The sequence below is a fragment of the Adiantum capillus-veneris genome, chromosome 7 (assembly GCF_014529385.1).
Source record: "Adiantum capillus-veneris isolate H3 chromosome 7, ASM1452938v2, whole genome shotgun sequence".
In the NCBI taxonomy this organism is placed as follows: domain Eukaryota; kingdom Viridiplantae; phylum Streptophyta; class Polypodiopsida; order Polypodiales; family Pteridaceae; genus Adiantum; species Adiantum capillus-veneris.
Window position 1 is genome coordinate 64,584,495 of NC_140937.1, and position 72,089 is coordinate 64,656,583.

At 42.4% G+C, this 72,089-nt stretch overlaps 1 protein-coding gene across 1 annotated transcript; it reads right to left on the reverse strand.

The window, feature by feature from the left end:
- Nucleotides 1-31,051: 31,051 nt before the first annotated feature.
- Nucleotides 31,052-32,858, reverse strand: LOC147453975 (uncharacterized). Its single transcript, XM_086517238.1, has 3 exons — nucleotides 32,330-32,858; nucleotides 31,775-31,824; nucleotides 31,052-31,532 (listed from the first exon to the last, which is right to left on the reverse strand). The coding sequence occupies exons 1-3, from the start codon at nucleotides 32,586-32,588 to the stop codon at nucleotides 31,311-31,313; spliced, it is 531 nt and encodes a 176-aa protein (XP_086373364.1). The 5' UTR covers nucleotides 32,589-32,858; the 3' UTR covers nucleotides 31,052-31,310.
- Between the last annotated feature and the right edge of the window lie 39,231 nt (nucleotides 32,859-72,089).

Sequence of the window (72,089 nt, forward strand, 5' to 3'; positions counted from 1 at the left end):
ACATTTACTGAGCAGTGATAAGGGCTTGTTAACATGCAAAGTTTAATGCTAGATGCAGCTTTAAGGGGTCAGGACTTATGTTTTCAATGCTAAAAGTGGGTATATATGAAGCAATAAGCAATGTAAGTTTATGGGCTATAACTATAGTGCTCAAGGTTCTCTACGAGCTTGTCTTTACGGCTCGTCAATCAAAGCTATGGTGAGGAAGTTATGGCAGTTCAAATCTAGGTTTGATTACAAATTTGTACTAGAGTGGACAACTGTTGATGAAGAGTTTAAGTTGGTATGATTGCAGGGGCCTAAAGTGATCACTTTGTGAAGCGCGTTGGTCTTTTCAGATCGGTAATCAAAGCTTTGGTTGCCAAGATATTGGTAGTTTAAGTTTCCCCGGGATCCAGTTCCGTGCCAAGTCGGTCGCCTTGGGGCCGATGTGCCATCTAGGAATTTTATAGCCTCATCTTGGGGTCAATCGCCTTGGGGCTGATGTGCCATCTGGGAATTTGATAGCCTCACCATGGTTTGTATGAATTCTACGCAGCTTGAGAAGTCTAAAGGAGTTTACTTCTTGTTAGATCGAGTCCGGGTTGATGAGATAATATGACTTGAGGCTAGTGTCTGTTTTGCCAGCACAGCTGAGCAGGATGAATTTTGGAATCCGAGATGATATTGTTATTAAAGTCTGCCACGTTCCGATATGGTTATGGCCAATAAACTCTGAAGAATTTTAATCTAATGCAAAGGGAATGCCTTTCGGCAAAAACACTCACCTATACTTGCATTCTAAAGGCATGTGGCATTATACGAGATGCTGATACGGGCAGTTAAAATCACAATGAAATTGTCAGTAAAGGGAAAATAAAAGCTTTAATCACCGATATGTACACCAAATGTGGTACCCTTACAAATGCAAAAGAAGTTCTTGAAGGCTTCTTGTCCAAAATGTCATCATTTAGAATGTGTTCACTCTTGCAAGGTCTGCATTGTTGTGGCAGGCAAGCACTGAGCCATTTTCATTATATGCATAGAAGAGGCCTCTCTCAATGCTTTGCTTTGGTCGAAGCACATGCCAAATGTGGTCCCCTTTGAGGTCCACCCACCCAATTGTAAAGAAAGAGGATGCAAGAGAGCTACACAAGACAAGCACAAAGCACACAGAGATGGAAAGCTTCTTCTTCTTCTCACAGAAAAGAGAGTACAAAATGACTTAGTGCTAAAGCTGAAAAGTAGCACATATGTACATGCGGTCACTAAGTGTGAACACGCTAGAAGTGTACTAGGCTAGAACTCTAAGTGTAGTCCAGCTGTAGAATCACTGGCAGAGATCCTCCGTGTCGTTCACCTAACGCGCCAGTGAGTAAATGTCGTAAGCGGCCAAGACCCGTAGTGGATGCCAGCTCAAGATGTAGAGCTCGACATCTCAACACTCCCCCTCGAGCTCTACATGTCGCAGAGTCCAAGCATAGTCCGGAAACATCGAAGCTTCTCAGCTCCGAGGGCCTTGGTAAAGATATCCGCTATCTGCTCCTCTGTGCTAACGTAGACCAAGTCGATGTCGCCCGCCAACACTCGCTCTCGAATGAAGTGGTAATGGACCTCTATGTGCTTGGTCCTGGCATGGAACACTGGGTTCCTAGCCAACTGCATGCTACTGAGGTTGTCACAATGAATGACAATCTGCTGGTCCACCTGCACTCCCAAGTACTCAAGTAATGTGCGTAGCCAAGCTACCTCGCACGCCGCAACTGCTGCACCTCTGTACTCGGCCTCTGTGCTCGATAAAGCAACCGTAGGCTGCTTTTTGCTGCTCCAAGTAACAGCAGCACTCCCAAAAGAGAACATGAAGCCACTTGTAGATCTCCTATCAACAATGCTACCTGCCCAATCTGCATCTGTATACCCATACAATGCTAATGGCGCATCTGCTGCATAGAACAATGTGTATTCAAGAGTCCCTTGAACATAGCGAAGTATGCGTCGTACTCCATCCAAATGTGGCCTCCTCGAAAGCTGCATGAACTGACTCTCCAAGCCTACTGTGTATCTCAAGTCTGGCCTCGTGATAGTCAAGTAGATTATACTACCCACAATCTTCCTGTACATCTTGACATCCTCAACAACATCACCCTTCTCTGCACTCAGCTTTGCATTCACATCCAAGGGAATAGAAATTGGCTTACAATCAGCCATACCATACTTTGACAACATGTCCAAAGCATATTGTCTCTGTGACAGCCATACACCCTCTGGAGTCCTGATCACCTCAATGCTAAGAAAGTAGCGCAACTCGCCCAAATCTTTCATTTCAAACTCATGTTTGAGAAGACTCTTCACATGGTCAATCTCCATAGCATTGTCACCCACAATAATAAGGTCATCTACATATATGGTAATGACCACAATCCCCACATCACTCTCACGTACATAGAGTGAATGATCAGCATGAGCTCTCCTAAACCCAATACTGACAAGATACTGGGCAATCCTGTCATACCATGCTCTAGAGCCCTGCTTCAAACCATACAAAGCTTTGAGAAGCCTGCATACATAATCTGGGTAACCTGGATCGACATAACCAGGTGGCTGATCCATATAAACTTCCTCTTGCAACTCACCATTCAAGAAGGAATTCTTTACATCCATTTGATGCATAATCCATCCTCTAGATGCAGCCACTTCTATCACAGCTCTCACAGTCGTCATCTTTGCCACTGGAAAAAAGGTCTCCTCATAGTCTATGCCATACGTCTGTGCATAACCCTTTGCGACCAGCGTTGCCTTGTGACGCTCAATGTTACCATCAGCCTTATGCTTGGTTTTATACACCCATTTACAGCCAATAGATTTCTTGCCACTTGGCCATGGCACCAACTCCCATGTGTCGTTTGCTTCCAATGCAGCCATCTCTTCATTCATTGCATCATCCCAATGCACATTTCCAACTGCATACTCAAAACATGTGGGCTCCACATCCTGTATCACCTTAGCCATGTAGGCTTGGTGATGCGCTAGATACCCATCATAAGTTAATTTCTGAACTGGATTTTTGACTCTGTTAGATCTGCGCGGTCCTGGGTCACTCCTTTGTCCTCTAGCATCTTCTTGTACTTTCCTTACACCAGGTGTCCTGACATCCGGAATTCCAAATTCCTCATCAAGACTTTGTTCAGAACCATCTGAATCCATGTTTACATGTGAAAAACCTGATGATGCATCAGCCATAAGGGGAGGTTCATCAACCTTTTCCTTTCCTTTTCGTGATACATTCCCTGTACCTGCTGGTGGAGTAACCTGCGTACGAAGTCTACCATTCCATGGCTTCTCAATAGAGCCACGAGAAGAGGACTCTTGTGGTCCACTCAAAACCTGTGACTGTGGCCTCACATTTTGTACAACCACATCATCTTTTACATCAGCCCCAATAGTGCCATGTGCATTACTGTACCAGCTGCTCATCTCATCAAAGACTACATCTCTGCTCACTCATAATTCTCGTGTAGTAGGATTGTAGCACCTGTACCCCTTTTGTTCAAGGGAATATCCCACAAGAATACATTTCTCTACTTTAGGATCCAATTTCCTACGCAACTCATCTGGTACATGCACGTAAGCTATGCAGCCAAACACTTTCAAGTGTGCCAAATCAGGCTTTGTACCTGTAAACTTTTCCTCAGGTGTTACATCATGCACCGCAGCTGTAGGTGTCCTGTTCATAATGTACACAACTGTATTTACAGCTTCAGCCCAAAAATGATGAGGCATGTTCTTCTCATTCATCAATGCACGTGCAACCTCTGCAATGTGCCTGTTTTTCCTTTCTGCGACCCCATTCTGCTGTGGAGTATATCTGCATGTAAACTGCCTGCGTATACCATGTATTCGCAGAAAATCTGAAAAATCATTGGAGAAGTACTCTCCCCCTCCATCTGACCTCAATGTCTTGATTTGCATATCTGTCTCCTTCTCAATCATGACTTTGAGGTCTTGAAAGTGACCAAACACTTCACTTTTGTTACGCATGAAGTAGACCCATACTTTCCTTGTATGGTCATCAATGAAAGAGACATAATACCTGCAACCATGTATACTTGCAGTATCGATTGGACCCCAAACATCTATGTGCACCACCTCAAGTGGCTTTTTACATACATTGTGCTCATGTGGAAATGAGCTCTTTGACTGTTTTCCAAACTGGCATGCTGCACACACTTTATGCATACCATCGACCTTGAATTTGGGCAAACCTTTTACAGTCTGTTTTGATTGCATGCTGCGTAATCTCTGCTCATTGACATGGCCAATGCGTTTGTGCCAAATGTCAACATCAGCCACAACACCTGTGCCCTGTGAAAATAATGCAGCTTTTACCTCAGGCATGTCTACATTCAGCGTAAACATTCTGCCCACACATTTGCCCTCTGTGATCAGCTTACAGCCATTCTGGAAATCTTCTACATAACAGCCATTTGGATTGAAGCGAACCTGCAAACCCTGCTCAACCATTTGTCCAACAGAAACAAGATTCTTTGTAATGTTTGGGACATGAAGTACATCTGCTAAGTACTTTGATTTCCCACTCTTCGTATTTAGAGGTATGTCCCCTACATGAGCAATGGGGTGAGTTGTGTCATCTCGTGTCTGCACATAGCCTGACACATCTGGTTTGCGCATATCTCTAAACCACTCTCCACGAGACTTCATGTGATTAGAGGCACCTGAATCCACATACCAAACATCATCTTGGGTGGAATTCTCTGCAGTCATTGTATTCATTATATGCTGCATAACAAACATGCGCTCATTTTTGCTGTCATCTGCATCTCTGCTAGTAGATGCATAGTTGCCATGTTCTCTCTTTCCACTTGCTTTTCCCTTTGGACAGTCACGTGACATGTGACCTCTTTCACCACAAGTCCAACATTGTTTGCTATCTACAATATGTTGCTGCCTGATTGATCCTGCACCACGACCTCTTTGACTCCCCCTGCCTTGAGACTGGTTTCCCCTGCCACCTGTATTGTTTTAATTTGATTGACCTTCTCGAAATTGGCCCCTGCAACCACTTGGGCCTTGACCACGACCTCTACCTCTACCTCTGTTGGAGTTAGAATAGAAGGCCCGTTCAGAATTATTTATGCCATGAGAAGGAGATGTGTCAAGGTTCTTCTCCTCAAGAATAAGCATAGAAATCAAATCTTGGAACACGGGGATGTCGTCTCTTGTATTCATGGACGACCTGAAATGTACATACTCATCTCCTAGACCATCCAAGCATGCACGGACAATATCATCGTCTTCCACTGAGACTTTAATAGATCCAAGAGACTCAATGATACTCTTGATCTTCAAGGCATAATCATTGATTAAGAGGTTGTTCCTCTTAACCTGATTTAGCTCTGACTTTAGTTGAAGCTTCCTGGCCTTGGTGTTCACCTCGAACACTCTACCTAAGTTTTTCCATGCAATGGCGGGGGTTTCAGCATCCTGTAGATAGCCCATCATGCCATCTGTGATGCTCATAGAAAGCCAATACATCACTTTGCTCTGGCCTTGTTGTCAGTCCCTCAAAGCTTTCCTTTGTTCTGCTGTAGCATTTGCCTCGGGAATCTCTGGTTCCTTTTCATTGTCTCCTTCTACATAGTCCCAATAACCTTTTCCTTTTAGGAAATTTGTTATTCTGAACTTCCATGCAGGGTAGTTATTTTTCTCAAGCTTCTCAGTGACAATCTGACTGAAACCGTCAGACATCTTGAAGCACTAAGACAAAATAGCTGCAATCTGCAGAAACCTGCAAATCTGTTGAACCTGCTGTCGTGGTACCTGTAACGCTTTCTACACTCAACGAGTATCCACAATCAATCGTACATACAACCACTGTTCTTGTACAGTAAATCTCTGTGTATTGCACTTTGGAGACCTGTTCAAAAACTTGTACGAAAAACCCCAGTACGAAACTTGTACAGTAAATCTCTGTGTATTGCACTTTGGAGATCTGGTCGTGGATTGCGAACGAAGGGATTGTGATGCTCTTGCTCTCTTAGCCTCTCTTGCCTGTACCAGGCTCATACCATGTAAAGAAAGAGGATGCAAGAGAGCTACACAAGACAAGCACAAAGCACACAGAGATGGAAAGCTTCTTCTTCTTCTCACAGAAAAGAGAGTACAAAATGACTTAGTGCTAAAGCTGAAAAGTAGCACATATGTACATGCGGTCACTAAGTGTGAATACGCTAGAAGCGTACTAGGCTGGCACTATAAGTGTAGTCCAGCTGTAGAATCACTGGCAGAGATCCTCCGTGTCGGTCACCTAACGCGCCAGTGAGTAAATGTCGTAAGCGGCCAAGACCCGTAGTGGATGCCAGCTCAAGATGTAGAGCTCGACATCTAAACACCAATGAGGCAAGAATGAACACCCAATCCAATGGGAACATGGCCACTCTCAAGAAGTGCAATGTGCGACTAGGAAAGTGTCGGGCCTCTGATTGTGAGGATTCATAGAAAAATTAAGCAAGGCGTTGATTATTTGAAGTAAGAAACACACTCAAATAGAACAAAATTCCAGCCTTGAAATCTCCACTTTGAAAAAGAACCAATACTAACCCAAAACTCTTGTGTGTGTGAAGATTAGGTGTAGCCTCGCTCCCAATTGCACAGATGCAGTGCTCATTCGGCCTGTTAAAAACCCTAAAATGACGCTTTGATTTCTTTTTGTGACCATTTCATGGAAGGTTGAGTACTTCATTGGAGAAGCCCAAGTAGTTATTTGAGGAGGGGAAACCCTAATTGGAGGCCTCACAACCTCAACCATGTAGTGGAAGCAGCATGGGCCTGCCTAGCACCCTGTAATGGAATGGCTGCATCTCTTTGCTTAAATGCCCAAATGAGCTCATTATTGGCTCTAAAACATCCCCCTCATCAATGAAGGAACCATCTTTGATGTGTCATTTGGAGCCTTTTTTTCTATTTTTGGGCTATTTTTTACCATTTTATGGCCACTTTTTCCCAAACATGCCCCTATTTGTATGTAAAATGCCCAAACAAGATGGGAAAAATCCCTAAATTTTTGAAAACCTCCCATTGGGCTCAAATTTCAAGTTGAACCTCATTTTCCCACTTAGTAAGCACTTTGGACACGTCGTTTACACCCGTGCATGAAACCTGCTATTTTTGGTCGAGATTGCCCGCATTGAGCTTTCTAGGCAAAACAAGTGTGCCATTTTGAAACACTTGACATTGTACATTCCTAAAGAAAATTATACATACTTTAATGTGGTAAAACATGCACGGGTGCCACTTCCTCGGCCTGGCATGCCTGGCAAGGTATGTACACGCCTGCAACCATGGCATCTGTTTTCGCATATATCACACTATGTACATTGTAGCATTTGGTCCCACACATTAAAAACAATGAGAGTGAGGTAGATATTTTTATCTCACATTCTATACATGCCACGTCACGACACCGCCCAAGGGGTTTGGGGCAATGGCCTCCCATGAAATGGCCACCTGTTTAATTAAAACATGGTTGAAGTGTGATGGGAAATAAATAAAAGGGCATGGCGATGGATTGGGTAGCGGGCTGATGCACGGGAAGGGAGAGTGGGAATTGGGCCTCTACGGGCCTCAGATGATGGCACCCAAGGAGGGGAAGATGGAGATCTCACCCTGGCACTCAGTGCGGTGTTGACGGTGCCGTTGTTGCTAAAGGCTTAAAAAAAATAAAGGGTAAGTAGGAGAGGAAGATAACGAGGGGTAGATAAGACGAGGAAGAGAGGAAGCTAAGTGAAGCACAAGAAGAAGTGAAGGGAGGGAGCTTACGGTATCTCGGGAGTTGGATCTCGGCAAGGAGAAGCACGAGAAGTGGAGAAGGAAGAGTTCGGGGAGTCGGGATCTTGGCAAGGAAGGGAAGGAGAAGAAGTGGGGGCAGGGGGGGGGGGGAGGGGGGGGGGGAGGAAGATGAAACTCAAGGGAAGTTGAAGCTCGAAAAGGAGAAGTACCAAGAAGAAGTGGAGGAAAGGACATAGGGGAGTCAGAGCTCGGCAAGGAGGGGTAGAAGAGGAATGAAGGGAGGGAGCCCTAGAGGCTGAGAAGGAAGAACTTTAACAAATCTCTCTCTCTCTCTCTCTCTCTCTCTCTCTCTCTCTCTCTCTCTCTCTCTCTCTCTCTCTCTCTCTCTCTCTCTCTCTCTCTCTCTCTCTCTCTCTCTCTCTCTCTCTCTCTCTCTCTCTTTCAGCAAGCATAAGGAAGCCGGAGAAGATCTTTCTCTCACCCTCACTCTTGATTAAGGCAAGCAAATGTCAATAAGCTTGGCAAGGGACCAAGGGCATAAAGGAGTGAGGAGGATGCTGAAAAAGAAAGGCGGCTATCTTATTCTTCAAGAGGACCATGGACAAGGAAGCTCTTTCGACATTGAGGGTTTCAAACAATCATGGTTGTTTTTTACTTTGGTGGATAGGAAAGTAATAAACGGCATGTCAGCATGAGGGTAAGCAGCGAAGGGAAGAGGTATTTATAGCAAGAGGATTAGTAGGGCAAGAAGAAGAGAAGATAGCCCCTCTCACGCGTATTTGGGAAATACAAGGGCATCAAGTAGGGAGTGTTTTCCAGATACTTCCTTCCTAACTAGCTTCAAAAAGCTCTAATAGAAGGCAAAAGTGGAAAATTTGTAGTCTTGGTCTAGCTAGGGAGCAAATAACACTCTTAAATCTATAAGTGCCGTTAACGGTAAATGTTTGTAATCAAATTCCACTTTGGCTAATCATTATCATCTCAAAACATTCCAATTGTCAATTTTAAGCAATAAAGGTGTCGTTAGAGTCTTTTGCTTTGTGTTGTGCATCTTATCTCTCTTATTTCTCACAGCGAGCAGCCCGGTGCTGACCCGGCTCACCTCTTACAAACCCATTATCCCCGACAACACCATGGGTTTGGACATGTACATGCAACATATGTTATGACATTGAAAGTCTTTCACAAGTTCTACCTACTACTGCTTCCCCATGGTCAGATACTCTCACCAAGGGTACCCGGGTGGCACTAGGGCCGAATGACAGCTACCAATTGCTTGACATCTAAGAGTTTAGAGCATTGCAAACACACAAGAGTGTTTTAGAGTCTCATTCGAAAAAAAATGAATGAAAATGTCACTAAAATGTCTAATATTCTTGTGTAATTCATGCATCAGTCACCCAAGGGCCCAATCAATGAGAAGACTTAGATTTTTGCATCCCACGGTCCTAGCAATAGCACACTTGGTCTACAGGAGCAGGAGGTGTTGTAGATTTTCTCCCAAAAAGAGGTGGATGCTTTGTTCAAAAATAAAAAAGCACCAATTTTTAAGGGATAGGAGAGATACCGAAACAAAGATACGGTGAGTATATATTCCTCAGCAAATGGGATGGGATTCATGATCTTAGACGCACTCTAGATGCAAACAACTCTGACACTAGAAGGAAAGGCCTATAAATGGTGGATATCTCCCAAGGAGAAGGACATTGTACCATAGACTTGGGAAACCTTTGAGACTGGATTTAGAAAAGGATTTCTACCCACAAAGGAAGCATAATTGGGCAGCTTGGGACAAGTGTCCTATGCGCCAATATAGGACAATGTTGGAGTATATCTTGCACTATTGAGATGTGATCCTTGAGCTAAAGGGTTTAGCCTTTCCATAAGTGCATGGGTTTATCCAAGGCTTGACACCTGAGATTAAGAAGCATGTCAAGACTCAGGATCCAAAAACGCTTGAGGAAGCCATAGTGTAAGCGCATATACACAATGATACCAATGAGAAATCACTGCATAACAGTTATGTTCTTGACACCACACATGCAAGTATACGCAAACATGGGCACAACAAAAGAAAGTTTATAGTAGCTACATCTGAGGCATCTAAGAAACTGGTCAAGGGGTCTAGGGCCCTTGGTTTAGTGAAGAGTTTGAGAAGGCTAAAAAGGGAAAATTATGTTTCACAAGTTTAGAGAGTGGGCAAAGCAAAAAGTATTGTCTCAAGGGGAAATATACTACCCAAGGAAAAAAGAGAGCAGTACATATGGTGTAGCTATTGCCTCTTGAGTCCTCCTCTCATTTCTCAATGTGGAGATAACACACACCGAGGTGGTGCATGAATACTTTATAATGGCCTCAACGTGGTAGCCAATCGTTGGTCCACATGAGCTAGTGCATATGCATCGATCTATCCAAGTATACAAGGTGCAAGTCTCTATGGATGATATTGCTTTTCATAATCTCATTAACTATACGTTAGTGAAATGGATCAAGTTTCCCAAGATTCTAAGTTCCCATTGTTACAAGGTAGCGATGTTGAGAAGCCATTATGCCGAGTTTTGGGACACTCAAGTACAAGATATACTGCTCAAAACTCAAGGGTATCACACATCCTTGAATTTTGAAGTTATGAATATGGAGTGGGTGGATGTTGTACTTGGCCGAGAGTGGTTACATAGTCTAGGATCATCACTTAAACATATCTATGAACACAACAATTTCATGCTCAAATCCAATGGCGTGCTTGTGCTATAGTTGGGAGAGAAGGATGTGCCTTCCTTACCGCTCATATATACGATGGAGCTTATTAAGCTCACTTCTCAAGATGAAATAGAAGAAGATTTTCTATGTTATTCCATGTGTCATATTCTTTAAAATATTGATAATGTTATGAATAAAAATTCCTCAATGCCACATGCTTCTCTCTCTCTCTCTCTCTCTCTCTCTCTCTCTCTCTCTCTCTCTCTCTCTCTCTCTCTCTCTCTCTCTCTCTCTCTCTCTCTCTCTCTCTCTCTCTTCCACCTATGGCTATCACTCTTTCTCTAAACAAGCAAAAGTTGCTACTATGTTAAAAGAATTACTAGCAAAATATAAAGATGTATTCCTAGATGATTTGACACCAGGGTTACCACAGACATGAGCTATGCAACATGGCATAGACATGGTTATAGGTAGTAATCTTCCCTATAGAATGAGCCATTCTAAGGTTGTTGAGGAAAAACATGAACTTGCTGACTATCTCAGTAAATATTTTTTACAATCTAGTTCTTTTCCGAGGGCCTCTCCCATCTTATTTGTGAAGAGAAAAGATGGTAGTATGCGCATGTCCGTAGACTGTTAAGGATTAAATGCTGTTACTATTAAGAACAAGTATCCATTTCTGAGAGTGGATCAATTATTTGATAATCTCACCTAAGCTTGCATCTTTATAAAGATAGATTTATGGTTAGGGTATCATCAAGTATGCATTACGCTTGTAGATATACTAAGAATTCATTTTGAACACAATATGGCCATTATGAGTTTTTGGTTATGCCCTCTCGGTGAATCAATGTGCTCTCAACTTTCATGATGATGGTAGCATTTTTTGGCTATCCATAATTGGTATAAATATCTCTCTCACCCAAGAAAAATCACATAAATATTATGGCTATCCTCACCATCTCATTCTACATCGGCATGTGTGCGTTAGGGGACGTTTCCCATATCTCCCTAAACAACCCTCATCTAGCTAATCATTGGTGGGCTAGTTGATCCAAGCAATAAAATAAAAAATAAAAATAAAAATATTATGACCCATTTTGGTGTATGTATTCCATTGTAGAGATGTGATGAATGTATATGTTTATGCTATTTTGAAATTTATCTAGACATTTATAACTATTTTTCAATTGATGGCCTCATTGGGTTGAGATTTGGTGATGTACTAATGCACTAACATGGGTCATCCCAGCCTATTTCTAGCCAAATGCACTGATAGGGGTCATCCCACCTTATTTCTAACCAAATGCAATCTCTAGATTCATGCAAATCCTCTTTAGTCATTTTACCCTTCATAGCAGATTCTATTTCGCATGCCCACAATTCTCCAATCTCATTAGATGCTTCTTCTCCAACCTTGACCCCCTTTTTGATTGTCCCTTTTATTCTAGCCTTGCAAGATTTAACTTCAGACCTTTCATTCCTTAAGAATATGAGCTAGGATGGATTTGTTACTCTGTTGAGGAGGGTTGGCTATCATCTTGTTTCCTCATCATTGTCACCTACCTAGTAGTGTATGATATGTTTGATATGATGTTACGAGATTGACCAAACGGGCATCCACCTGGCCGGACATGTAGCCGAACACCACATTTGTACTCTGATTATTTTACAAAGAGGAATAGATCAAGTTGAGTCTGTACACAAGCTAACACAATGCTAGAATTGTCTAGGGTATGCTGGTAAATCTTGAAATCCTTAGCAATTCCATTCCAATCATTTTCCTATTTCTACACTCCATAACTTGACATTCCTAGAGCAATTACTCCATGACTTTGTTTAAACACCATTAAAAGGGTTTCCCAAGTAACAAGCTACATTAGAATTTGAAATAGCTTGCCATCTACATTTAAGCAAAAGCAGTTGAGAAAATGGCACTTCACAAAATCATCATTTAAGGGAAAAACTAGATGCCTTTAGAGAGAGAGAGAGATGGAGAAAATGGATGTTGCTTTGTTGGTCCCTTCTCAAAATCTAATCTCTTGGAATTCTTAATCGGTGCGATAATCTCTAAAGTAGTATAGATCTAACATATATATGTCCATAAATACAAAGCGTGGTTTTCCCAAGTATGTTGTGGACATATGCTCGCACCACATGATGGTTTATTATCCCGTGGGTGCCTCATGCTCGGCAACATGAACATCCTCTTGTTTTCTACCACTCACCCTCCTGTTTTGGGTGCCTCATGTTCGCCAACATGAACATCCTCTTGTTTCCTACAACTCACCCTCATCGTACGTAATCAGACCACATTCGAAAATATACATCCACATGGCACAAGAATATGATGCATAGCTGCTTGTCTGCCAAATCCCCAACCTTGGCTGATATTTGCATCCTGAGAGAACTATGGCATCTAGAGATCTGCTGAAAATAGCTCAAAGTTTGATTGCCAATACATCCATGTTGGGCAATCAATGTGTCCCAAGAGACAATGGCCATATTCACCATACATGTTGAATAAAGAACCACAAGCAATACATGTTTTTTCTACAACCCTTGCACAATGCCACAGGTCTTGAAGACGCAAGCATGGGTGATTGCATCTAGAAAGAGGCCTTCATGTAGCATCTACTGAACAAATTCAGAGTGTCCTTGCTATAGCCATGGTGGGAATATCTTGCTCCAATTGAATCAAAAATTGCTATGCGTGTGGAGATGATAACATTAGACAACAATGAGAACATCACTAATGCGTGTGCCCAAAGATTGAAATAAAAAAGAAAGCAAGAAAAAAGTCATGAAAATCCAATGAATACAAAGGAAACACGACCATATGCAAGTATGGTTGGGAGATGACACCGTCGTCGCCCATTTATATAATACATAGGGATGTGCCTTTCCCTCGTCTGTCCTTTTTTCTACCTTAGTGTCAAAGTTGTGATCTGCTCATCTCTCGTGTGAGAGGATGTCCTTTTTCATTAAATTTTGTCCAATGCAAGACTTCTATATTTGTGATATATGTTGAATTCAAACTCAAACTATGTTGGTTTTAGATATGTTTGTAACAACAAAAGACACAACTTTCAGAAGCATGATACGTGAACACAATGAGATCTGGCTATCCCTAGACACTTCTCTCATGCGTTCCTTTCCTCAATCTGCTGTCCTTTTTGTACCCTGGTGTCAAAATTGCGATATGCTCATCTCTGGTATCAAAGGATATCCTTTTTTGTCAAATTTTGTCCAATGCAAGACTTTTATATATGTGATGTATGCTGAATTCAAACTTGAGCTATGTTGATTTTATTTTTGATTTGCTATGTTGATGGATGGCATGTATGTTTTTAACAACAAAAGACACTTCTTTCAAAAGAATAATAACACAATACAATGAGAATTGGCTATCCCCAAGCAATTCTTGCAGAAGCATTCCATCTGTCATATACTTGACAATTATCTTAGGCCTTGTGCAATCCTCAAACATGACATCTTGATCAACCTCTTGACCAATCTTTTGACTACCAAAGTAGTAATAAGTAGGCTAACTAAATTCTACCAGATTGAAAAGGATCTAATTGAAGGCAATGAGGTCATATGGGTACAAGATAAGATTCAGTCCAAAAGGCATTGTTTTTCATATTGTATCCAAATGCTTGCAAAACTTGGCCGCCCTAGCCCCTGGCTGATTTTCACCATACATAGTAGTTCTTTATGGATTACGCATATAAAGGATTAATTGTGCATCTAAATTGCAGACTAGGTTGAGCGACAATTGTGGCCTCCTCATTACTTACATCATAACATAGCAGCCTTTTGGCTTGAGCCCTTGCTACCACTTTAACTCACATGCAAGGTACCCGCCCATAGCAAACACAACAACAATGTAAAAATTAGTGTGTGTGTGCGTGTGTGTGTGTGTGTGTGTGATAGAGAGAGAGAGAGAGAGAGTATATGTTGTGTGTGGGCAGCGCAAAGTCTCCTCACGCATGACGTAGTGGTGTGTGGGCAACATACACAATTCTCTATTCTTGCAGTGCGCACATGCACGCTTTCTGTTGATGTGCTTGATGAAAAAGGCTTGCTCGATGAAAACGTGCACACATGCACGCTTTTTGCTGCTTGGGTCGATGAAAAAGGCTCGCTGGCCACCAAAATACTCCCACGCCCCTATCAAAGTCCACTATCTTCATCACTGGCTGCATCAAGAGAGAGTGTTTCATTTGCCTATAGGCTTTGCAGGGCTTTGGCTTATCGTGAGATTCTCAAATTGTTCTCTCTTTCCCTACATATGCCATTGCACCGTATACTATGAGATACGTGGGCGTTTCCATTGCCTATTCAAAGAAGGCTTTGGACCTCTAGATAGAGTCATGCAACACCAAGATCAAAGATGCTTATGCTTGTACCTACTGGAACTACATCGGCACAGAGATAATCTAATGAGAAGACAAAGAGAACTACAGCCTCAGGCAGATCACAGATTTCTTCGGATCGAGAGAAGTAGGAGTGGAAGGAGAAGCAAGAGGCCAGCAGCCAGCACAAAGGAGTACCCACATTCATACCAAAGGCACCCTCATTGATAGGGCGATTGAGTTTAGGAAATCAAGACGACCACGATCGAGATGCAGAAGCACACTTCACCAGAGGAGACTACAACAAAGGATTAGAAGCATTCTAGCCAGACACCCAGAATTCTCCTAAGAAGTTTATTTAATACTTTGTATTTAGTTTTTCACACTTTTCACACTTAGTACTTTGGTACTAAGGTACCCAGACATTGTAACAGATTCACCACTTTTGTATCAGTTTGGTCTCATAGGTCATTCTAGCATTTTGAAGACGTTAATATAACATTTCATTTCTCTCTAGAGCACAATGCATGTGCGTGAAGATCAAGCAGCACGTCGATCGATCAATCCCAGAGTTTCTCTTAACAAAACCATTGCATATGCACCATATATCTGTATGCGTTCTTGTTTATTAATAGGATTTCTTTTTTGAACGTTCTTCACTCAACTTGAGGCAACTTGCTTGCTTGCTTCAAGATTCCCCTCTTCTACATCAACAAACTGAGTACATCTTGTGCTTGCAATCCTTGGCACGCCCCAATCCCTTGCTAATTGCCACCATACATATCAATCCTTTATGGATTGTGCATATAGAGGATTAATTGCGCATTTGAACTGCAGGCTGGGTCAAGCGACAATTGTGACCTCCTCATTACTTATATTATAACATAGCAGCCTTCCGACTTGAGCGCTTGTTACCACTTTAACTTGCATGCTTGCATGCAAGGTACCCATCCATAGAAAACACAACATCGGCGTACAAATTGTGTGTGTGTGCGCGCGCATGTGTGTTAAACCTAATAAATATACACAAAAGAACATAATATTCAAAAGACAACTGGCCTTAGTTATTGGCCTTAGATAACTGGACAGAGATTTGTACAAAACGACTTAGTCTTAGATTCATTTTTGTACATCATAATAAGAATGGGGCATCATTCCAAAGATCCTATACAAAAGAAATAGAGTTATGGAGGTCATTCACGTTGAATCAGCAGGGATCTATGAAGTAGGACAATAGCCAAGCCCAAATAATTATAAGTAAAGATAAAGTTCTCACCTGCATCCACAGAAACAAAACAACAGATTCGTTAGCCTTGAATACATATTACAGGTATCGACCCTCATATCAAATGTTATTCTTCTCTTACTTAAAAATATTTTAACTTAAACTGCTATCTAAAATAAATATATTTTAATGTTATGTGAAATAGAAGGTCATCACCCCCTTCTGATTCAAGTGGCATAGCTAGAGTTATCAAAAGTTTTTCTTTCAAATGTTAACTTAAACTACATGTTCTAAAGTATATTTAGAGTAAATAGTAGTATAGACTATCAGAAGGCCATCACCCCTTCTGATGCAAGCGGCCAAGTTTAAACCATATAGTCCAAAAGAAATTCGAATTGTTTATGTGGATTAGAAGGTCATCCCCCCCTTCTATTTCAAGTGGCATAACCGAACTTACAAATAGTTTTTCTTTCAAATCAAGTTGAGCTAGTTATTAATGGTGTCTTTTAAATTTGTACTTATCTTTACAACATGAGAAATATTTTTAATTATTGTGTGGATCAAAAGGTCATCACCCCCTTGTGATTCAAGTGGTATAACAAAAGTGATCAAAAAGTTTTTTTTGTCAAATCAATTAGGGCTATCTAATATGTTTTCGGCCTGCTAAAGCATTGGCCTTAGTGTTGGGCCCGTTTAGGTGTCCTTCATTCTATGGCGTCCACGTGGAGGCTGGAGCTGTGAGAAATTTTGGCGAGCCTTAAAGGCTTACAGGAGTTCAAGCACGTCAAGCTGTGGCAGACCACCACCGTATCACCTTGTTGCGTGCAGTCCGTGCCTAGCTGTGGCAAACCACCATCGTATCACCTGTTGCGTGCAGTTGACGCGCATGCGGAGCGAGAGAGAGAACGCTCTTCTCAGACACAGCTATGGTACGCCAACTGCAGTTAAGCCTCTACAAACATCGAGGCTGCTTCTCTGTGCGCGCACGCAGGGTCTCTCGTAGGCCGCCCTCCAGCTGGTCCTTGACACCTTGTCCTACCTTGCTGTGGGATCTACCTTTCTGAAGGTGCATTCAGTGTGGATCTCGACGAGAAGTTGTTGATGGGCATTGGCCTAGACAGGCTCTAACCAGATGCAAGGCAAGGCCTTTCCCTGTTGCGTGCAGTTGACGCGCGTGCGGCTATGGAGCCTCGACGTTTGTAGAGCCTTAAAGGCAGTCCACTGCAGTCGAGCCATGTCCGTGATTCGCCATGTCGTCGCATGTCTTTGCGAGGTTGCGGAGCGCGAGGGAGGTGCTCAGTACGACTGCAGAGGGTTGGCTTGGCTGACAATGGTTGTGAAATTGGCTTGCTTTATTTAATTACTTCGCCCCTCAGCTGCATGCAAGAGCCTTCTTTGACCATGCTTTATTTAGAGCCCGTTCTTGCTAATTAGTACAATCAAATCCCTTTGCTTTTATTAGTACAATCAAAGCCCTCTACTAAGGACTCCTACTTAAGGCTTAGACGAGCGCTTGAAAAAAAAACCTAGGTTTAGTGTAATGCCACCTACAAATTTCGAAATTTACCTCTAGATTGTATATTTGAAGTGGGAAGAGCTACAAAATTTAGAAAATTTACCTTGTTGTTTCGCTTATGTAGGTTCGCCAAGTTTTTGGAAAAAAGTTTTTTCGAGCACTAGCTTAGACCTTTCACGACTCTTTGTGTCAGTGGCTCATGGTAAACTCAAGGTGAAATGGATTATGTGCGCGTTATTCCCAATGTTTTAAAAAAAAAGCATGATCTCCTTTCTCTCGAACATGCCGTCAGTATCCCAAGAAAATGTGTCGCAGTTTCATATCGTGCCGTCTTCAATTTCCAAGATGCCGGTTGAGCGCAAGGGGAAAAGGAGAAACTCTACCCCAAAATAGAGAAAAATAGTGTAAAAAACTAGAAAAGTAACCTAATTTTCTAAATTTTCCTCGGCAAAAATAAGGAAATACATTTTGTATGTTTGAGAAAATGTTTTTTCCTGAACATTGCATGCTATTTTCGATTTCGAAAATGTTGTCGACCTCTACAATTTCCAAAATGCCGCTTGAGCGCAAGGGGAAAACGAGAAATTCCGCCCCAAAATAGAGAAACATAGTGTAAAAACCTAAAAAAGTAAGCTAATTTTCTAAATTTTCCTGTTGGCAAAAATAAGGAAAGTCATTTTGCATGTTTGGGAAAAAGGTTTTTCCCGAGGGATACATGCTGTTTTCGATTTCGAAAATGCTGTGAACCTCAAAAGGGAGAAAGTGTTTCGCCGCAGCCAATCTTACGAAAAAATGTGTCTCAACTGAATACGATGCCATTTTTTATTTCGAAAATGTTGTCCGCCTCAAAAGGGAGAGGAAAAGTGTAAAAACGCAAAAAGAAGTACCTACTTTTTCAAAATTCCCTCTTGAAAAATTTTGTCGGGAAGAAATGTGTCTCGACCTAATACCATACCGTATTCAATTTTGAAACTGCTCTCAACCCCAAAAGAGAGAAAAACAGTGTAAAAACCCATGGAAAAATTAGCCTGATTTTTAAAATTTCTCGGCATTCGAAATATTCTTTTCCCACCAAGTCCTCAGGAAAAAATATTTTCTCGAGCATGCAAATTTCTTTTCGTTGAGTTTGTCAAGAGAAAATTTTAGGTTCGTTCATTCACTATTTCTATGGTGTTCAACACATGAGCATGGTGGGAACTCTAGACCATCAACACACACTTGTCCACTAGTTCATTAACTCCTTTGAATTTGATGTCACTTGTTGCATGTGTCTAAATGTGTCAAATCCATTTGGTAGATGTGATAGTAAGTTAGCTTTAAGACATAGTGAACCATTGAGAAAGGCAAGGGAGCTTGTAGTATATAAAGGGTCTTGCTGCTTCAAAAATTAGTTCAAAAACATCCCTCTCCCTTATTGATGCTAAGATGCTTGTGACTGTGTGAAGTATTATTTCTATGAACTTGTTCATCCTTTAGCTAAAGTATGTTCTTTACACTTTGCTTCCTTTGAACACATCAAGTAATAATTTTGTGAACATTATTTACCATCCTCCCTTAGTATGGCTGCCTCTTCTTCTTCGCGAAATCCACTCGATGGACATTACGATGGCTACGATGACAACGTCGAATCCATGTGCGATGAATCTAGTGATGTTCGCTCGATGGAGTTTGAAAACGGTGACTCAATAGCTTGCTAACTTATAGAAAATGATTGATATATGCTTGGCAATAATGTGACTTTCCTTTTTTGTTTTTATAGAGTTACACAAGATAGTGCACCGTGATACAGCTGCATCTTTTTTGGGCCCCGATAGTGCCCTCATTCTTGATCGTGTGTCTCCACTCCGCACAAGGAGCGCTTCGAACGTACCTAAGGTTGATGTTCCTTCTTCTCTTGGCGTTGGACCCAAATCCCTTAAGCGTGTGGAACAAAGTAGTGCAATAGCACGTACACTTTCCAAGACGTGCGAGGCGACAACGGAACTAAGTAAGACTTGCTTGCACTGCGTAGACATTCTACATATATATCCAACCCTTACGAGTTTTTTTTTTTATTGTGGCAGTCAAACCTTTATTCGGGGGACCACCATCTGTAGTTGCAAAGAAAGAGAGCATTGTGGAGGGTGCCAAACTAGAAGCACATATTGATACTGAGTGTTTCCATGAGAATGTAATTCCCGCTGGTTCATCTTCTCTTGTGCCTTATATTCCCACTAAGATCCCTCTATTGCGCATTGTTGAGATCACTAAAACTTGTCCTCGTTTCGCATTCGAGGGGTGCATACTTAACCGTTATGGAACCTACAAACAAATCCCAGAAGTCGCTAAGTATATGCGTTACCTTAAGGCAGACCTAGTTGATCCACTCAACACTGACACCATCACTTGTGCTGTTAGTGATCAATTTATTGAGCAATTCATTGACACCCTTACTATAGGAGACTTTGTCCACATTGAGAATGTAACTGTAAAAAAAAAAAAACTAAGTCAGATGGTTGCATATCTCCTCATGTACTATTTTTCAATGCTTCCACAGTTGTTGAAAAAACAAAGCCTTTTGAAGTCAGCCTTAGTTTCTACCCAGAGAGCAAAGTGCGTCAATTTTTGGATGAGGCACAGTCGTTGCATGCACAAGGCACCCGTACACACTTTGGAACTGTAGCTTTTGTTGTTATACAAGGCCATGCTAGCACTTCAAAAGCTGGTCTTTCCCAAGGTGATCTTGTTGTTGCAGATGGGCCAACGGCTGAGGACCGTGCCACTGTAAGGCTTACTTATCTTCACCCTCCTATAGATTTACAACTTTCTAATATTTTTTCTCTCTTGCTATCACAGCTTAGCTTTGTGAATGCACATAAAGATGATTACCACGCTATTTTGCGTGCTCTGGAGACCGATGTGCATCCTATGTTTGTTGCACGAAACATAGGTTCCTTCACAGGTCGAAGCAATACACTCTCAGTCTTGGATATTACTATCCTAGTACATGTCAAAAGTCCTCGTCTCAAGCACCGTTTGGAGGAAGCATATAAGGCCCATATTCTTGATGTTGGTCACAACCAAGAGGTAAGTATTGACCTTGCTTTTCCTTTTTCATCGTAATAACTCAAGAAAACTCTAACTCGTCAGGTGTCTCTACATAGGTAACTGGCACACTACACTTTGTGAATGTGAACTCAATTTTGGTGGAACATTTCTGCGGTCAATGCAAATCTACTAAGATTCACCACCAACAAGAGGTGGACTTTTGCTCTATTTGCTCAAAAATCTACAACTATTGTTTTGGTGCCCAAGCTTGAAGGAAAGATTTTGGCCAACAAAGCTTCCCCAATTGATGTTTCCTTAGCGGGTGATATAGTCGACAAAGTATTGCACCTTGACAAAAACTGTGTTGACTTATATGCTTCTGATGTACTAGATGCACATGAGCTACTAGCCTCCCTTGTTCGCACTGGTAAATTCACTATCAAGAAATTAGGCCTCATCACATCTTTTGTCGAAGAGACAAAGTAGTACTCCTCTACAACATTGAAGCTCCATCACCTCCAAGCCAAAGAACACCCTTTGTATTATATTGCTTTCATCCATGCTCATCTTGTAAATTCCCATCTCAATATTTCAAAAAAAAAGTTCAAAAAATTATGCTGTTTTTTCTATTTTTGTCTATTTTGGAGCGCCATTTCTCCTTTTCTTATGTTCTCAATCGGTACTTTTTAAATTGGAAACGGCACGAAATTAACACAAACTAAGTCAGACAGTTGCACATCTCCTTATGTACTATTTTTCAATGCTTCGACGGTTGTAGAAAAGACAAAGCCTTTTGAAGTCAGCCTTAGTTTCTACCCAAAGAGCAAAGTGCATCAATTTTTGGATGACGCATAGTTCTTCCATACACAAGGCACCCGTACACACTTTTGAACTATAGCTTTTGTTGTTATATAGGGCCATGCTAACACTTCAAAAGCTAGTCTTTCCCAAGGTGATCTTGTTGTTGTAGATTGGCCAACAGATGAGAACCGTACGACTGAAAGGCTTACTTATCTTCGCCTTTCTATAGATTTCCAGCTTTCTAATATTTTCTCTCCCTTGCCATCACAGCTTAGCTTCGTGGATGCACGTAAAGACGATTACCACGCTATTTTTCGTGCTCTGGAAATCGATGTGCATCTTACGTTTGTTGCACAAAACATAGGTTCGTTCACAGGTCGAAGCAATACACTCTTAATCTTGGATATTACTATTCTAGCACACGTCACAAGTCCTCATCTCAAGCATCATTGAGAAATCATATAAGGCCCATATTTTTTATGTTGGTCACAATCAAGAAGTAAGTATTGATCTTGCTTTTCCTGTTTCATGGCAATAACTCAAGAAACTTCTAACTCGCCAGGTACCTATACATAGGTAACTGGCACACTGCACTTTGTGAATGTGAACTCAATTTCGGTGGAGCGTTTTCACGATCAATATAAATCTACTAAGTTTCGCCACCAACAAGAGCTGGACTTTTGCTCTATTTGCTCAAAATGTACAACTATTGTTTTGGTGTCCAAGCTTAAAGGAAAAATTTTGGCCAACAAAGCTTCCCCAATTGATGTTTCCTTAACGAGTGACATAGTCGACAAAGTATTCCACCTTGTCAAACTTTGTTGAGTTATATGCTTCTGATGTGCTAGATGCACATGACCTACTAGCCTCCCTTGTTCACACTAGCAAATTCATTGTCAACAAATTAGGCCTCATCACATCTTTTGTCGAAGAGACAAAGTAGTGCTCCTCTACAACATTAAAGCTCTATCACCTCCACGCCGAGGAACACCCTTTATATTGCTTTCATCCATTGCTCATCTTGTAAATTCCCATCTCTCTCTCTCTCTCTCTCTCTCTCTCTCTCTCTCTCTCTCTCTCTCTCTCTCAGTGTGTGCGTGTTTCATTTACTTATCTTCCTTCCACCGCATAGCATAAGGCGAAGACAAACTGCATGTACATGGCTTCCTCAACCAACCATAATGCATCTTTTGAACAACTCATTCAAAATGAGATTGATAGTGCTTTCCTTGCTGATCACCCATGGAATAATAATGTTTTCCTCGTGCTCAATAAAATAATAAAGTCGCGCTCGTCATTACAAAAAATCACCAACATTATGATAGAGGCAGTGAGACTATCATTAGAGCAAACACCAATGATCACACCTTCTCTAGCACATTTGGCTTCCAGTAAACATCATTCCTCCATTTTGACCTAAGTATTAAATAGTCACACATCATCTATTAGTATTGCACTTGATATTATCCATGTGTTCTCCTTGAGATTTAGTATTGCATGTGATGTTTATATTTACGGTGTGCCAATAACTTCACTCAAAAACACAACATTCACTAGTGGAGCCGACCCCGCGACATTTCACAAAATCATCATTGTTGATAGAAGTGGTAACCTATTTTTTTACTTGGGGGACAACCAATCCTCACACAAGCGCAAGCCTCGTACCTGGGACAAAAATGAAACAGAGTCATTGATAGCTTTGATCCTCCAGCAACCGAACGAACTCCCTATCTCCATCGCGAGGCAATTTGCTTGCTTGGGTGACGGAACAATTCGAGAAATAGGTGCAATAACATCAAAAATTAAAAAGCTTAAGAAAAAAATACACCCCACAGCTCCGTCCAACATAGACATTGAACAAGCCTCCCCATCAAAAAAAGTTATACAACAGTACATAGAAACAGCAAACGATGTTCCTATATATCGATGTTATAAATGTGGACGTTTAATGTTTTTTTCACAATTAGCTCAAAAAGGACGTAGGTCGGCACTTGGGAGGTCTAGATACAATGAAATACACGAAAACTATGTTTGCACTTCATCCAGTCGTAGAAGGAAAAAACATGATACACTACTCGCCCAATTGAATTCCATAGGATTTAACCTTCCCTTGGCTACAGTAGAGAAGCTAAATCATTTAGAAAGCTGCCTTGTAAGTCCTAGGCTACCTTTCACCAAAATTAGGGAGCTTACATACGATGGTCAATTTGGCTTGCGAGGTAGCGTTGTTAATGTTTTGGCATCCTTGGGGAAAACACAACAAATATTGCCAAGATTTATTCATGATGAAGCCTCGATAATAGTGGGTATTAAGCGTCGTCTACAGTACAATCATTGCTACCTTTCCGGGGTTGTTCGACCATTGCTTACAATGAAAGCCACTGTTCAACTATTGCAAACATCTTTATACAAAAACGAAAATATTGCTCTGAACAACGAGTGGGTAAGCCACTTCCATAGTCTTCATTGTCCTTTGCCTGATGATTTTGTCGACGACAATCAACCATCAGAAGAAGATGATCTAGCTATAGATGGCATGCTCCATGGAATTGAGTCATCACAACAAGTAGTAGATCACAATGACAAAATCTTCTTTGTAGCTCCTGCCGAGGGAAATAATCCTTTGAGTATTTTCAAAGATGAATACTATGAAGAACTTAGTTTCCCTACTATTTTCTATGGTGAGCCCCGTAAATACCATACACTTGCTAAGCATAAATATCAGCACGTGGCTCAATGGGAGCTTATGCATAGTGATAGAAGGTTCTCGCTAAATTTAGAGAATCTTTTTTTCAAAACAGTAAAAGTCGTGACTCAAAAAATCCTGGGATCCATTTGGATCCGTATGCGCAAAGGCAAGCTAAACCACAATACACTAGTAGCCGCACAAGTTATTGGAGATACTAACATTGAGAAGGTCTTGTCTTCCCAACTTGGATATCGTGACTTCGAGGCATTGCGAACATCATCTGACTATAAAGAGAAACTAAAAAAAAACGTGTTCGCTATGATTAGACAACTTGGACCACCAACATTCTTCATCACATTTTCTGCGGCTGAGAAAAGTTGGGAACCCTTGATTAGAGCACTTGCTAAGCTCAACCCCATCACGCGTGCAAGCACACAGGCAGAAGCATCATACATACGAGATTTGGTACGAGCCGACCCTGTAACAACAGCCCGCTTTTACTTGAACCGATTTAATGGGATGAAGAAATTGCTAACCAAAGATATAACCATATTGGGAAAACTCAAAGATTATTTTTTTGTGATCGAGTTTTAGAGCCGAGGTAGCCAACATGATCATGGGCTCCTATAGATAGAAAATGCTCCTATCTATGGAAAAGATCCCAATGAAGACATTGTGGATTTCATTGATAAGTACATAACAACTGACTCCATGCTCCTTCCTATAGATTTACAAGAAATTCAAACACACAAGCATAGAAAGACTTGCTTCAGAAAACGCAAGGGATGCCGCTTTGACTTTCCTCGCTACCCAATGCCTTTTACTATGATTTTAGAACCCTGCCGTTCTCTAGATAACAATATCCAATACAAAAGAAAGAAACACAAACAAATCAAAGATAATCTGCTACTACTAGATTATAAAGCAAATATGACATTCGAACAATGGCTCCTATCTATGGACCTTCGATTTAACGATTACATCGAAGCTATATCATTCACAATCTCATGCCCAACACTTTTGTTGAAAAGAAATATCAAAGATATTTACATAAATAACTTCAATCCAACCATTTCAAAGCTATGGGATGCGAATTCAGATATACAATACATTTTAAATGCACACGGAGCTGCTACCTATTGCACCTCATATATAACAAAATTTGATAACACACTCATCAAAGCAATCAAAGAACAATTTGACTCTTGCATTGAAAACAATGCAACTACATACGATAGACTTCGAAAAATTGGAAACACAATACTAAACACACAACAAATAAGCTCACAACAAGCAGTATATATTGCACTCTCCCTACCTCTCTATAGCACAACTCAAGAATTTATGTTCATAAACATAAACCCTCCCCACGAGAGAACAATGCTTCTCAAGCGAAAACACCTCCTACAAAACATAGACCCGGCTAGCACAAACATCTTTTATGAGACAAGCATAGACAAATACTGTACACGTCCTGCCCAGCTCAATGCCATATCATTGGCAGAATTTGCCTCCACATACAATACAACAAACAACACATACAAAAAATGTACCAAACCAAAGATTGTACGATATGTCAAATATAATGCCGTAAAAAATTCAGATAATTATTATAGAGAAAAATGTATTTTATTTCTACCATGGATAAATAATGAAACTCAACATCTAACAAATGGACTCACATGGAAAGATGTATACAATCAAAACAAACCTACCATCGATACAAACGAATCTAAATATAACAAAACCACAATACTAAAGGACAACCTTAACACCAACTCACTAGCCACCAATACACCTTCGACATCTACAGCACTATCTAATATTTCCTCCCATATTCGTGTCGACATCACACAAGACCTAAATATCTAACACCACCAGCTGCATACACACACCATACCAACCATAAAAATACTACTGCAACCAAACGATATGTATTACAAGAGCATTCTACTACTTAACACACAACAAAGGCTAATATTCGATGATATTATGCTAAGAAAACGTATATTTCCTACGGAACCAATCCATATTTTCCTGACTGGAGGCGCAGGCACAGGGAAAACTTTCACCCTCCTTTTGATTGTCCAAGGACTTCTACGTTTCTATAACCACAGAACACATTCCAACCCAACATCGACAAAAGCTTTGCTAATGGCATACACAGGAAAAGCTACCTTTAACATCGGTGGAACCACTATCCACTCAGCCCTCCACTTGCCATTGCTCACATCATCTAACACTTCCCTATCACCTGAGAGACTGAATGAACTACGACTGCTTTATCACGACCTACAGCTAGCTGTTTTCGATGAAGTCTCCTTGATTGGAACCAGCGTCTTCGCTATGGCAGACTCTCGCCTACGTGCAATAAAAAACAACTACGACCTTCCATTTGGTGGTGTTGATGTTGTCTTGTGTGGCGATCTTTGTCAAGCGAGCCCTGTGCGCGACTCTTGGATTTTCTCCAACAAACATCAGTTGCTCGAAGCTATCTGACCCTCTTTCTGGCATGACCGCATAAAGTGTTATGAGTTAATAAGCACCATGAGACAAACTAACAAGACATTCATCGACATACTCAACAGGATACGCATTTCAAAACACACCAACGAAGACATTTTGTATCTCAATACACATTACATGCGCACAGTACCTCATCCAGCCATCGTCTCCCACCTTTACTATGCAAACAAAGATAAAGACCTACACAACCAACATATTTTCAACACTACCATAGGGACACCACTATTTATTGAAGCACAAGACACAAGGGCAAAAAACTGCAGCAAAACTATTCAAATACCAATAGATCCAAAATTGATAGCAGGTCTTCACAAAAAACTTCACTTGAAACCAAGCCTAATTGTAGAACTTTGTGCTGGAAATATTGACATTCTAGATGGCCTAGTCAATGGAGCCGACGGTATATTCAAAGCGATAACACAACACAAACAATCTGGATCCACTTTCAAACCACTAAACTAGGCCAAAAAACTAGGTATGAAAACCAACAACTATACATTACATCAATAGATAGGCAATGGGCACCAATCCAAAAAATAACACGTGAGTTTCAAATAGGAAAAAACTTCCTAAACACTATTACTAGAACACAATTCCCAATTCAACCTGCAGCTGCTAGAACCATACACCGTGCACAAGGCTTGACACTAGACACCTTGGCTTTCGATCCAACCAGCATTCGCAGTCACGGTCTTGTGTACACTGCCCTCTCTCGCGTAAGAGACCCAACAACCTTTACCTCCTGGCAGAATTAACTCCCAACCATATTAAAGTAGACCAAACAGTTCTAACTGAATTAGACCGCCTCAAAACACATGCCACTTGGCAACCTACACAGCTTCACCTCCACTCTTTGCCCGGAAATCACTTGATAATACAATCTCTTAACATTGTGTCCCTAAAGAAACACCACAACAACCTTATTCATGATAATAGCTTAATGGCCTCCCACATTCTTTGTCTCCAAGAAACAAAACTACAACATCCTAACACAGTGGCCATAAACGGTTACACACGCTCAAACAAATGGCCCCATGGGAGTATCACTCTTCACATTAAACAAAAACATACATCTACAACACCACAACATCATTTCCACGAATGAAATAGAATGCATTGAAGTGCTCCTCAAGACGCCACACAATCCACCAATAACCCTAATAACATTGTACCGCAGACTCTCATCTCCACTTCACTTACTCCTGCAAACATTGACCACACTACTCACACCTCACCTCCAACACACCGCTACCATTTTACTCGGTGACTTCAACATCAATGCTAAATACCAAACACCTGAATACCTTGCACTTTCTAACCTTCTCTCCACACACAACATGACACAACATATAACCCAACCCACAACAATCTACAATTCAACTTTGGATCACATTTGGACTACAAATTCCTTCACTAACATAACATCAGGCACTAACTTCTCATTCTGGTCAGACCACTCCATTATTTACTTGTTGCTCCCACTAAACTCCAAAAACACATTCCAATGCTCCCCTCTTTCTACTTCCTAAAACCACCTCCACAAATCCTTCCATTGGCAAGCCCTCCTGACTCCTCACCTTGTTTTCATATAATTAATATTTAATTGTGGTTGTCGAATGTGCATTTATTTATGGCATCCACTTCAAGTCACATGAGAAAAGACCATGCTTCTAGAAGTCAGTGTATAATAGTCAACTAGAATTCAATTGGTTTGATGCAAAGCATCGGCACGTTTTTGCCAAAAGCCCAAGCAAAAATTTATATGCCTTGAAGGACTATCATCATTTTTCAATGAAGGAATATCAAGACCTCTTATCAAACAAAAGACGAACAATAGCCAGAGTCAAAAACTCATGTTGACACAACCATCAGAAATTACCAAGTTTTCAACATAAAGTAAAGGTCAAATTCCGATAAGGCCATATCACGCCTTGAAGACCATATCATTATGCAAAAGAGAAAATCACAACAACAAACCCCTAGTTGTAGGTGTAAGTCTAACATCGCCAATCAACTTAATTCAGCCCACCATGGCTCACCAATCTACCAACAGCAAGCCATTGCTTTAAAGATTTTATAACCGGCATTGTTCATAGTTATTTAGTCACTTCACCAATGCCGAGTTTCTCAAATCATCAAGGCCAAGTCTACATTGATAAGTTATACCTGGTTGAAAAAAGTCAAAACACTTGGCCTCGATTCAACCAATCGAGAAAATATCAATACAACCAATACATTATAAGTATACGAGATCGAGCCTTTTTTCGTGGAAACTAGTCCTTCTAAGGTGGTTCCCACCAACAAGTCATAGTTCATACCCCAATGCCAATCAGCTCTACCACACAAATTTTCCATCAAGATAGTGCGAGTTAGATGTTCAAGATGAGCAACCGAAAGACATTTTAAATACTTACCAACAATCCACTATGGCCAATCATCTTAGGTCAAGCCAGGCATAGAATTAGGTATTTAGCCGATGAGACCCAATTTAGCATCAGTGAATCATATTAGTGTGCGAGTAAAGATGAAGCAACACTAGTATAGTGATCCAATGTGTGTGTGTGTGTGTGTGTGTGTGTGTGTGTGTGTGTGTGTGTGTGTGTGAGAGAGAGAGAGAGAGAGAGAGAGTACTTGTTTCTAGGCAACATAGTGATCCAGAGTGTGTGTGTGTGTGTGTGTAGTGATCCAATGAGTGTGTGCGCACATGAGAGAGTACTTCGCTTGTGTCTAGGCAACAAAGTCTCCTCACACGTGAGTCGTGACGGAGTGGTGTGTGGGCAATGTACACAACTTTGTATTCTTGCGATATGCACATGCACGCTTTCCATTGCCACGCTCGATGAAAAAGGCTTGATAGCTCACCAAAATCCTCCCACCCCTATGTCAAGGACTAGACATTCAAAAAGAGAGAGAGAGAGAGAGAGAGAGAGAGAGAGAGAGAGTGCTTGAAATAACATATTGGGAAAAGTGAAGAGGCTTTTGTGTTTTGAAAGTGGCTCTCAAAAGCCGGAGAAAGATTGTGTCACCCCCTCACCATGAAGGGAAGAAACTGGTATAAGCTTTCTATCACCCAAGTGTGGTAGATTGATTCTGCCATTTCCCTCTTGAATAAAAGGTCTTGAGTTCAAATCCTCGTCAATTAGATCTTTAAGGTCTCTTGGGATAGTTTCCTACGACGTTAAAACTTTCTTCTTCTCTCTCTCTCTTTTTCTTTTCCAGCAGTTAAATTTAGAGACATGATAGACAATAGAAAAATTTTACCACCGAGTCCATTCTTTTGCGGCTTGCTTTTTTTTGCTTGGTGACTTTTCTTTTATTTGGGGGGGTTGGCGGGGGCTTGTGAAAATTCTCTCCTTCGAGTATGTGCTGGAAGAGGCTTGAGACATGAAGAGAAAAAACCCCCATCGCATGAGGTCCTTCCCTGGTCTTCAAGGACCCATCCATCCTCAATCTATAGCCAAACCTCGATAGGTGACAAAGATCCTGCCTAAGAGGAAGACAGATCCTGTGTGAGTGGGCTGATTTTGCTTAAATTGTGCGCAATTAAGCAGAGAATACCTCCCAGATCGCCCCCCACAGCAGGACTGGGAAGTAAATCATTGAAGGAAATAAAGGAAGGGATGTATGCTGTCAGAAAGAAGGGCTTATCCGGCACAGTTACCTCAAGATTTAAGTCATGGCATTAAGTACTCACGTAAGAATTCTGATTTTACTATGGTTCGCTTAGTACTAAAACTCTTTTTTTTTTACTGAGGAGCTCGCTATGGATAAGTATTTATCCATCCACATCACAAGCCACTTCAAATAGGACCAATGGAGGGGAAAAAAAATTGAGCGCCTGTCGACCTTAAGCCGACCTTAAGCCGTCCGATTTGGCATCCCAAATTTACGAATTTACCCCGAATTTACAATGAATGCATGCATTTGTAGTAGTGGTTAGAGCACATGGCTTCGTATAGGGAGGTTGTGGATTTAGGACGTTGGGCACGAACCGACCTAAATTTACTTTTCGAATCCCAAATTTACAAATGTGCATCGGACTGCCAGAGTCCATCCACAAGAAGATTTAGAAATATTCTCATCGGAGTCCTGCATAACATCATGAGCTTATGCTCGAGAGGCACCACATACCTAGCTAGGTACGATTGGGGGCAGGGGACCACCGGCCCTCCCACCTGGCTAAAGGTCCCTGCCCCCAATCGTACCTAGCTAGCGGTCTCCCTCACAAAAACTCATGATGTTGAGGTAAGTCACAATGTGGGAATTATTGTGAGAATTTGTTTAAAACTTCTTGTGATCCAACCGAAATTTCCAGTTGAAGTGGCCCGTGTGATAATAGTATTTTTCCGACGAAAGTGCATATTACTATCATTACATGAATCAGTACAATTCTCTAGAATGTATACTTTTCAGCTGGCATACACTGTTCGATTGATAACAAGCCACGTTTGTTCGAACAAGGCATGGGCCAAGAACACAGATCAACACCATACTTTTCAACTGTGGATCACTATATTACAACAGACGCCAAAAATGGAGAGCATAAACCCCGATGGGACTGGTCTCTTCTTAACCTGATGGTGAAGAAGAGCAGCACACTAGGCCCAAAAGTATTTGAATCACACAAACAAAAAATCCCTACCTTTACAAGGGCTCTAACTACTACTGAGGTGTTTGGACATGTCAAAAGACACATGTGCATGTCCAAATTGCATGTTGCAAGATTCCGTGGTTACCAGATACGTATACGGGTTTAGCCAGGCATTCTCCTTTGCAAGAATTGTTGCACTCATTGTGGCATTTAGGAGGCCTTGATCCTGGTTGCTTCGCCGCTTTCTTCGATGACGACGATGGCAATGAAGATGACGATGCACTCACTATCCTCCGTGCTCGGAAAGTCCAGCCCTTGACAGATTAAGCACACATGGTGTTAGTGTGTTAGTTTAGCATACCACAACACGAGATCTACTACTAATTGAGAGCGCCCTATCAATAATCGAATTCCTGAAATAAAGCCCTCTTTACTTCAGGAAACAATCTTCTTTCGGGATGCTACCTTCACACCTCTGATCCAGAATTGAGCTAAGCTTTATGTGACCTACCCAATTCGGAAACAGAAACCTTCAGTTATAAAGAAACGGGCTCACCTCATGTTGCACCTGATAAACTCGAGGTTGAGCTCCTCTCCACTTGAGCTCTGTTACAACAAGAAGAAAGAGAAAATGCAGGAACTTGAGAAGAAACAGCTAAAGTATGTATGTTTATGTTGCATTAACACACGGAGGGAGAGATCAGAGAGAGAGAGAGAGGGTGCGCTCACACACAGTTTTCTGAAGGGAAAGGCATACAATGTGTTTTTCATACAATGCATAACATCGTGAGCTTCTGCTCGAGAGGCACTGCATACCTAGCTAGGTACGATTGGGGGCAAGGGACCCCGGGCCCCTCCCACCGGACCGGCGGTCCCCTGCCCCCAATCGTACCTAGCTAAGTGTGCAGTGCCTCCGTCACAGAAGCTCATGATGTTGAGGTAAGTCTGAATGTGGGAATTATTGTGAGAATTTGTCCAAAACTTCTTGTGAGGGCAAGAGACGAGGGAAAGCATGGATGGGACTGATGAGCACTACCCTAAAGAGGAAACAGGGCAGGAAGACTTTGTAAGTTTGTTGGTGACAAAAAGGGAAAAGGGAAAGAGTGTGTACCGTGGTGGTGGTGGTGGTGGAGCAAGTCAAGCCAGGCTCGAGCACGCCATGACAAGACAAGCAGCAGCAGCAGAAGCAGCGTGATCAGCCTCATGCAACTCGGCGCCAGAAGCGGGACCCTCTTCACACAAGAATTAGGGCATGTGGCTGAGGCTAAGGCGGCCTGCTTTATTTTGATAACAAGGCAGCCTCCACCAGCTGCAGGCGCAGCAGCAGCTACAGGATGTTGAGGAATGGCGCCAGCTCTCCAAGCCTGCATTTTCTTGTGTTTTATAATAAAATACCTGCATCTAAAAGCTTTTTATGTTCCCCTGTTCCGGACTCCGCCCCGCGCCGCCCCGCCCTTCCTTCTTCTTCTGTGTTCTCGTCTCTCTCTCTCTCTCTCTCTTTCTTTCTTTTTCTCTCTCTCTCCAATCAGTCGTACATCGTCCTCATTGAGCTAGGTGCCTGGTAGCCACAGAGAGACAAAGACGCCTGGTGGCTACTACTACCTAGGCTCCTAGCTATCAATCCTTGTGCAAACTGTGTTCCCCCCGTGTCTTTTCATTCATGTATGTTCAAACTTCACATGACATCGCGGAATGTAAAAGCCAAGGCCTGTCGCTCAGCAGGCTCATAAGTTATGGCCCAGCTGGGTATAGGCACTTCTCAGGTGGGTCCGGAAGGTCAGATTTGGGGGCACACCAATCCATTTCTCTGCACACCCCTTCCTTTGCCTTTGCCGCCGGCCCGTCTGAACCCAGCCCCTAAGAAAATAAGGGCAGACTTTAAAGTTTTTTGTGAAGCACTTTCGTAACATACGGTAGAAGCTTGTTATAGCTTGCCATTTTTTTCCACTAGTACGACGAAGGCGGCCTCTCTCTCTCCCCCTCTCTCCCTCTTTATCGCGTGCAAAGGGGTTTCTTTTAGTTTTGGACTTTAACCTTGAGGTCGTAGATTACGACACCTATAAAGGACTCCTCTTTCTGCCATATTATGTTAGTAGATTATGTTAGTAGATGGCGAACTTGAAGTCAACAAGTGTTAGCTTTGTCGATAGAGCAAGAGCCAAGATTTTGGATTCAATTTTCAAACCCCCTTGACACCTACTGTGACATATAGGCCTTAGGGGATGTTCCCCAAGTCTAAAATGATGGGTTCGCCTACCTTATCCAATCGGGATGCTCCACCTCATGGAGTCAGGTGTGTGAGTTGTAATTTCAAGTTGTGAGTATTTCTCTCCCCAAAAAAAAGCTCAGAATCTAACCGAGATTTTGCAATTTGAGTCGGTTAAAATACATCACACCAACAAACCACCCCCCCCCCCCCCCCCCCCAAAAAAAAAAAAATGGCAAACACTAGATCAAGGATTGTCAAACACTCTTTTTGAAGAGCATTTTTGCATGCATAGCGAGCAACGTTTTTGCTAATGTAGGCAATCTCAACCTATGTCCCAACATTCCTTAGAGGTGTTTGTCTTCGTGTGTTGCAGTCCATCGAGAGGATGAGAAAGAGTAGAGTGAGTCGACGCCCTTCCAAGCGGATATGGCATTTCCTAGGGAAAAATCGTCGGGTTACAAAGGCAATTTAGTGAGGTGAGCGATAAGTTACCTGGAGGAGGCAACTCCAAAGGGAAGACCGAAGCAACTCCCGCAGTACTTGGGCCTCTGAACAGAGGTACTTGGTCACTCTCACGCCAAAATCAAGTTGGCAAAATTGGTCTCTCAAGGGAATAGTCATGGCCCTAAGAGTGTAGATAATTCTGGCCTCTCGTAGTCCAGAGGAAACTAGTGATAAAAGCGTCTGCCTTCAGATTCTGGGTGCATAGTCCCGGTCATTCTTCTTGTGCACTTTTCTGGTGTATGAGGAGAGCGACCGGGCATGCCCTACCCGACTCCGAAAACAAAAGTAGAGAGAGAAGGGCAAAGTTTTGCCAATTCTACGACTTGAGTTTCGATAGGCGACGTTTCCACTACCAGATGAAATCTATCTATGCCAACAAAACATTGCTTGAGAGCTAGCATGCAAAACATACCTAACCTAAGAAAATAAAGGTACACTTAAACTCTTCCAACGTTTCCACAACCAGACGAAATCTGCCCATGCCAACAAAACACTGCCTGAGACCTAGCATGCAAAACATACCTAGCCAAAGAAAATAAAGGTACACTTTTAAAAAAAAGCAAAGCTCACAATTGTGAGTGAATTATATTGAACAGCCCAAAAAATCACAAGGTCTTGTCATGCTCATGTTCGGCCATGACAACATCCAAGGACCATAATTACATCGGCTATCACGGTAGCCACCCCTACCAACCCGCCCCCTCATCGTGGATACACAAGGTCCATAATCTTGTCATTCTAAGATCTTTTATTTACCGATGGCCAAGATTTGCCCCCATCCTAGGAATTCCATCTGCTGACAACAAGGCACAAGTAGTCCTAAACCAATCCTCTGAGTGATGCTTGCACCCGAGTGTCCATATTAGCGCTTTGCTTTCTTGTATTATCAATTTTCCTTAAGGCAAGCTCTAAATTTGGATGGGATTTTGCAATTTCAGCCAGTTAAAATTTTAATAAAGCTCTATTTTTAGTGAATAGTGCCATGGGTGTTGGGACTCGTTGAGTTGTGTAAAAGGGACTTCATGGGTGGTCGGACCTTAAGAGCGAAGGTAACTTAGAGCATGGTTGCATGAAATGCTACATTGAGGTCACTAGTTGGTAGCCTAGCTTGTTTACTCAAGGCTGGTGTTACCATATACATGTGGTAGTGATGTGTGTGAACACACTAGGACCGCCGGGGCATTTTTTCCCTCTTTAGGAGGTTTTTTCCCCCGTGCATTGTATATACGCCCATCACTCTAGGGCTATCTATCTTTCCATTGCACACTAAGGAATACACTCTCTATTGTGTGCCTTGAGCTTCCTTCGTCTTCTCCAAGCTGTGTGTGTTTCTCTTCAACCCTAATTCCAACAATTGGTATCAGAGCAGGTCACGTCCTCCCGGGCTTAGTCGCCAGCTGCTCCAGCACACGCCTGCTCACTTTCTCCGATTTCAGTGAGCTTTGGCAAGCGTTCGCAGGTCGACAAATATTTTGGGTAAGCTCGATTTGTTCCCGCTCCATTTCTCCTATTTTCGGGTAGTTTTCACAAGTTGTTCCCGCTCCATTTCTCCTATTTTCGGGTAGTTTTCACATCAGGTGCAGCATTTACCATGGCTGACAACAACAACACAGATGTGTTCAAGATGTTTGCTGCTGAGGACAGGTTGGATGGGGACAACTACCCTATGTGGGCTTATATGATGCAACACGTTCTTGTGTCAAAAGGTGTCTGGAACATCGTGCAGGGCATTGATGTACGTCCTGGTTCTGAAGATGTAGGCGATATTGAGGATGTTGCAGGTCTTGCTGCAAGGATTGCAGCTGTTAGAGTTGTTTTGCCTACAGCAGAACAAGCTCGTTGGGATGTTAAGGATGTGCAGGCTCATGCATTGATTGCGTTGTCTGTGAAGCGCACCATTATTCCTCACATCCGTTCAGCAAAATCTGCAAAACAGGCTTGGGATATTCTAGCAGGTCTTTATGCAAGCCGCAATGAGGCTAAAATTGCTTTGCTGCGTAAAGAGCTAGAGTCGAAGATTATGCATGAGGAAGATGATATGGACACTTTCCTTGCTAGTGTCAAGGATATCAATGAGCAACTCATTTCTGCAGGTGAAGTCATTTCTGACAGTTCCCTTGTGCAGACTGTTCTTGATGCCTTACCAGATTCCTACCAGACTTTTGCTAGTACTTGGAGACTGATGACCCAAGGAAATCCTGAAGTTGTCAAGTTTGATGCATTATGCACATTGCTGTTGCAAGAGTCACTTTCTAGAAAAAACAGGACTAGGCAGCGTGCAGTTGAACAGGATTTTATTGCTTCTCAAAGAAAGGGTGGTAACAGTAATGCAGCCACTTCTTATGGTTCTGCTGCGAGTGGCAAAAATTCTGTTCCTAATGCTTCTGCTGGCAGCACTTCGTCTGGCAATTCTGGTGATAAGGGCAAAAAGAAGATGCGTTGCCATTATTGTAAAGCCAATGATCACTTGATCAAGTCGTGTCCTAAGTTGAAGGCCAAAGAGGCTAAGAAGAAAGAGGGTGGTTCCACTGCAAATGCTGGTTCCACTACAAATGCAGCCATTGTTGAGTCTTCTGTGAAAGGAGATTGTGATGCTGATGTTGATGCAGAATGGGCTTTTAGCGCAGAGTGCACTTACAATCCTGCTGTCCATGATGCATGCCTTTCAGTTGCTGCAGATTCACATGTGTGGTATTTCGACAGTGGTGCTACAAAGCACATTACCTCACATCGTGAATTGTTTACCTCTCTCGAGTCTGTCCCTCATGGGAATTCAGTCACTTGTGCCAACAACGCCTCTTATCCAGTTCAGGGAGTTGGAAAGATTGTGCTCACTGCTGCTAATGGCAGTTCCTTCACACTTGTTGATGCACTTTATGTACCTGGGATCAAGAAGAATCTCTTGTCTGTATCCGCACTTGCTAGACTTGGACTTGTAGTCAAATTTGTGGATGACAGATGTACAGTTCATGATCTCAGTTTTGGTGATGAAATTGTTGCATATGGGCTTTTGTGCCGTGGGCTGTATAAGCTCACTTTGTATGACAAGTGTGGACAAACTTTTGCAAATGCTGTTGCAGATTCAAGGGCTATTTCAGATGCAAAACTTTGGCATGCACGTTTTGGTCATCTGAATTTTGCCAGTTTGCTGCGTTTGCAGAAATCTGATATGGTTGCTTCTTTGCCGCCTCTTGAAGCACCTATCAAACATGTTTGTGAAGGCTGTATTCTGGGTAAAATGCAGCGTTCTAAGTTTCCAAAGGATGGTTCAGTTAGGGCCACATGCAGGTTGCAGCTTGTGCATAGTGACGTTTGTGGGCCCATGCAAACTCCGTCCTTGGGCAATTACCTGTACTTCGTGACTTTCATTGATGATTACTCCAGGCATGCGTGGGTATTTCCGCTTAAAGCGAAGTCCGAAGTTTTTATGTGCTTCAAACAATTTTTGGCTATGGCTGAAAATGTCTCAAAATGTACTATGGGCACCCTCCGTTCCGATCGAGGGGGGGAGTATATGTCTCATGAATTTAATGCATTTCTGGCTAGTCGTGGGATAAAACACCAATGTACAGTGCCTTATACACCTCAGCAAAATGGTGTTGCTGAGAGGAAAAACAGGTCACTAACGGAAATGGCACGATGTATGGTCAAAAGTCAAGCTTTGCCGCATTCTTTTTGGCTTGAGGCCATCATTTGTGCCACTTATGTACTTAACAGGTGTCCTACGAAAGCTTTGCAGTCTATTACTCCATATGAAGCATGGCATGATAGAAAACCTTCTATTGAGCACATGCGTGTTTTTGGCTGTTTGGCATATGCTTTGGTGCCACAAGTGCAGCGCAGAAAATTGGATGATAAGGCTGTCAAATGTATTTTTGTTGGTTATAGTGCTGAAAGCAAAGGTTACAGGTTGTATCATCCGCAAACAAAACGTATTTTGGTTTCACGGGATGTAGTGTTTGTGGAAGATTCTGTTCAACCCTTGCTGTCATTACCTAGAGACAGTAATGTAAGCTCACTGGACATTTATGACACTTTGTTGCCTCTTTTCAGTGGTGGAAATACGAATGTAAGTTCCAATGAGGCAAATGTACAGCCTATGGGGGTTTCTGAAAATGTTTTAGAACAGCCTATTACTGATGCAGATGTACATGATGTACTTGATGAGGAAAGGGCTGAAAATGAGCAGGCTAGAGGTATGCCAAAATGGCTGGTGCACACTTTGCGTGACAGTAAATTGGATGCACCTTTATCTAGTCGTACTCGTTCAGGCTCTCGCCATGCATCTTATGCATCAGATTGTTATGCTTTGGCTGTGTCTAGTTTACATGATGTTGAGGAGCCTCTGTCTTTTGATGAAGCACAGAATTCAGAAAATTGGATTGCTGCCATGCAATCAGAATATGATGCACTTATAGAGAATGACACATGGACTTTATGTGATTTGCCTCCTGGAAAAAAGGCCATTGGTACGAAGTGGGTTTACAAGTTGAAACGCAAGCCGGATGGTGAGATCGATCGCCATAAGGCTCGACTTGTTGCAAAGGGTTATGCACAACAAAAAGGCATAGATTATGAAGAGACTTTTGCTCCCACTTGTCGTATGACTACTGTGCGTTTTCTATGTGCATTGGCAGCTCATTTTGGTTGGGATGTACATCAATCAGACATTGTTACTGCTTTCTTGAATGGTGACATATTTGAGGAAGTTTATGTAACGCAGCCTCGCGGTTTTGTCATAAAAGGACAAGAGGACAAAGTGTGCAAATGTAAGAAGGCTTTGTATGGGTTGAAGCAATCTCCTCGTGCTTGGTATGAGAAAGCTGACACTCATTTGGTTAAACGAGGCTTTCGTAACAGTCCAACAGAAAGCACATTGTATGTAAAGCGTGAGGATGATGTATTTCTCATTGTGGTTCTTTATGTTGATGATTTGCTGATCACTGGACCAAATGAGAGACATATTGCTGAATTTAAGGCTGATTTGAATGCTACTTTCAAGATGAAAGATTTGGGGCTGTTGCATCATTACTTGGGTATACAGTTTAAGCAGTGTGATGGTGGTATTGCCTTGTGTCAGAAAAGTTACATAGAGACATTGCTATGTAAGTTTGGACTTGAGGATTGCAAACCTATTGCCACTCCCATGGAAACAGGTTTGAAGTTGAGTCTACATGATGCTGGCGATCCTGCTAATGTCACTCTTTACCAAACTGCTGTTGGCTGCCTCATTTATGTATGCAACACGAGGCCAGATATTCAGTTTGCAGTCTCGCAGGTCAGCAGATTTATGCATAGCCCAGGGTCTAAGCATTGGCAGGCTGTCAAGAGGATTTTCCGCTACCTTAGTGGCACTTTACATCTTGGCTTGTTTTATCCCAAGGGGGGATCATTGCCGCCAGACTTACATGCTTTTTCGGACTCAGATTGGGCTGGTTGTTTTGACACGCGAGTGTCCACAAGTGGTTTTTGTTTCATGCTTGGCAGTTCATGTATATCATGGTTGAGCAAGAAGCAACCTACTGTGGCCACTTCGAGTTGTGAGGCTGAGTACAGGGCAGTCTTCACAGCTACGGTTGAGTGTGTATGGCTCAGACGCCTTATGGCTGACTTGGGTGTTGGACAGGACACTGCCAACACTATCTACACTGACAGTCAGAGCGCATTGGCAGTTGCGAGGAACCCAGTTTTTCATGCTCGCACAAAGCACATTGAGGTGCATTACCACTATGTCAGGGAGAGGCTCTCAGCAGGAGAGATCAGCTTGGCTTATGTGCCAACACAGGACAACCTTGCAGATCTTTTCACAAAGGCATTGTCTCGTGAGAAGCTTGAAGCTTTCCGCAAAGCTAGGAGAGATCAGCTTGGCTTATGTGCCAACACAGGACAACCTTGCAGATCTTTTCACAAAGGCATTGTCTCGTGAGAATCTTGAAGCTTTCCGCAAAGCTTTGTGGACTGATCCTGTCCTCAGGGCATGGCACTTCCCTTTACTCATGTGCCAGCTCTCGTTCACCGCATCACTCCAGGGGGGATTTGTTACCATATACATGTGGTAGTGATGTGTGTGAACACACTAGGACCGCCGGGGCATTTTTTCCCTCTTTAGGAGGTTTTTTCCCCCGTGCATTGTATATACGCCCATCACTCTAGGGCTATCTATCTTTCCATTGCACACTAAGGAATACACTCTCTATTGTGTGCCTTGAGCTTCCTTCGTCTTCTCCAAGCTGTGTGTGTTTCTCTTCAACCCTAATTCCAACAGCTGGTTCAAGACGAGGGTGGAGGAAATAGGCCACTCCCTCAAGCTCCTTCACAACCCCCCTTCCCCAAGGCAGCAGGCGTGGCAAAGAGTCACAATGTGCACGTAAATTTCTTCGGATAACGGAATTGTAGGTGTGACAGTTATGATGCAACATCTAACTTGTTCTTTCAACGAGAGGGGAGATTGCCTATCTTCACTGCAGGACTAGTGAGCATTCCTTTTCTTGAGGCCAATAACACCATGCCACAAATTCATGATGCCCCTACCCTTTCGTGTGTCACCATCTACACCCATCTTAAATCCCACTAGATATTGAAGACCCTAGACTCTAGAGTGGTGGGATCGCGGAACTTAGGGCATCTTGAAGACCCTAGATTGGGATCCACTCTGGGGAACTTAGAGACGGGTCGCATTGTAGGAGAGTGGGGGTAGTGGGGGGAGTGTTTTGCCTAAAACCAGAAAGGCCGAAATCGTAGGCGTGCACCTCGAGTGAGTTTTTTACTCCCACTACTCCTCAGAAAAACGTAGGTGATAAGCTATTTTTTTGGCGAGTGGCTCTTCTCCTTGTTCGTAGCTAAAGGCAATCGATAGTAATCAGGAGCCATGAAGGCTTTTTTTGCTTGTATTTCGATGAGATTCCACGTTCCTCAGGGTGCGGCCTGGTGTTAAGCTAACCTGCAAGTAATCCCACTGCCCTTGGGGGCAACTCAACTCTTAGAGGAGAATATAGAGAGAATAAACAACTTGAACAAAATAGGGATACACATTGGCCCGACGAATACCCATGTTGGCGTCAGCCCTCAAACCCATGACATCCGTTTCGAGAGGCGCATGCCCACAATGTAAGCGTGTGGGTTTATTGTCCCCCTAGTCAAAACACTCGATGATTCCACTATGCTTGGAAAAGTAAGCTCAACATACATATTTTGTAAACTCGAACACGAGCCAACAAATTGGAATGCCGCTCATGACCCCTGGTTCCATGCCCAGTTTAGCGGTGTTGATCCCACCACTTGATGTTCTTTCAATACCCCGTGCTATTTAGTAATGATGGTGGCTTACATAGAAGAACGCATAGGGTAAGCGGGCCAATAATAGGATGGGTTCCATTTGAAGGACCCGTCGGCCTCTTTAGAACAAGATATGTAGGAACCAGTTTCGGGACATCAACGAGCCAAGTGCCAAGCGGCTATCTCAACTAAGGTGAAATCGTTCGATGCCGGGTCGATCCTCTTGGCACTTTCGGCTTAGAAATAGCTATGTGATGTCATGCAAAGGGTACCCTTTTTCTGAACAAGCAAATGTTGAGTTTGTCATTGATCTCTGTTGGTGGACTGTCGTGCGCTGAATCGCTTGCGATGCAAGTACCTGCTGGCCAGCGCTACCATTTGCTCGAAATGATGAAGCGTGCAGGAAAAGCGCTCGTGCACAGCTTAAAGGTAGTTATACTGGCCTGCTTACACTAGTAAGTTCACAATAAAGAGATTGATGATGGACACCATAATGCCTGCAACTATTAAGTCCTTTACCCTCCCCTAAAGATTTTACTAGAGGGTTATGTATAATGTACAGTGAGTGAGTGAATGTGGCACTTCGATTGTGGTTTCTTGTATACATTTCAAGTATGATATTATGTCGTTGGCTCCTTCTGCCGAACTCCCTTTCTCAAGCTCCAAGAACCCCTTAAAATGCAAAAAAAAAATGGCTTTATAGGGCGTGTGTTCTTTTTTCGGCACCCTCCTTTCTTAGCAATGACTCGTCTATTCTTAGCTTGCATGAGGAACTCCACTTACATGCGGCTATTCTTGCCCTTCAAATCACGCAGAAAACCCCCTCTTATTTGAGCCATAGCATTGGTGCTACTGGCCCCCAAGTAGAGACACCATATGCACTCAAAAAAGCTATGGCCCTAAGGGCCGTGGGACCACCCCCTCGCAGGCACCCCATCATCATCCATTTCCAACCACCAAGAGCCATCATGCTGCCTATAACCACCATTGCAACGTCACCACTTTGCCAAAATTACATTGCAGTGCCCACTAGCGCCACCGTCCGCCTGCAAGCAAGCCCGCCATAACCACGCCAAGATCTCTCTCTCTCTCTCTCTCTCTCTCTCTCTCTCTCTCTCTCTCTCTCTCTCTCTCTCTCTCTCCTGTGCACAATGGGCCCAATAGCCCATTATAAATACCCCTCAACCTTCTCTCATGCGCCCCTATGTGGGTCTTTTCGCAGCGCCACATGGTAGCCCATAGTGGCTCGACCCTCCAAGGGTCAAAGAACTTCGGCCGCATAGCATCCTGATAAACCCTTGCAAGCTTTAAAAAAAAACCCATATGGTGCACCTACCAAGGCAGTTAAATTTGGCACATAACTGGCCCACGCAACTGCTCATATCTTGATCGTTTGAACTTTGATTGCCAATCTAAAAAGAACGACATGCACCGTACTTCAGGTCTATGTACTCACTTCAGCTCTGACCATTCATCTGCAATTGCCCCATCCATCAAGGGTGTGCAACCAGTTTAAAATTTAAGCCTCCATATCTTTCACTTTGTAACTATGATTGAGGAGTCGTCTAGACCGGCCTATATATCAAAACAAAGGCTACCTCTGGCACTTCCATTCCTGCACTTTGTCCACTTCAACCAACCATCTTGGATAGACATTGTGGCAGAGCATGCTAGCCCAAAAAACCACATAAGGCATACATATTCGTTGCCCTTTGCCTTCCCCTTACACTTTAGAGCCTCCTTATCACTTTGACATGACCCTCTGAGCACACATAGCCCTACAATGTACTCCTCATAGCATCAAACAACTTTAGCTGCAACATCATTGCCCAACCCCCTTGTTGAACATTCATGTTCAACCACACGAAGCCTTTATTCACCTAGAAATTGCAAAGCTACAAAAAACCGTGAGCTAACCAAAAGACTGCTACCATAAGAATAAAGCCCTACTCCTGCCTCATGCCACCTCTTCTCAAGTGGGTTTCCCAACCCTTTGCTTCATCAAACCTCCTGGATTAAACTCTTGGCGTCGAGCGCATCCACCCATTTGCAATAACTCCCGTAATACTGCACCCGAGCACATAGAAATTTATGCAAATAAAATGTTTATAGTATACCTTCACTGCTCCTAGCATCACCTTGCATTCTACTTGCTTTGAACAGAGCACCATAGTGCCCATCTTCCTGCTCCATATACATATCTGACCCTCCCTCCCGACCATGTAGATCTTCTCAAGAGAACCAAGTTATATCTGACAAATAATCCATTGCACGGCTGCACTTACAAGCATAACCTTCAACCATGTCTCACATACCTCCTTGAAAGCTTGGACAAAGCCCCAACATGGGATTCCCCTTCATCCACCATTGAATATACCTACTGCAATGAACACGCTTCTGCCTTTGGCTCCCCGCTTGCTCCCACATATGTAACGCACTCAATCCCAACATCATCAAGCCCTTACTTATCAACTCACCCATCAAGTTCATCAACACCTCTGACTTGTCGACTTCACTTTCCTACTCCTCAAGCACTTGCTCCACCGCCGTTACATCCTCAGCTAAAGAGGAAAGAAACTCATTCCATATTGCACCATACACCTTCTCTTCTTCCATAACTAAGGCTGCTCTATTCTTCATGCCAGAACTTTGTACCTACTTCACCATTGTAGCACATTCCACTGCAACTTTAACAAGCATAGCCATCAACATGCCACCACATAGCATCTTCACCTGCATGTCCACCCATGTCGACCTAGACTCCTCCGCTTGGTCTAAGTACCTCATCTTGGCTTGCACTTTCCCTTGCTCTTCACATACATCTTTCACCTCTTTATCCAAATGCAAGAGATGAAACTCTTCATACCTTGAATGGGAAGGATCAGTTTTCTAGGTTGTATCCACATCTAGAGAGCTACTTTAGCTTGCTTCCACCTCCTCTTCTGTCTTGAGAATTGGGATTTCCTCTACCTTCATCGCTTCAACCTCATCTGCAAACTTCACTTTTTGATCCCTAGTACAAACCATCAAAATTAGGTCAACCACACTTGAGCTTGACTGTGCATCTTCTACCCGACCTGGAACTGCTTGCACTTCTTTCACAATATGAACTTCCCTAACTGGCATCTTGGGCATAGAAACCACTCCATCTCTTTGCAACCCAGGAACCCTCGGCTCTTCTCGCATCGGCACCCTCTCTAGAATCGGCTTTGCGTTTACTTTCAGTGCTTCAACTGGGCTTGGTGCCATTGTATTTGACAAACACTACCTTTTCTTCATCATGCAGGCCGTTGTACCATATCTCTACTTTACCACGAACTAGCAGAGGAAAAACTTGAAACATACCTTCTTCTCTCAACAATCTGCTCTCTAGAAGAAATAGTCCACAATCATGTAGCCACGTTTTCGCGTCTTTAACCCCTAGTGAAAATGGGAAAATGCAACCACATCTTTCTTCAACCGCACTTGCTCTTCAAGTAATGCATATCCAACATCGCCAAAACCTTGCTTTTAGCTTCGAACAGGAGCAATAAGATGCTCCTCTGTGGGGTACTAGAAGATGGAGAGGGGGAATGGAAACACACATTGAAACAACCAAAATCTCTCTCTATGGCCCAAGGTACTCACAACACCCCACTCCTCTCAAAATCACCTTCAAAACTTCATACTTATGCTAGCAAAACACCACTTGCACACATACCAATACACACCCGCTCTACACAATTAGTAGACAACAATCACCCCAATTTTTCCCGCTTATAGCACTTCCACAACTCAACAACTCCCTCTCTTTCTCTCTCACACACAGATGGCTCGGGGGTGCACATGCTCACCCACATTGATACCACACACACTAGAGAGGAGCGAAGAAGAAAGGGGTGGAAGGGGAAGAGATCGCACCAAAATTGGCAATGACTAGCTTCTTCTTCAATGAAAAACAACATATGCAGTCACCATATGCTCCATTTTGGGCCGCACCATAGCCATCACCACTTCATATAGAGGGCCACACACCTCCCTTGCAACTCCATTGGCACACACCTCAACGAGCAATCCATCGTTGGGTTCATTTCTAGAAAAAACTCCTTCTCTTGGAAGCCCTAACTGGTTCCTTTTGCAGAATTCCCTTTCTCTAGCTCCAAGAACCCCTTAAAACCAAAAAAAAAATCACCTTATAGGGTGTGTGTTCTTTTTTTTTAGCACCCCCCGTTTTTTGGCAACCACTCATCTATTCTTATCTTGCATGAGAAACTCCACTTACATGCGTCTATTCTTGCCCTTCAACTCACGTAGGAACATCTTATTTAAGGCGTAGCATCAACCCTATTGGCCCCCAAGTAGAGACGCCATATGCCCTCAAAAAAGAAATGACCCTAAGGGCCGTGGGAACCACTCCCTCGCGGGTGCCACATTATTATCCATTTACAACCACCAAGAGTGACTGCACCGCCTAGCACCACCATTTCTATGCCGTGGTGTGGCCAAAATTTCCCTACAACGCCCGCTACCGTCACCGTGCGCCTACGCGTACGCCCGCCATAACCACACCAAGAGCTCTCTCTCTCTCTCTCTCTCTCTCTCTCTCTCTCTCTCTCTCTCTCTCTCTCTCTCTCTCTCTCTCTCTCTCGCGCATAATGAGCCCAACGGCCCGTTATAAATACCCCTCAGCCTTCCCTCTTGTGTCCTTATGTGGGTCTTTTTGTGGTGCCACATGGCAGCCAGTAGCGGCTCGGCCCTCCAAGGGTCAAAGAACTCCAAAAAACATTAAAATTCCACTTCTTCCCCCAACTTCAGAACAACTCCATTTACTGCTCAGGGATCAGATACCCCTTCTAAAAGAACCAGCTAGTACTCCACTTTGCCAGCTTTGATCTCCTTTGTCCCCACTGCATTGCGACATCAACATGGCATTGAATGACACATCCAAAAATGGCTCAAATCCCTCTACTGCCATTTCTTGTGCATCTCGCAATGTCAAACTCCCATATCTTCACAGTCGAAACCCGATCGTCGTGCCATAACTTCCTATCGCCTTCTTATACTGCATAGCATTTTTACAAACCCTGGCAAGCTCAGAAAATCCCTAGATGGCGCACCTATCAAGGCAATTAAAGTGGCACATAACTGGCCCCTGGGAAAACTAATTGATCATATCTTGGCCATTTGAACTCCAATTGTCAATCTGAACAGACCGACGTGGTAATTTGAGCACTTTAGGTCTATGTACTCACTTTAGCTCTGACTGTTCATTTGCAATTGCCCCATCTGGTGAGGATCCGCAACCACTTCAAACTTTAAACCACCGTATCTTTCACTCTGTAACTCTTATTGAGGAGACGTCTGGACCAAGCTATAGATCACATCGAGGGCTACCTATGGCACTTCCATTCTTACACTTTGAACACTTCACCCAACCATCTTTGATATGCGCTATGGCAGATAACTCTGGACCAAAAAACCACATAAATCATACATATGCGTTGTCCTTTGCCTGCCCTTGAACTTCAGAGCCACCTTACCACTTTAACATGCCCCTGTGAGCACACATAGCCCTGCATTGCACTCCTCATAGCATAGACCAACTTTAGCTTCACCAAAGATTGTTAAATGGAAATGGATCCCCCTAGCTGCATGTCCTATTGCAAATAGAGAGCATAATAAGCAACTAGCTTTTACTTCGTATCTGAACTCAACTTTTGAGGCTCTAATTGGTTGAAATCAATGGTAAAATCATAGAGATAAAAGGAAAAACATCACTTTATTTCCTTTAAATCTTGCATCAAGGTATCTATGATATGGATTGCACTCATGTGGGGTTCACCCCAAAATATATAAATGTAGCCTATAAGTTTGCATGGAGGGGTATTTTATATTTCAAAGTCACAAAATTAGGGGTTAAAAAATGAACATTTGCAAAAATGTTATAGAAAGAAAAGGGGTCTTTTAATTTATGATGAAGTGTGTGTAAAGCTATGGTGGATAGACCAATGAGGCATTCATGGTTGCACCATAGCTAATAAAGAATCACGACTAGAATAGAGAGTGAGATCAATACACAATCTGGATCGATTGAATTAAAAAGAGCTTACAAGCTTTGGATGGTGGCCATTGATAGACTCAATGTGAAGAAACTCAATATATGATTTGATGAATATGCACCACAAGTGGAAATGACAAGGGTTATGTGGGCTATCACAAGTAGTATGTGGAAATCAAGTGTGAGAATTATAGGTTCCATATAAAAAATGTGACTATGCACTTAAACGGTGTGCTTGGCTTAGGGTTTTGTTCTCATTGTGACTGTAAGCTAAAGCTTATCACAACAGACACCCCCGTAAGCTAAATCTTACATGATAGAGCATAGATTATGATCAGGGACTCCAACATGGGTTACATTGGGTAACTACATGGACTCATAAAGGTCAAAGCTAATGCAATAAATAATGTAGGTCTGACCTCCAAACTATATGGTTTGGGGCAGTGTCTAAACACTTACAATACAATACATCAACTTTCTTTTGGGAACTTTGTTAGGACCTCATGTACATTGCATTAATTTCCTTGCTTTGAGAATCTTGAGGATTTCAATGATGGTTCACATGTGGGTGCACATGGTTTGCTATGGGTATTCATCATAGAAGCACATTTTGTGTATATGCATGATAATGTTGGTGATTTGGTTATTGGGTGGTCTTACCAATAGATATTGGTAGTGTCTATCATCCCTTACAATCTTGAGATTAGGTGTGGCATGCATAGCATAAATGTTGTACTTGTTTGTATGAGCTTGATGACTCAAATTATTTGCATACATTACATTTATATCCAAATCTTGAATGCATTGAATATTGCCTTTTTGCTATTCGTGCTTGTATTGCTTTGGAAATTACTGAAGCTTGAAATACTCGAATACTCAAATGAGTGAGTCCATTAATGTTTTGTTCTGCCAACAGTAGGATGCTATGTGGCCAAAGTGATTGTGTGTGGTGAGCCAAAATCTAACTCCAACAGAGTTGAATAACGATGTTTGGTACCCGATGTTAGTGTGGTATGATAGAGCTTGGAATAATGAGAGTTAAGTGGAAACTTAGGCTTGGTGAAACAATAGGAAACGGCCAGTTTCCAAACAAAAAAAAAAATTGTTACCAAAAAAGACCTTTATAGGTGGCTGTATATAGCATGACAGCAAAATGTGGGGCCATTGAGGTTGCCTAGCAGCCCGAGGTATATGTAAGGCGAGTTGAAATTTTTAGACTATAGTCAGGACACGAGCAACATGTGTTTCTTTTGATGGTGAAGAGCTAGCATGGCTTGACTCGAGCGTCGTTAAGGCGGCTAGCGCAAGGCTAATTTTGATACGGCATTACACAAGCGGTGGGGGTGGGTGAGGCCTTTGGCTGTGAGTAGTGATGGGTTTATGATGTTGGATCCTATAGCTAGCACCGATGGAATTTGAAGATGTTTCTGAGAGCACCTGTCAGTGCGGACATCGGACAATGCTAATGATGATGCATGGGTATGCATGAGATTAGCAAGGCAATAAAAGAGAGCTTGATAGTAATGAGGCATTGGATGATGACAAAGAAGATCTATTGAGACACATTTTCGGCACTTGGCAATGGTCCTTGGAAGTAGCTGAGAGAACGGGCAGGTGGTCATGGTGGGCCAACAGGTAGAGCCGGGCTTTCATAAAAGCATAGGAATGTAATTTTTTACCGAGCATTTTGTGAGGAGCGTTTTTTTGGAACCCAACAAGTAGATTCCAAAAAGATTCTCTCTCTCTCTCTCTCTCTCTCTCTCTCTCTCTCTCTCTCTCTCTCTCTCTCTCTCTCTCTCTCAAGTGTGTGTGTGCTTTGCCAGTGATTGTATGTGTGTTTGAAAAAAGAGAAAAATGGTAGAACCTTTCTATCACCCAAGTGTGGTAGATTGGTTATGCCGTTTCCATCTTGAATAACATGTCTTGAGTTCAACTCTCCTCGTCAAAAGGTCTCTTGGTATAGTTTCCTATGACGTTTAAACATGTTGGAATTAGGGTTGTAGAGAAACACACACAGCTTGGAGAAGACGAAGCAAGCTCAAGGCACACAATAGAGAGTGTATAACTTAGTGTGCAATGGAAAGATAGATAGCCCTAGAGTGATGGGTGTATATACAATGCACGGGGAAAAAACCTCCTAAAGAGGGAAAAAATGCCCCGGCGGTCCTAGTGTGTTCACACACATCACTACCACATGTATATGGTAACAAATCCCCCCTAGAGTGATGCGGTGAACGAGAGCTGGCACATGAGTAAAGGGAAGTGCCATGCCCTGAGGACAGGATCAGTCCACAAAGGGGAGTAAGCCCAAAGCTTTGCGGAAAGCTTCAAGCTTCTCCTGAGACAATGCCTTTGTGAAAAGATCTGCAAGGTTGTCCTGTGTCGGCACATAAGCCAAGCTGATCTCTCCTGTTGAGAGCCTCTCCCTGACATAGTGGTAATGCACCTCAATGTGCTTTGTGCGAGCATGAAAAACTGGGTTCCTCACAACTGCCAATGCGCTCTGACTGTCAGTGTAGATAGTGTTATCAGTGTCCTGTCCAACACCCAAATCATCCATAAGGCGTCTGAGCCATACACACTCAACCGTAGCTGTGAAGACTGCCCTGTACTCAGCCTCACAACTCGAAGTGGCCACAATAGGTTTCTTCTTGCTCAACCATGATATACATGAACTGCCAAGCATGAAACAAAAACCACTTGTGGACACTCTCATGTCAAAACAACCAGCCCAATCTGAGTCCAAAAAAGCATGTAAGTCTGGCGGCAATGATCCCCCCTTGGGATAAAACAAGCCAAGATGTAAAGTGCCACTAAGGTAGCGGAAAATCCTCTTGACAGCCTGCCAATGCTTAGACCCTGGGCTATGCATAAATCTGCTGACCTGTGAGACTGCAAACTGAATATCCGGCCTTGTGTTGCATACATAAATGAGGCAGCCAACAACAGTTTGGTAAAGAGTGACATCAGCAGGATCGCCAACATCATGTAGACTTAACTTCAAACCTATTTCCATGGGAGTGGCAATAGGTTTGCAATCCTCAAGTCCAAACTTACATAGCAATGTCTCTATGTAACTTTTCTGACACAAGGCAATACCACCATCACACTGCTTAAACTGTATACCCAAGTAATGATGCAACAGCCCCAAATCTTTCATCTTGAAAGTAGCATTCAAATCAGCCTTAAATTCAGCAATATGTCTCTCATTTGGTCCAGTGATCAGCAAATCATCAACATAAAGAACCACAATGAGAAGTACATCACGTACATCTGCATCAGTAATAGGCTGATCTAAAACATTTTCAGAAACCCCCATAGGCTGTACATTTGCCTCATTGGAACTTACATTCGTATTTCCACCACTGAAAAGAGGCAACAAAGTGTCATAAATGTCCTGTGAGCTTACATTACTGTCTCTAGTACATGACAGCAAGGGCTGAACAGAATCTTCCACAAACACTACATCCCGAGAAACCAGAATACCTTTTGTTTGCGGATGATACAACCTGTAACCTTTGCTTTCAGCACTATAACCAACAAAAATACATTTGACAGCCTTATCATCCAGTTTTCTGCGTTGCACTTGTGGCACCAAAGCATATGCCAAACAGCCAAAAACACGCATGTGCTCAATAGAAGGCTTTCTATCATGCCATGCTTCATATGGAGTAATAGACTCCAAAGCTTTCGTAGGACACCTGTTAAGTACATAAGTTGCACACATGATGGCCTCAAGCCAAAAAGAATGCGGCAAAGCTTGACTTTTGACCATACGAGTCGTGCCATTTCCGTCAGTGACCTGTTTTTCCTCTTAGCAACACCATTTTGCTGAGGTGTATAAGGCACTGTACATTGGTGTTTCATCCCACGACTAGCCAGAAATGCATTAAATTCATGAGACATATACTCCCCCCCTCGATCGGAACGGAGGGTGCCCATAGTACATTTCGAGACATTTTCAGCTATAGCCAGAAATTGTTTGAAGCACATAAAAACTTCGGACTTCGCTTTAAGCGGAAATACCCATGCATGCCTGGAGTAATCATCAATGAAAGTCACGAAGTACAGGTAATTGCCCAAGGACGGAGTTTGCATGGGCCCACAAACATCACTATGCACAAGTTGAAACCTGCATGTGGCTCGAAATGAACCATCCTTTGGAAATTTAGAACACTGCATCTTACCCAAAATACAGCCTTCACAAACATGTTTGACAGCTGCTTCAAGAGGTGGCAAAGAAGGAACCATATCAAATTTCCGCAAACGCAGCAAACTGGCAAAATTCAGATGACCAAAACGTGCATGCCAAAGTTTTGCATCTGAAATAGCCCTTGAATCTGCAACAACATTTGCAAAATTTTGTCCACACTTGTCATACAAAGTGAGCTTATACAGCCCACGGCACAAAAGCCAAGATGCAACAATTTCATCACCAAAACTGAGATCATGAACTGTACATCTGTCATCCACAAATTCGACTACAAGTCCAAGTCTAGCAAGTGCGGATACAGACAAGAGATTCTTCTTGATCCCAGGTACATAAAGTGCATCAACAAGTGTGAAGGAACTGCCATTAGCAGCAGTGAGCACAATCTTTCCAACTCCCTGAACTGGATAAGAGGCGTTGTTGGCACAAGTGACTGAATTCCCATGAGGGACTGACTCGAGAGAGGTAAACAATTCACGATGTGAGGTAATGTGCTTTGTAGCACCACTGTCGAAATACCACACATGTGAATCTGCAACAAGTGACAAGCATGCATCATGGACAACAGGATTGTAAGTGCACTCTGCGCTAAAATCCCATTCTGCATCAACATCAGCATCACAGTAACATCAGCATCACAGTCTCCTTTCACAGAAGACTCAACAATGGCTGCATTTGTAGTGGAACCAGCATTTGCAGTGGAACCACCCTCTTTCTTCTTAGCCTCTTCGGCCTTCAAATTAGGACACGACTTGATCAAGTGATCATTAGCTTTACAATAATAGCAATGCATCTTCTTTTTGCCCTTATCACCAGAATTGCTAGACGAAGTGCTGCCAACAGAAGCATTAGGAACAGAATTTTTGCCACTCGCAGGAGAACCATAAGAAGTGGCTGCATTACTGTTACCACCCTTTCTTTGAGAAGCAATAAAAGCCTATTCAACTGCACGTTGTCTAGTCCTGTTTTTTCTGGAAAGTGACTCTTGCAACAGCAATGTGCATAATGCATCAAACTTGACAACTTCAGGATTTCCTTGGGTCATGAGTCTCCAAGTACTAGCAAAAGTCTGGTAGGAATCTAGTAAGGCATCAAGAACAATCTGCACAAGGGAACTGTCTGAAATGACTTCACTTGCAGAAATAAGCTGCTCATTGATATCCTTGACACTAGCAAGGAAAGTGTCCATATCATCTTCCTCATGCATAATCTTCGACTCCAACTCTTTACGCAGCAAAGCAATTTAAGCCTCATTGCGGCTTGCATAAAGACCTGCTAGAATATCCCAAGCCTGTTTTACAAATTTTGCTGAACGGATGTGAGGAACAATGGTACGCTTCACAGACAACGCAATCAATGCATGAGCCTGCGCATCCTTAACATCCCAACGAGCTTGTTCTGCCGTATGCAAAACAACTCTAACAGCTGCAATCCTTGCAGCAAGATCTGCAACATCCTCAACATTGCCTACATCCTCAGAACCAGGATGTACATCAATGCCCTGAACAATGTTCCAGACACCCTTTGACAGAAGAACATGTTGCATCATATAAGCCCACATAGGGTAGTTGTCCCCATCCAACCTGTCCTCAACAGCAAACATCTTGAACACATCTGTGTTGTTGTTGTCAGCCATGGTAAATGCTGCACCTGATGTGAAAACTGCCAGAAAATAGGAGAAACGGAGCGCGAACAACCTGTGCTATATAGCAAAAACCGTAGAAGACTATAAGGCACATGTTATGCAGAAAACGGCACTGACATAAATTCTGCAGAAAATGACGAAATAGCATGTGCAGTACTGCCTGTAGTGGAAACGGAGGCCGAAATGAGCCCAAATCAAAATTCTGAGCAGACCGAGCTCTTTGAGCCATCCCAAAATTTTTGTCGACATGCGAACGCTCACCAAAGCTCACTGAAATCGGAGAAAGTGAGCAGGCGTGTGATGGAGCAGCTGGCGACTAAGCCCGGGAGGACGTGACCTGCTCTGATACCAATTGTTGGAATTAAGGTTGTAGAGAAACACACACAGCTTGGAGAAGACGAAGGAAGCTCAAGGCACACAATAGAGAATGTATAACTTAGTGTGCAATGGAAAGATAGATAGCCCTAGAGTGATGGGTGTATATACAATGCACGGGGGGAAAAACCTCCTAAAGAGGGAAAAAATGCCCCGGCGGTCCTAGTGTGTTCACACACATCACTACCACATGTATATGGTAACAAAACAATCTTCTTCTTCTTATTCTCTCTCTCTCTCTCTCCCACACACACACACACACACACACACACACACACAGAAATTATCTCTTGGCGAACACACCTCAATCAAACATCCATCATTTACAAATCTCTCTCTCTCTCTCTCTCTCTCTCTCTCTCTCTCTCTCTCTCTCTCTCTCTTCGCTCTTATTCAGACTCATACAAGCACATAAATGCACCCGAATCATTGCACGCATAGTCTTCTCAAACTTCATGATATATGTTGGCCAACAAGCTTAACCACCAACTTGATAAGTATCTCTCTATTCCATCATACTTGTGTGCACTCATACACATGCACACTCGTATACAAACACGTAAACTATACCCTGATAAGAGCACACACATTTTTTTCAATTATCGTGATATACACCGTGTAACAAGATTAGCTATCAATTGGACAATGATACATGCACACAAATAGTTCATAGCAAAAAGCCATTTTTAACGGTTAACAGTCCATAATAATCCAATTTGACTTTGAACAACATTAAAAGATTGCAATAACAAAACCACATAGACTAATATTAAAAGGGTTGAAAGTACACATCTTAAAACAACAACTACAATAAGATAGATATGGACCAAAACAAAACAATACAATATGCTCATATAGTGTCAAGGGCTTATTTCTCTAACACTAGCGAAGAAAGGTGAAATCTAGTTGTCATTATAACTAGTGTCATTGTTGTCATTGTTGGATTCATTGATGTCATCGTTGGCTCCATTGGCTTGTCCTTGCACAACAATGTATATCATCCACACTTCTATCCAAGCCTCCGCATGTTGGAAAGAGATGCAACTTACTCATACATCCCCTTTTGTTGGATGTGCATTTAAATCAAGGCCATACATGGTGTTGAATATGGACATTGTGGCATCGTTGACTGCACAAAAAGCCTTTGTGTAGTTGCGTGCACTTTGTGCCACGCATAGATTATTCATAGCATACACATTGTTGAGAATGTAATTAGCATGCACATTGTGGATGAGGTCAACAGGGGGGGTGGTCGATCACGCTGAGGGCCATGCCCACGTTGTGCGGGTGTCCCACGCTACTCGCATTTTTCATGATTTCCCTTCAGCATGGTAAATATGTGAATGAGAAAAGACTAAAGGATAATTAGCTTGTGAAAATAAAAACATAGAGAAACTTGTGATTGAATGAAGAATGAAACTAGTGTTCTTTTGGCTATTTATAAGGAATCCCGAGTAACTCTAGAGTCCAAGATCATTCGCACCATGTTATCCGTAAGATTTTCAAATAATATAAAGTGGAAAAAAAATCTCACTAAAAGATTAACCACCTTAGATTGACATGCCTTCAAAAATTAAAACATAGTATGAACAACCATTAAGTTTTGATGTGCCATTATATAGAGAATAAGTTCATATGAAGTAATCTATAAAAAATGGGATTTAGGTTCCTTGTGGCCACAATTCGGTTGACCATGGCTTGGCCAACCTTGAAGTATAGGTGGAGGACATTACAATGGCAAAAGTTGAGCATAGAAATACCCTCCTCGACTTATCGAGCAAAGGACTTTCTCTTCTCCAGTCCATGCCAAAATGGTGCTCCGAGGGCATCTAGCATCCATGGCAAGTCCCGTAGTGGCTCTCGAATCATGTCACTATCAAATTCAAACCCATCATTGTCTACTACCACATCTCTTGCCTGACTATCACATAATGGAATCATTGGAAACCCTTCAATTTTACGTGTGAACATGGCTAGCAGCAAGGTCTCGACCTACAATATGGTTAATGTTTAAAACAAAAACACACCAATATCTACCATGAAATTTGTGGAGAAATGGTCAATAACTTACTGGATCCATGAAGTCATCTATCACAGCGTATGTGCATGACACCATCCGAAGATAGAAAGATGGTGCAAAGATGATGAAAATTGCACAGCGGGCCTCCTCAGTAATGAGTGCCAAGTGGTTTGCTCAAGGCGCCACGACTACGGCACCATCCGGTAGTAAAAACTTTGTAGCTAGGGTGAACACACTGGCAACGAGCTATCAATATAGAATACATTCCATTAGGTATGCCACCAATGCCGTCTTCAAATTTGCAATGTGTGGGAATGTCTACCCACACAATCTGCACCCCTCCAAACCACTGATTAGGCTACATTTTGTAGGAGTGTGAGAGAGACCCAATTAATATTGGATCACACAAAGGCTCTTGCAATACAAAAAAGAAGGTTGATTGAGTGCTTTTTAAGAAACAACCAACAATATGTATACTAATATGAATGTCTTACATTATAGCATACAATATCTCCTCACTATTGCAACTTGTGAGATGAAACACGCAGACATGGAATCACAAATTCTTTTTTGGCTATGTATAAGTGAAGTTATCGAGGGGCATGTATGTGAGAGAGTGGATTTCTATGGATTCATGGTCAATTAAGCTCACGCCAAGTAAAATGCAATCTGCACCATGTTCAATGGTGGGAAAGACAGTGTTCTACAACATTGAGAGCGATCTTGCCTTTTTCTTTGGAAACAAAGAATGGTGTCACACACAACAAAGTATATTGTCTCTTCATCTCAACAAACTCACAAAAATGTGAAGAAAGTGATTTGGTCCCCTCTAGAGATGCAGCTTAGCAGAGTCTTGTCTCCTTCGACAATGGTGGTGCAATGAAAATTGCATGGATAGAAACATCCCTACCATGAACTCTTGGTTGAGTTGGTGGGAGGTGCATATTGCACATTGGGGGAGCATCATGACAACAGTAGAGAGAAGTGATGATGGGAAAAAAACTCCAAGAACCAACTTGGCCAAGAGTAAGCATGGGAGCTGGCTTGCAAGCGAAGGATTCAAAAACAAAATCTCATTGTATGATGCATGTACTTCAGATATGGAGAATGCAATACTACAAAGCACGAAGACAATTTTTTACTCTCAAGGTAAACATATTGGAAAGGGTCCTTCGCTAGAGAGACTCAAGGAAAGAGTTTCCTCTAGTCGAACATGAGTGATAAGAGTAGTAAACGAGGCTACATCTGGAACACCCATGTATAAGGTTCACGCCCCATTTGAAGGAGACAAAGAAACCATTTGGCAAAAGCGAGGGCCATTGATTGTGGTTGATGTTGAGGATGAATCGACTCATAGACCAGAGCACAATGCAAAAACACGTGACCGCACAACATACAGAAGGCCATGGAAGATCATTTTCATAAAAGATTTTGGGGTAGCAGATGGGAGTGAGAATACCAAAGAGAAGAAAATTATCTGTGTTTTGGAACAAAAGGTCAATGATTAGTATATGGGCAATCAAAAGAATCTCTCTTGTTGTGTAACATGTAGTGGCACCCCCAGTAGTGGAAAAAGGTGTGGACAAAACATAGTGGCATGTAGTAAAGGGACTCCTGCACCATCCTTTGAGAGGTATAGAAAACATCCAAATGGGCTACTCAGACAGTGGTTTTGATTCTGTCCTAGACATGTTATTCATTGTTATGTGGTGGATCATAACATGAAACCAAGGCCAGCTCCTCCTCCAACAATTTGGCCGGTTGATCTATGAACAAATCTCACCGATGAAAAAGTTGAGATATTGCTTGAAGGAGGATTTCAAGTGGAGACAGTTGGAAAAGAACAAATGAGTGCAACCACAATGCGGACTCCTCCTAGGGATGGAGGTGATTCTTCTTCCACTTCAACAAAAGTAGGTAGTAGTGGTTCAATACTAGAAATGGCATAAGAGTCAAATTTCGTACTTCCATTTCAGAGGAGGCAACAAAGAAAATTGGTTTAGCTCTTTGTTTAAAGGCTAAGGTGTGAGATGAGGGTGTGACTGGCCTTAGTGAATCATCATGCTATGTGTGAGCCCTAGCTTCAATAGAAGATGCTTTAATCAAAACCTTTTGAAAAAAAAAACATATATATATATATAACGAGTTTGTAGTAGTCGAAAAACAGTCAACTCTTGGAAATCAACGGTGGCTCTCTGAAGCACCACGCGGAGTGACTCTGTGCTGGCTAGATTGAGCCCTATGTCTTTGTTATGACCAAACCATGCAGTTGCGCACCATCCACGAGCTTTGCAATTGGTAGCAGTTCAGAACGCAGTGCGTTGCATCCTGGTGTGCAAGGATTTTGGCAGTGCTTTAGGATTCCTACTACAGAGGTGCCACCTTGCCAAATCTATCAGCGATCTTCTCCACTCACTGTCTGAGAGCTATTGCATGCAAAACTCGACGTCGGCTTCACCACCTAAGATCTTTGCCTTGCCTGCGCCACGTGCTCTGAGGCAACGTGTCAAGATGCAACCACCGACGCTTGCCAAGGATGTCGTCTTGAGCTCTCATACCATATGTTAGGAGCAGCTATGGTGGGTGCCACCTTGGTGTAGCCATGGCGTGTAGGTGTAAGGCAAGGAGGGTGAACGAAAGCGAGAGGGAGAGAGAGATCGATACAGAGAATAAGAAAACACTTGTAGTAATTTTATTCAATAGCCTTTGTACATTTAAAGCCTCATAGCCATGCAAATTTCTAAATATAATTGAAGCTTACCTGCATACCTCAAGGGCCTGTTCCCACGGGTTAACATCAAAATAATTGAGGGCTTGGAAGACCCAATAGCTCACAGCCTTATGCTGCTTGCACATCACCATTGCCACAGATTTGTGCGAACAGGTAGCAATCCTCGTGCGAGAGGGCGAAAGATCAAGAACCTGGTCATCTCATTTCTTGGCATGTTTCTTGCTCTTGTAACAGTTCTTGTAGTGCACTGCTAGTCTCGTGTTGCTCGTTTGGGGTCCAAGTGCAACATGCAATGCACTCACATTCTGCCATTAAAGAGAGTTACTGCAACTTGGTTGCAAAGGCGCCTTTTGCTACTGATTCAGTTCTTGGGATTTTTAGTTTTTTGTTCAAATAACTCACAATCACACCAAGTCTCTTGTGGAAATAGATGTATGTCGCAAAAATATCGTGTCTAGTCCTCAGTTGTCCTTCCTCGTCTTGTCCATTACATTGGATAGCGACCTAGTGTTTGCATAAGCAATATGTATGAGTTTCATGCCTCGTTGATGATCGACATGATGTCAAGTCTAACTCCCTAGTGCAGTCCCTAGCCCTTGAGCTGTTGTACGATCACTCCCCCCAAATGAGGTGCCGGAGTTGATCCCTTTTGACGAGTTCCTTTCTCAACACAAGATTATAAAAAGATGTCCATCTTTTTCTCCCTAAGGGGGGAGGTGTGGTGTGTGTGGGTGCTTGGCTGTACAAGCCTCCGTATGAACCCATGTCCTGTATGCCACAATAGTGCGTAGTCAGTTGGACTCTCTCAGATGCTTAATATAAAGAGGTGCCTAACCATGTAGAAGGCACGTAGAGTTTGCTCTATTCATGAGCACTCTACAATAGCATACTCAACTTCATTGTTTCTTTGTGCCGTGAGCTTCAAAGTTCTCCTTTTACTTACCAAAGCACCTTGAGGATCTTAAACTACAACACCTCTTGAAAGCTTCACCATGCGCTTTCCTTTAAGAGGCGTTAAAAAAAAAAGGATAGGCATTGTCTTTGTCAAAGCTTCCATGTGTAGGCTTCTTCACTATGTACTCTAAGAAGAAGAGGGCTTTCCTTATAAGTAATCAAATCAGTCAATGTAGCCCTTGTACTCTCCTTAACAAGAAAAAAGAATATGAATTCATGTAGCTCCACAATCCACTTCATGAGCCTCTTTGACAAAGTAGGGCTATTTACTAATTGAGGTAGAAGAGTATAGCTAGTGAGAAACATGAATGGTTTGGGGAGAAGGTAGTACCTAAACCTTCTCCATACTTAAATCACACTCACCATGATGAGCTCCACCTCAGTATAGCCTCTTTCCACCTCTAGCTTCATGCTGCTAGCACAATAGATAGGCTTCATGTAGTGGGAGTTGTTACCTCATCGAAGAAGCATAGCTCCAATAGCATCCTCACCTACTGATATTCACATAAAAATACTTATCCAAATTAGGAGCTTGCATGGCAGGAAAAGAACCAAGAATCTCTTTGGTACCTTGAAAAATCTCTTCACATGCATTTGTCCATTGTAGAGGATCCAACCTTGCTACTTGTTGTAGAGGATAAAGAAGTTGAGAGGAGAAAGGGAGCATTGCAGAGGAGAAGGCAAGCACGGTGCCAAGGATAGAGGAGTTTTCAAATGCAGTAGGTATGTACTATGGTATATATATTTTTTCTAGTGATTGTACTTAATTGCATATAAAAATCCTCTTTCTTTATAGAAAAACAAATATACTTACATCAAAAGAAGAGTTATAGACTAGGAGGGGTAGTATTATGGGATTCGAGGAATGAAGTATTTCACTAAGTCTTTCTGGACCAAAGAGAGACACTAAGCGCGCGTGCATGTGTGTGTGTGTGTGTGTGTGTGAGAGAGAGAGAGAGAGAGAGAGAGAGAGAGAGAGAGAGAGAGAGAGAGCGAGAAAAGAAGAAGAAGAGACCCATTGGTAACCTGAGCTGAGAGAGGAGACTACAGACACAATGGACCTGCAAACACCAAAAATTAGGATATTAGTAACCTTCAATGCATGAAGATGAAAAAGTATGGCATAAATAGGTAAGTTCAACATCAAGGGCACATTCACAGGCTACAAGAAGAGGATCGTGGGGTTGCCACAAATAACCATCTTGGTTGGTGGGTAGCAATCTTGACCTGCAGGGAACAAGATTGTGTGCACTGCTACAGGCGGGTTGCACCCCCGACATGGCAACTAGGTTGCGAGACGTGGCAAGTGAGCTGTTGCGTTCCTTTGCTAACCTGGCGAGTGGGATGTTAACTTCAGTGTGGCTGCATGCATTTACAGCCACTTGAAGCTCTCTAATGTCTTTTTAATACACTATAATAATATAATAGATCATAGGTAGATTTTAAAGGGGAAAAGGGAGGGTCGAGAGACTACTAAAGAGTAAAAGGGAGCTCTCTTTTTGGGTGTAGGCCTAATGCGATGTCAGCCCTTCAGTAAAAGGGCACATTTGCAATCGATGGTGAGAGTCTATCCGACTCTAGGGAGGATGGCCAAGTTCCAATTCAAAAGCTGGAGAAACCAAAGCGACGCATTATCAGCGACCACCATAATACCATTGGATGTCGCAGTTGGCTACTCCTCTTGAGAAAGACGCTCGCTCTATCTCATACTCACGCATGTATACACACACAAATTCCAACATATGGCGCTCTCTCTCTCTCTCTCTCTGGCCTCGGCTCATTGCTCAAGCTGTATCTGCCGTATAAGTCCTGCATGCTGCACGGTGCAAGGTGTAGGTATTTATGTACTCTTTTGAAGTGTAGTACCCACCAGGACGTCGTCTCTTAAGGACACATTCACATGCTTGGGCCCTCACTTCCACATCATGATTCATGACATCCATCATCCAGGTTGAGTGCCTCGTGACTACCTACTCCTGCTCACTCTTCATGGGCAATGAAAACAACTCTATATGGCCTAGAGAACTACGAATTAAAAGGTATGAATGATGGCATATTGTAATCAGCCATTGCTTATAAGGACATGCTCACATGAGGCTTAGTTTTTTGTAAGGCTCTATAGGTCTCACGAGAGGCAGGTACGGTTGTTCAAAAAGGGACAGGGAGCAACAAGTAGTGAGAGAGTGTGTGAGGCGCATACATGAGTGTGTGTGTGTGTGTGTGAGAGAGAGAGAGAGAGAGAGAGAGAGAGAGAGAGAGAGAAGGAGGGGGGGGGGGGGGGGGGGTGTTTAACCGGTAGAAACCAGCATAGTTTGGAAACTATGCCTAAAAAGGCATAGTCACAAAACTAAGCCGGTGGAAAGTTGATGGCTGGCAATACTGGTCGGCTTAGATTACGCGAAACTAAACCTCGTGTGAGCACGCCTAACTAGTCTAGTTCTTCATTAGGCCTATTCTTTTTTCTTGTAATAATAAAAAAAAGAAAGGTTATTTTTTGAAAATGCACAGTTTTTAATCGTTTGAAATTGATAGAAGATACTTATTACAAAGACAAATCAATATTATCACGATCATGAGTCATCTATAAAATTAGTTCATTGTAGCTATCCATTCATACGCAAGTCTCGTGATTGCATCAAATTTTGTTTGCAATTTGATGCTTCGTATCAGTTGTTTTATGGAATTGCACCTACACACCCACACTCGCATGTCATAGGGATTGAACCATAGTGAGCGCGCTTAGAGCCCCTCATCTTTACCGCCTCTAAGCCAACTCCCTTTGTCATCGGTTCGAAACTTCTAAATTAGAACATGTCATCCATGACCCCAGTCCCTTAAGCAATGCTCAAAAAAACTTAGGTTTAGAGTAATCCCATCTATAAATTTTGAGATTTATCTCTAAATTCTAATTTTGGACTTGAGAAGACCTACAAAATTTAGAGAAATTTAAAATAAAAACCTTCAAATTTAGTCAATTTACTTCTCTTGTTTCGCATATGTAGGTTTGCCAAGTTTTTGGGAAAAAACATTTTGAGCACTGTCCTCAATCCTTTTTTTTTTTGCAAAACTCACAATTGTGAGTGAATTATATTGATCAACCCAAAAAATTACAAGGTCTTGTCATGCTCGTGTTGAGCCATGACATCATCCAGGGACCATAATTACATCGGCTACCAGGGCAGCCACCCCTACCAACCCGCCCCCTTATCCTAAGAGATAGTTACAGGAAGCCCAAACCGTTGTATCTAGACTCTAGAGCAAAAATTTGAAAACTTTGGCTCGAAAAATGAGAGTAATTGTTTCATCAAGTAGAGGTGGGTTCCTACCAAGTCCATTTTTTTCCGTAGCTACTACCTAGTGCACACCCCCCCTTAGAATACAATGATTTATTTATTAAGCATGACTTTTCTTGCTTTTTTGTAATAAAGGCCGGGGTGAGTAGTATTAGAAAGGAGGCAAAATATACATAATTGGAACTCAAGGCAAGGGTTCAAGAGTAGGTACAACCAATGTTTATATCTTTATGAGCACAACTGTCCTTCAAATTTCCAAGATTTTATGACGTTTATGGTATTTTAGTGTATTTTTTGCAGGGTACTTATTGAGGAGAGTACAAGGGCTACGTTGGCTGATCTCATTACTTATAAGGAAAGCCCTCTTCTTCTTAAGGAGGACACGGTGAAGAAGCCTACACATGGAAGCTCTTGACATAGACAAGGTACTTATTTTTTGCAGGGTACTTATTGAGGAGAGTACAAGGGCTACGTTGGCTGATCTCATTACTTATAAGGAAAGCCCTCTTCTTCTTAAGGAGGACACAGTGAAGAAGCCTACACATGGAAGCTCTTGACATAGACAATGCCTATCTTTTTTTTTTGGATGGCTCTTACAGGAAAGCGCATGGTGAAGCTTCAAGAGGTGTTGTAGTTTAAGATCCCCAAGGTGCTTTGGTAACTAAAAGGAGAACTTTGAAGCTTATGACACAAAGCAACAATGAAGTTGAGTATGCTATTCATGCAAAAGGGCTTGACGAGCTTGGCATCCATCGTGTGAGGGTAAGAGGTGATGCCATTTTGGAGGTTAAGAAAGTACTTGGGGTGTAGCAAAGTAAGAACCCAAGGCTGAACAAAATATGTGTTTTCAAGTGAAGAATCTACTTAAGCATTTTGAAGCTTGGAGTTCAAGGCATGTTGACAGGTCTCAAAATGAAGAAGCACATGGTGCATCACAAGCTTCAATTGGCCGATTGTATGTGATAAGGGCTGATTATCCTCTTTATTTGGGAAGGGAAGCTTTGGAGAGGCAAAAAGAGTTTCTACAAATAGGTACGATTCCATCAAAGTTGGAAAAGTAAAAATAGTATACCTTCATATGCCATGCCAAAAGGTATGTTCTGCTTGGTGATACATTATATATGAAAGGGGATGATGTGGTCGCTTTGCTTAAAAGATCACTTTGCATAAAATCTTGCAGGAGGGGTATGTGTGGCCAAGCATTCAAAGTGATGTTCATGATTGGTTCAAGTCTTGTAAAGAGTGCCAAAGCATGGAAAAAGGGTTTTCAAATAAAAAATTAGAGGCACCATTGTGTCTTATGATGTGTTTGAGAAGTGGGGTATTGATGCAATAGGTCCTTTACCTATGCAAGCTAGTGGAAGATGTTACATACTTACTGTTGTTGACTATCTATCCAGGTGGGCCGAAGCCAAAGCTCTTAAGAAAACCACGAGTAAAGATTCTTCCTAGTTTGTATATGAAGATATTGCTGCAAATTTGGCATGCCATTGGATCCCAAGGTGTCCACTATGGAATATGTAAGATAGCACGTGTATTCAATAGAAGGGTATTGAATTTGCTAAAGCCTTACATAATTTTTTATACATTAGGGACATAAATAATTAATAGAGGTAAATTTATTGAAGGGGTTTTTAAAATCCAAAGCACCAAGAAGCATGATTATATATGTTTATGCTCACCTACCTAACATAGATGCATTGCTTTACCTACTATACATATGAAGAAGTATTTGCAACATACACAATCCTTATCTAAACACCCAAGTGCCTTTGTTAATTTATGATAAGGACTAAGAGATAGTATCTATCCTATGATTAAGACCGTATCCCTCATTACAAATTTTTTCATCTTGTGAAGGTGTCTTCCATAAGGCCACATGTCTTCAGGATGCAAGTATAAGTGATTGGATATGGAAAAAGGCCGTCCTTTCACCTTCAGTTAAAACCACCCAGGGATTCCTTGTCATAGACATGTTGTGCATTGTAGTAAGTTTAATTTCAATGTTTCTAGACCCTCTATTGGGCATTGATGATGTACTAGGGATGCCATAGTATTTAGTTAATGATATACATGATGAAGCTGATGGTTACAATGTTCACCATTATGGCATCTGAGTATGGCATCATACAGTAGTACAAGTACCTCTTGAGCACTTTGTGCCACAATAACATCAAGCATAAAGGAAAGGATATGTCTTGAAATTTAATTCGGCTCATTTATGCGAGCAATCAAGAGAAGACATTTCTCTGCTCCCTCAATCTATATTTTCTTCTTCATATACGGACCCCGTGGCTATAGAACATACATACATGATGGTCATGAGTGTAAGTTTCCCTAAATATTAGTGCATCATCGTCTTCATGTGTACTTAAGGTGCTAATAATGAGGATGTCCAATTGTAATGTGAGCAACATTGATATATATGTATTGGTCATGTCTCCAAGAAGATTATGATTGCCTTAATTTTTATTTTGCCCATAATTGGTTTTTTTAAATGTGGGTAGGTATGGAGAGTGACATGGGTTTGCTTGGATTTACTTCCGATATGGCATATTGTCATGTAGTTCATGCATTTTCAGGCTCTACAGTAGCAAAAGGCAAAACAACATACTTCTTTGAGCAATATATCACTACTAATGGGTGCTAACGACAATAAATCACGGATAAACGAGGAACTTGTGAGGCAGGCTAGTTGGCTGTCATTTGTTGGGGGGCTGGGGGGAAACAAAGTGTCTACCCGAGTTTGGTCTTTCTTATGTGGCATGGTCCCTTTCTGAAACAACACATAAGTAGGTGTTTTCCCACCATCTTGTGTGGGATCAAAATGGTTGTTGGTTTTTTTGGGAAAATATGGCATGTTGCCCTCTCCTTTGTCCCTTTATTGCGCCCTCATTGATGGTGTTTCCAATCTTTTTGACCTGCCACCCACGGGAGGAAAATTTGATGTCAAAGTGTCATAAAGTTCTCAGAACAATTTTTTGGATCCATAAGCACCTTCCGTAGATGGAATAGATCAGCAAGTACTATGATATGCATTGGGACTACTCTAACACTTATAATTTCTACCATTTTTGCGTTAGAGTGAGCCAAAATTGTGTCACACACAAAATTTAATCAATGTTAAGTACCACTAATTAAAAAAAAAGGCATTGATTTGTGGTTGTGTTTCTTACCTAGTGGAAAGGAAGCAAGTGATTTGAGTGGCTGAACCAAAACTGGGTGGCTGTCCTCACTTTGCCCCGGGTAGCCACATTAGTTGAACGAGAAAAATGTAACTCACCATTGTATTCTTTAGCTTCGTTTTTACGAAACCATCCACATAGTCCAAAAACCATGGACAGCCTCTCGACGTTTCCTTACCGTGGAGCTTCTCTATCCAATTGTTGGTATAGATCTTGCTCTCCTCTCTCTCAGACTCTACCACGCGTCGCTGGGATGATCAAGGTATGGACTACAAAGACCTATCTTAAGGACGCCCAACCACAATCTACAAATAACAAGAGGAACAACTCTGTCATTCAAAACACACAATTTTAGTCTTAGATCCTAATAAAATTGTATAGTTCAATACATGTATAGCAAGCGTTGAACACTACATGAAAAATGTGGTTGCTCCTCTTCGTAGTGTGTGGCTCGGTTGGCTTCCACCGCACAAAAGCCTTGCCAAAGTTCTTTTGTCAAAAAGCCTGCATTGCCTTGCCAAGGGACATGCCACAATTGCGTGTGGTGCGTGCATGTAGCTTATTCAATGTGGAGTTCTTGGCCTCCATCTTCTTCGCCAAGCTCCATACACCTTGCACTCCAAGTAATAGTGATGTGGAAATACTAGATAAACCTCGCACTATAATGTTACTACGCTTACCTTTCAAGCTACCACCAATATAGGTGCATTCTCAACCATTGTGAGAATGGATTCTCTTGAGTCAGAATAGATGCCTCCACTAACGACACATCGCCCTTTGCCAATATATCGACCAAGCGACATTTTTTGCAATCCACCATTGGATAACATTTTCTAAAAATTAAGAAAAATAAATAGTGCTTTGAAAAGAAAATAGTGCTTACTCTGTAAGACTAATGCGTGCCCGTGTAACCTTGGAGACTCTGAAGGGGTCATTTTGCATCCCTTCTCTCCCCAATCCACAAAAGAGATGCATTTTTGGAAATACTTTGTGTCATTCTCATGATTGGCTATGACTGCTATCTCTAGTCCCTTATGCACAAAAAAGTTATTGGGCTCTTTTATAGTCACTTCATAGCTTGCTTTGTAATCATCTTCGTGCAAGTGGTACTCTCTACTCCCCTTGACTATCAAATTTTGTGTTTTCAGATGATACATTGCATCGAACTCTTCCTGCAATACAAATCTCCAAAAGTGATTTCCAAGAAAAACCCCACGTGCTTACCTAATGCATGTGTATTATAAATTTAGAATTACATTCCACAGTAATTTAAGTCATTTTGCTCAACATTTCCATGCCACTAAGTGCCCTCTCAGCTTTTGTCCTATCTTCTTCATTGAATTTGCCCAATAAGAATTGTGAGTCGACAAACACTAATTTTTGCATCATAAGTATATCGTGGGTAGTGGTGTGAGGCACATGGACTTGTGCCACCCTATTTTTAAATGTAAAGTTTTACTAACAATCGATAATTCAAGTACAACAATAGAAGTGTAAAGAAACTTACTCGTTGATCATACCGAGTACTAATAGAAATTTTTCCATCTCCTTTGGGTCACACTTCACAATTGTTCATTCAACCTTCAGTGTAGAGAATTCATTCAACTGCTCTTGCAATGCCCAATCTTTCCATGCATGGAGCCGATGATTGCTATCCATATGATAGACATTTTCTCCTCCATGTGAGAGAGCTCGAGAATCTGAGAGAGCTTGGGAATGTCTCTAATTTGGTCATCAAACGTGGCCAACATCGCTAACTCTCTCCCATAAGTGCAACGCCTATTGAATGGTTTAGGATCTTGTCCAGGAAAAGCTTTGAACACAATGAAATGAGCCATTGTGAATTGGTAATCTCTTTTGGCTATAGAGGTTGTTAGTTCTGCAACACAATCATCATTCATTCTTGTTCTAATGGCCGGATTGAGAAAAAGACGACGAAGAGGATTATGTGGCAACAGGTGATTGTATGGCACAACATGTGAATCCATCTAGCATCAAGAAATGTGGTTATCAACCACAGATTCAAAGAGATCGGTGAGAGGGTTATGACTCGTGTTTTTGGCTTCTATGATTGTCGGCGTGACTGCACCCTTGGACGGAGGTACATGTGTAGCCATCAACACGGACGCTCCAATCACGGATTTCATCGCAAGAGAGGAATCTCTCTCTTGAGTGGTGTGCAGAGGAATTTCTTCTTGGAGGACCACTCCTTCAAACAGTTTTCTTGCTAGAATTGGCATTTTATTTGTAATAGGGGTGCTTATGGATTTGAAGAGAAAGGTGGGGAGTGAGAGTGAGAGAAGAGAGAATGTAAAGTTTGAGGGAGGCGGGAAAAAGTTTGAGAGAAAAGAGAGTGAAAATTTGAAAGACTTGAAAAGAATGAAAAGAAAGAGCAAAGGTTATAGCAAAGGGATAAGGAGAGGGTAATGAAATGAGAACAACGTGATTTTTTAGAGTTCACTAATGCTTATGGCAAGAGAAAGGTAGAGAGTGGGAGTGAGAAAGAAAAAAGGCAAGAGGGAACCCTTTTATAGAGGGAGGGGGGGGGGGGGGGGGGGGGGGGCGGGGGGGGGGTGTCATACCAAGGGAAACCCTAGAGGTCAAGGACCTGGCTGTGGGACGCATGTCTAACCTCACCATCCTATCTTATTGCATTATTAGTGAGAACCACGATTAAATTGTCAATCCATGGGACGAAACTGACTCGACTAGTGCATAGAGGCTACAAGAGGTTGTCAATCTCTCAGAAAACAACTAACAACTCACATCTAACTCAAGCTACACTCAAGTGACTGAAATCACCAAAAGCCAATCGCTCATCGGCAAACAAATCACATCCGTTACAACATCAAATGACATCCAAACGTAACGAAACTTCTAGGAAAAGTTTATAAGACCTAAGCAAACATGCTTATGGTCTCAAACCCCACTTTAGGTCAAGTTCCAAAATCGTGATTATTAACAGCAGTGGATTTTTGACCTAGTTGTTTTCGACCCAGAATGCATCTAAATGCTTCGCAATGATGCTCCAATACTCCGCCTATGCTTAGTTTTTGATTTGAAAGTGTAAATTTTTAGTTATGATGAAATTAGGCCGCAGGTCAATGACGCCAAAAGCTACGAAATACTGTGAACTGCTTACGTCAATGCGTAGAGCTCTTACCTGGTTGCAATGCAACAAACGCAACTACAATGTGACAATCGGGGAGGAAGTAGGAAGCATAGGAGTGAGTGCCGTTAGCTCACACTGTGTATTTCTTATCCAAAACTTACAAAAAATTGTCTTTTATACCTTAGCCAAAGTTTTTGGGTGGTCAAAACTAATAATCTGGAGTTCTACCAAAGCTGGGAAATGACTAGCTGATACAATCTGGAAGCTTGTAGCCCCGGCTCATTAATTACAGAGTTTATCCGAGAAAATAGGAGTTACAATATTTCCGATTTATCAAAATAATAAATGTTTTACAAAGAGAACTCCAATAAATGGTGTTCGTGTTAGCTTACTGTTAACATTCCCCCCCCTCCTCGCCTGTGTCGTCCCTTGACACAGCTTTATGGGCTAAAATAATCTTTGGGTTGACGGTTGACAAGGCAGTCTTTAAGCGCATTCAGTGCCTTCTGGTATCTGATTTTTCTTTCTTTGTCTGGCACTTGCAGAAACTGCATGGTCACTCTGTTCTTCAGCTCCACCGCTGAGTAGGCTACAAATCTGGAAGTGAGGTTGCTGATCCTGGCGCAAAGATCTTCGTTCGCCAAGTGAAGAATCGAGTGTAGAAAGCTTCCTCAAATGCCAACATATTATGTGAACGTAAAAACATGCACCGGGCGTAGAAGCCATAGAGTACTTCTTTGGAAGGCTGACCACTGAGATCATAGCATAACCCCTTGTTTCCCTCGAGGAATGATATCCACGGGGCGCCTGCTTGCTCTGGCTCATGAAAAACTTCAATACAAGTGAGAAGCATTTGGCATATCTTGTATAACATTGCGCATGAGAGATCCGGTAGACTCTTGAAGAAAGACATGGCGCCCGTTAGGGTTTTCACCATGTATTCCTCTGTTGCTTGTCCTTTCTTTGGAGCTGGTAGTCTGGAGTAGTTCAGCTAGGTTGGCCGCTTCTTTGTCAGTGCCTCATGCTCTTGCCATGTCCTTACTCTGGGTACATGAGTGGATCTCTTTGTAGGACTGCAGGTGCTCTTGTGAACAGAATCAAATACCGTGGATTCTTGTTCAACCAGCTCAACCTCCACTTTGGATGGTCTTTATCTGCGCCATCTTCTTGCATGTCTTTGTAGAGCCTCTCTTTTACCTATAGTAGTTCCACTTTTGATTGCTGATGCCATTGCACATTGATCTGATTGGGAGTGAGCTGAGTGACGTTGACAGAGTGTAGAACTCTCAACTTCCAATCCATCACGGCTTTCCACTGCTCATCTACCTCTTGGGTGATCTTCTCTTTCAGTGCGTCCTCCTCAGCTTTTGATAGCTGGACCATAGGCATTGTGTCTGCATCTGTGATGTTAATATGAGAATCCTCTTCATAACTCGGCTCTGCTGTGGACCATGTCTCCAACTCAGCAAATGAGACCGAGGGTATATCTATCTGCGATGTCTCTGAAGTGCTTGCCTCTTCCTCCGTATCCGGCCTTCCTTCCCTCAGGAGCTGTTAACTCTCTTGAGCTCAGCTATTTCTTTGAGGAGCTCTTCTTCTCTCTGGACCCGCATCAAAGCCAGGTCCCTGCACTGTGATTGCTCCAGCTTTACTTCTAACTGGAGGTCCTTGTTCTTCTTTTATAGTGCCTTGTATACTTCATCTGTCCCTTTGATCAAGGCCATGGCTAGATTTTCTCTGATTTGCTGTAAGAAGATTGCCTGATCATTTATTCTCTGTTTAGAGTATTGCAAAGAAGCATTTGCAACATCCAATTGCACTTGAATTTTTTGGGATGACAGGGATGTCGTAAGAAGTTCATTTGTAACTTCTGTCAGCTGCTCGTCTTTTGCTTTGCAAGCATCGGATAACTTGGTGAGCAGATCACCTAACTCCTCCATTTCTTTTTGCTGTCTATCTCTAGCTAGTTGATGCTATTTAGTTTTTGCTTTCATCTCCTGCACTTGCCTTTGAAGATCGGGAATGACAGTCATTCTAACTCTCCTTGGAGAGCATCAATCACCATCTCAAACTCTTTAGCCTTTGTGTTGCGACTAAGTGCTGTTGATCGGAGTCTCTCCGTCATATCTTGCATCTGTCTTGCATATTCGTTTACTTGCAATATGACCTCGTCATTTAAATGCCAATCCTCCTGTCTTGCCAGCTGAGTGGATGTGCCTGCAACCTTATGTGTGTCTTTTGGCTGTGTCGTGGTTGCTAGTTCTTCTTGCATGGAGGTAGAAGGTTGGTCTTCTTCTTCTTTGTCTTCCTGAGGCTTTGATGCCTCGGCCATTTCATGCTGAGTGGAAGTAGAAGATGTTGGCTCATACTGTGTCGTCTCTTCAGGTGCAAGGCTCACTTCCTTCTCTGGCTCAGGTTCTTTCTACTGTTGCTGCTCTTGTGTAGCAGTGGCCTCTTGTGCAGTGGTAGCCTCTTGTTCTGGCTTTGCTTCTTTATCTTTTTCTTTCTCTTGCTGGTCTGCCTCTTGTGCATATTCTGTTTCTTTGGTGTACTCAGATTCTTTGGCTCTCTCTTTCTCAAGTTCACCTTCTTTAATTGGCTCTTTTGCGGTGTCTTTCTCTACAGGTGATGGTGGTGGGCTTGGCATAGGATGGTCCTGTTGTTCTGTAGGTGCTGAGGTGGGTCTGGGAGACTCATAGCCTTATTCTTGGGCTTCTTCACTTGCCGTTTCTTCAGCTCGTCTCTGTTCCTTTCCCTCTTTGGCTTTTCTAGCCGCTCCTTCGGCTTCTTTCAGCTTAAGGGCTTCGGCTTCTTGGTACATTTTCTCCAAAGTCTCAGTGGGGTATTCAGCCTCTTTTCTTGTATGATGCTTCAATCTTGGGCCTTTAAGTCCACTCGGCACCCATTTCTCTGGGTCCTTCCCTTGTGCGTGTCGGCTGCACTGATAGGCGTGTTTTTCTCTTTCAAAGCAAGCTTGTTTCTGAGCGGGCTCTTCTTGGTGGGCGGCAATAGCTTTTCTCTTCATTTCTTCTCTTCTTGCTCTCTTCTCCTCATTATCGGAGCTCTCGCTGCTGTGCCTTTTCGGCGAGCTTTCAGATGATTCTTCATCGGATTTATAAGATCTTTGTCCTGACCTTGTAGCTCTTGGAGACGGTTGTGCTGCCAATATCCATGTATTTTAATCAGGGGCAGGTGGTAAATTGTCGACCATGCCGATGGCATGGTATGCTCTCCTTGTCAAGACTTCTGGCGCACCCAAGTAAGTGATTTTGCCTTCATTCTTGGTGCCCTTCAAGGTGGTAAGGACATACTGAGCATGGT

Coding starts and splice junctions, on each gene's coding strand:
- LOC147453975 (XM_086517238.1), bottom strand. CDS start 32,588: ATGCAGGCTTGGAGAGCTGGCGCCATTCCTCAACATCCTGTAGCTGCT. Junction 31,825..32,329: donor CCACCACCACCACCACCACG/GTACACACTCTT, acceptor TTGTTGTAACAG/AGCTCAAGTGGAGAGGAGCT. Junction 31,533..31,774: donor TTTATCAGGTGCAACATGAG/GTGAGCCCGTTT, acceptor TAATCTGTCAAG/GGCTGGACTTTCCGAGCACG.